The sequence below is a fragment of the Aphelocoma coerulescens genome, chromosome 3 (assembly GCF_041296385.1).
Source record: "Aphelocoma coerulescens isolate FSJ_1873_10779 chromosome 3, UR_Acoe_1.0, whole genome shotgun sequence".
Lineage (NCBI taxonomy): Eukaryota > Metazoa > Chordata > Aves > Passeriformes > Corvidae > Aphelocoma > Aphelocoma coerulescens.
This window is the reverse complement of record NC_091016.1, coordinates 61,008,123-61,080,211: the sequence shown is the minus strand read 5'-3', so window position 1 is coordinate 61,080,211 and position 72,089 is coordinate 61,008,123. Positions and strand designations below refer to the sequence as shown.

The window sequence follows — 72,089 nt, the reverse complement described above, 5'->3', positions numbered from 1 at the left end:
GACCAGTATTTTTTGGAGGCATGTATAAATGGGATTCTGCTCCACATGTCTGCTCCAGAACAATTGAAGGAGACTAATGTGTTTTCATTGGTGAGAGAGCCAGGCAAGTGTCTATGTAACAGATGTAAAATGATATTGAAATAACAAAGCATTTACTTAAATTCACATTGTTCAAACAAAAGGCAACCTCACCTATTTTCCCCTTTCAGATAGGATATTGACAGGTCCAGTTTTTTTATTCAGTTCACTTGAGACTTTAACATAACAACTAAACCTTATGCTGTTAAATTCCCAGAAATCATTTTTATGTGGCCAAAGAAAGGCATGGACACTAGAGATTTTAAGAAAACACAGCGGTGTTTATTTGATTTTCTTGTTACATAAATGGATTTTATGTACTGGAAAAGTAACTAATCTTGATAGATGTGCATGCGGTAATACAGCTGATGGTTACTGAAGCCAGACAATGTGAGCTTTCTCTTTCCAAGCCTCTTATTGAGGAACTGTGCTGATACTTAAGTAAATAAAACGACAAAAAGAAAGAGGATAAAAACACAGAGCTGATTAAGATCAAATTAAAAATAAATCAACAGCAAGTCCTACTGAAATGCAACTCCAGAAGCTACAGCAGTGTCAGAGGATAATGCAAATGAAGAAAAATGCATTGATCTCTAGACACAAACATAACAATTGTTTCTTCATATACATCATGTGGGCATTTTAAAAGACATTTGTTTGGAATGTCTATATTGATTCAGCTCATGAGATCATTGCACAGCAACTTCCAAAAAAATGGTAAAGCTTATCAAAGTAGTTGATGGATTACACTTCCCCACATACAATAGGGCAGTATGAAATATCTTTCTCTACTTTGTCATCCTAAGCTTCAAACATAATAATTCTCTATGTGTATCATTTGGCTGTCTATCCGGAGCAAATCACTTCTTTCCCCACATTTTTTTATCTGCTTTTGCTCCAACACTGAAAACCAGCGATTTATTTTAACTCTAGAACTATGCAGTGTGCTACATCTACAAAGCAAGAAAACACAATGTGGAGCCAAATGTCCAGCACAACTCAAAAGGTACAAATTGAAAAAAAAAATATTGCAAACTTCTAGTTATGTGCCTTTCTTAAAGCATCTCAATGGTTCCATGAAAGTCACATGGAATGTTGTTCTTTTAAATCCGTTCTCTTAAACATCAGCCTGCTGAGCATTACGTTAACTTGCTTAGGTTGAGACAGCTGCCACACAGACCTTAGTGTTGGCTCATCTCCAGTCCTGATGTTGTGACTCTAACATTGCTTAAGACACTTGGGTTATCTCCTATTCCTTTTGGAAAATGCATTGGAAACTTGAAGTTCCATCTCAGTGTTACCAGAGATGTTCATTTAATGATAGAAATTAGAGACTGAAAGAGAATCTTAAGTCATTTTATCCTGCAGAAACATATCGCAACAGCTCAGGCCTCTTAAAGAGCACTGCAAATGTCAGCAACAAGCATAAGTGCAAGCACTTTCCTTGAATACCTGATCATTTTCCACACCTCTTAATATATTTATTTTAAGCAACAAGTACAGCTGCAGCAGCGAAATTAAATTTCATTGAAAGAATACTCTTAAGAGGATGGGCAACAACGTATATGGGCACAAAAATAAATGACAGGTTTGTTTCTTCTACTGTGTTATGAAAGATATTAAAAGCAAAGCTGGAAGCAGAAGAAAGATGGGAAGCTTCAATGAAGATCAACAAAGGCTAACTATTTGAAGAGTGGAGAAAGTAGTGAAACAGTCATGATAACAGGAAGAGTGGTAGCAATGCTGATAACACAAACGGTTTGACAAGGACAGGCCACGTGATGAGATCACCCTCCTGTTAGCCCTACTGCAGCACAGCCTAAGTGTTCACATTCACGTAGTTGCAGGACTGGTTCCACAGATTACCACAGTTCTGAATACAGGTAATGCAATCAAGCAGCTGATGAGGGAGAGCTGTGGGCAGGCTGGCCAGAAGACTGCTTCCTGAACTCCTGTGGGCATGTGTTCAGCTCATGGCCTGTGAGGTATCTGAAGCCTATTGAGATGGTGTGTCAGCCCACCCTCCCTCACACCTGCAACCCTCCCCACTACAGGAACAAAGTACACAGGATACCTGACCATGGGGATGGAAACCACTTTCATGCACTGTGTTTTCTTACTTCTGCATGCCAGTAGATCTATGTCAATCATGTATGAAATGTACATCTAGTGTAGAATAAGGCAAAAGAAATTATCACGGTATTCAGCTGTGATACAGCTTTCCTTCTTAGTGATTTCATGTAATACAATGCTTTGGCTTGTTAGTATTTACACTGCAGTGCAGTACCATCAACTTGGAAGGTAGATCCAGTAGTTTCTCTGCACATAAAATCACAAAAAAATGACTGTATCAGAGACACCCAGATCTATACACACCTGCCAACTAGGGCTTCCCCAGATGCTTTTAAAACCGTAAGCACAAGATCTCTAAAACCAAAAATGAAAAGTTAAAAGTTTCAACCTTCATAAGCAGAAGAATGCTTTGATCAAATCTTGTTTGTGATTGTGATAATTATATAGGAAAATATGTCAGTGCAAATGTTTGAAAAACAAAGGACATCAAAGCACCTAAGAAGTCCTGTTTAGTTATTTGCTTTAGAAGTGTCCTTGACAATATTCCTGTTGGTAACAGCCTATCTCTCAAATGGCTAACTGAACATCTGAAATAATTATAACAGAGCCGTAGCCAAGCTACAACACAAATATTAAAAACATAGAATTCAAAGCAAACAGCATTGCAGGAAGCAAACAAAAAAACATGTGGTTTCATTACACACAATTTGATTAACCACTAGGTCAAATCATGATATGGATGGTCATTACATCATAACTTGCCAAAAAATTCAACTGTTCAAAGAAATGGAGCAGCAATAGAAAGAGAAAGTTAATCTGAAGCATGTTACCTGCTAATCAGGAATAATTTTTAAAGATTTAGTGATCCAATTCTTTCAACTATTTCATAACTGCTGCATGCTATATTCACAGCATTCAGCAAAAGTCAATTTAAGTAACATCAATTTGCCATAGGGGAGGAAGGTGTATTATATCCAATAAGGGCATGAACCAATTGAGTGTGAGAGAAGGTGATAAAACTGATAGGTGGGTGGTTTGAAATAGCTTTTGCCTACAAGAGGGTGAGAATCATTGCTTGTTGGGTACTTTCAAGGGAGAGCAAAGAAGAAATGAGACCGATTATACAATTACTCTAGTGTTATACAACTCAGAAAAGGTCAAAATGTAATCATAACAAGAGGGATGCATTATCTGGCTTCCCATTTAAATATTGCATTTTCCATTTAAATATTGCATGTTTGTCATGCAGCAGTGTGAGCAAATGCGATGAGAAGCTGTTTCTTACTCTGAATGACCAGTATGCAACCTGGACTCCCTGCTTTGCCATTATATGACTGAGAAGGCAGTGTTAACTTTGGCTTTCAGTCTGTGACACTTTGGGAAATGCAGTTGGCAGAAGAGTGATGTTTTTCTTGAAGGGATTATTTCTTTGGGTTGTTTTTTTTTTTTCCCCTGTGGCTGGTCAAATTAAATTAAGTTGTTTTGCTGAAGGAAAGGGAATTATTTATTACTATTGCCTGCTGTTAAAGTTGGTTAGCTTTGCAGCATATGCAAATCTAATAGAGAGAATAGAAAAGAATGACTTTAATTCTTTAGGGTGGATGATGATGATGATGATGAGTAATTTCTGTCTTTAAAGATGCCTCAGTGAACCACCCATGGGTGGTTCCTTCTGGTTAAGTATGAGAAAAGTATGTTAAGTATGAGAAAAGACATCAGAAAAAGTGAAAACCTGAATTTAGCATGACAGCTTAGGGCAGGAATTCTGCTTGCGCTTTGGTTAGCAAATAAATTTGTACATACATAGAGTCATGGAATCATAAACAGTTAAAGGATTGGGATGGACTTAAAGACAACCTAGTCTCAACTGGCCTGCCATGGGCAGGAATACCTCTCACTTGACCAAGTTGCTCAAAGCCTTATCCAACCTGTCTTTGAACACTGCCAGGGTTGGGGCATCCCCAGCTGTCCTGGGCCACCTGTTCCAGTGTCTCACCACACTCACAGTAAAACATTTTTTCCTAATACCTAACCTCAATTTCCTCTCTTTCAATATTTACCCATTGCTCCTTTTCCTATCACTACAGTTCCCGACGAAGAGTCCCTCTCCAGCTTCCATGCAGCCCCCTGCAGATACTGGAAGATTTGTATGAGGTCACACAACCTTCTTTTCTCCAGGTAGAACTTTCTCAGCCTGTTTTCATAGGGAAGGTGCTCCAGTCCTCTTATCAACTTTGTGCTCCCCCTCTAGTCTTGCTCCAACAGCTGATGTCCTTCTTATGTTAGGGACACCAGAACTGGATGCAGCATTCTGCATGGGGTCTTACAAGAGCAGAATAGAAGGGCAGAATCACCTCCTGACCTGCTGGCCATGTGGCCAAGGATTCCATTGGCTTTCTGGGTTCCACTACCCAGGTTGTCAACAAAGATGTCGAACAGCATTGGCTCAGGTACTGACTCCTGAGGGACACAACTGGTCTCCACGTGGGCAATGAGCCGTTAACCACAATTCTTTGTTTGCAGCCATCCAGCCAGTTCTTATCCATCGAGTGGTCCGTACATCAAATCCATATCTCTCCAATTTGGAGGTAAGGATGTTGGTGTGGGACAGTCTCAAGCACTTTCCATAAGTCCAGGCAGATAATGTTAGTTGCTCTGCCCCTATTCACCAATATTGTAGCCTCCTCATAGAAGGTAACCAAATTTTTCTGGCATGATTTCCCCTTTCTAAACCGATGTTTGACTGTTACCAGTCAGGTCTTTGTTTTCCATGTGCCTGACTGGTCTGTAGTTCCCCAGGTCTTCAGTTTTCCCCTTTTTAAAAATAGGGGTTATATTTCCCTTTTACCAGTCATCAGGGACTTCACCTGACTGCCACAATTTTTCAAAAATTGTGGATAGTGGCTTAGCAACTTGATCTGCCATCTCCCTCAGGACCCACAGATGAGTCTCATCAGGTCCCACGGACTTGTGCACATTCATGTTCCTTAGATGGTCTCAAACCTGATCCTCTCCTACACAGGGCTTAGGGTCTTCATTCCCTGCATTTGCCTTTCTCAATTTGGACAGCATGGCTGGAGCATGTACTGTTGAAGACTGAGGCAATCTCTTTGTCCAGGGTAGCCAAGTCTCCCATTTCGTTATGGAGAGGGCCCATATTATTCTTAGTCTTTCCCTTGCTGGCAACATATCTATAGAAGCCCTTCCTGTTATCCTTAATATTCCTGGTCAGACTCAATTCTATCTGGGCTTTGGCTTCCCTAACCTTGTCCCTATCTTCCCATACAATTTCCCTGTATTTCTCTCAGGCCAGCTGTCCTTGTTTCCACTTTCTGAAAGCTTCTTTTTTGTTCTGAGTTCACTCAGCAGCTGCTTGTCCATCCTTGGAGGCCTCCTGGCATTTTTTTCCAATTTCCCCCTTGTTGGGATGCATTGTTTGTGATCTTGGAGGAGGAGATCCTAGGATATAAGTCATCATCCTTGGGCCCCTCTGCTGTCCAGGGTTCTATTCCATCATCCTCTACCAAGCAGGTATTTGAAGAGGCCAAACTCTGCTCTCCTGAAGTCCGGAGCAGAGGAGAGCTTGCTGTTTGCCCTCCTCACTGCCCTGAGAATGTCAAACTCCACCATGTTGTGGTCACTGCAACCAAGGCTGCCTTGGAGCACTACATTCCCTACCAGCTCCTCCCTGCTGGTGAGCACAAGGTCCAGCATGGCACCTCTCCTTGTTGCCGCCTCAATCACTTGTGTAAGGATGTTGTCATCAACACATTCCAAGAACCTCCAGGATTGCTTGTGCTCTGCCATGTTGTCCCTCCAACAGGTGTCGGGATGGTTGGAATGCCCCCCGAGGACCTGTTTTACTAATATTTATCCTTTTTTAAGGATAGTGATGTTACCTCTCCTTCCATCCCTTTATACCTAAAATGTTGCTTCACATGCGACAATAAACTAAAAGCAACAAAGAAATCCATTCAATCTAATACAAATCAGGCAAACTAAAGCAATGGGGTCTGTGTAGGAGCTTTTACAGAAAATGTTTGCAAGGACTGGACCTGTTAGCTAAGCAGTAGCACTTCCTCCCTGGCCACAGCCTTGGAGCATTCTCCAATATGTGCAGTGCCAGGGTTATGCTCCCAGAAGTCTGCCCTGCTGTCCTGTCTTCAGTAGCAGCCTCACCTATGCCCCATTGCAAGAGCCGGTCCTTTCTTTTTCCCTTCTTCCTCTTCCATGTTAATTCTTACTCCTAATACTTTTGGTAGCTTAAAAAAAAACAAAAACCAAACAGAGAGATTATCTGAGGTTAATCCATAACGTATGTAGGAGAAATTACATTGGTTGGGCTGTACATGTTGCTGGTTCAGGAGGCACCTCCACCTTTTGTATGGATAGATGCCATCTCCACACACCCAAGACTGCAGTGATTCCTCAGACCTAAGAAAAAGGATACATGGATCCACAGAGAAAGATTAAATTTCTGCAGCAAAAAAGTAGCAAGATTTGAGGTGAGAGATTGATGTTTCCACTTTTAAAGTGAGGCAGGCAAAGAGGTATTGAGGAGGGACAGAATAAACTCTGGAGGACATTATCAAATGGTGAAATTAGCTGTATTATCCGCTGTGATATACATAATTTACATCTGCAGGAGAAGTTTAGTAAAACCACTGGCAAGTATTTGAGAAAGCCCCATAAACACTGCTTGAAGCCAATGTTCCTTTAAGCAGATGTACATCTGATCGCAGAATCAGTCTACGCTGTTTGTGTAACCGTGGAGAACTTCAATGACTTTCTGAAGGACTTCAGTTTATTATGATTGAACTCATAAGTTTAAATGTTTTTTAAACAAATGGCTTTAGCATAAGTATGTTTTTGTCCAAGCAGAGGCTTGCTTTTAGCTTTGGGTCTTTCAGTGTTTTCTTAAGTATAATGACATTGGGTAAGATTTATCAGATAAGAATAAAATTAACAAAACTGATACTCGGGGTGCCAAGTGCAAGGCTTTCAGGCAATGGGATTGCTAGTTAATAATTAATCACCCATTTGTTAGCCATACTAAACAAAACTTATTACAGTGTAAGTCAGGAATATGAAGATTAGGCCCTCTGCCACAAAATAGAATAACAAGAACAAAAAAAAAATCAAAAATTTATATCTACTGTTACTACAAACCCTTTCTTTCAGTCTGAGGCTGAAATTTGTTCTCATAGAACACCTTAGCAAAGAAAAATATATTGTAAAATATCTCTGTTCATGGAAAAGGTGTGAAGAAGATGCCTTCTGAATACATGTAAATGTGTGATATTACTGACAGACAAAAATGGACAAATTGTACTATAATTGGGGGAAAATATATATGCTAAAAATGGGTTGCTACCCAAGTGCTTTAATATTTTAATGAGTTATATTTATCCAGACCTAAAGGTAAATAAGAAAAGCAATATTCTGATATATAGAAATAGAAATTTTAAATAAAGAAACTGGAGGAAATCTTAATAAGCCACAATGTCCATCCTACTGTTCAAAGATATTAAAATATGTACAATATTAATACAAAACAATTTAATGGCAAAAAATATTGTTTCCATAATAATATCATGATGCAGTGTTAGGAATTATTGCTGAAAATTAGCTTACAAAACACGGCTTCAGTTTATAAGGAAAACATTGACTTTAACCTACTAGCTCACACATAACGAGCTTGCTGGCCCTAATAGAGATTACTCAGTATTCGCTTTGAAATTAGCATGGAGGGGTAAAGATGGAAGAGAAGCTGCCCCTGGACTAGTACCAGTGCCACCAGTATAACTGCAACAATCACAGAGACTTTTCTAGAGAGAGAGATGAAGTTAAAAGTGACATTGGATGAGATGCCATGAGTAAATTTTTCCCTGCTTTTTAGTAATCCTTTTTAGCAATTTCTCATCTAAATTAAAATCTTAATAACACCAGCTTCTGTTGAAGACATAGTTGAGACCAGTTCTCCTTTGTCAGCCCTTCTTCCAAATCCATTACCTAAAAACCTGCAAACAGTGCTACCCAACATCTGCATATGAAACAAACCCCACTGCAGTTCCCTGTACGAAAATCTGGCCATAATTTACCTCACATACATAGAATCATACAATCATTTCAGCTGGAAAGGTCCTCTAAGATCAGACCAAGTGCATTGGGCATCAAAGTCCAACCAATAACCCAGCACTGCCAAGTCCACCACTAAACCACGTCCCCCAGCATCACATTTACATGTCTTTTAAATACCTCCAAGGATGGTGACTCAACCATTTCCCTGGGCAGCATGTTCCTTGACAACCTTGTCAGGGAAGAAATTTCTCCTAATATTCAATCTAAGCTTCCCCTGGTACAAGCTGAGGCAATTTCCTTATTGCTTGTTACCTAGGAGAAGAGGCTGACCTCCATCTGGCCACACCCTCCTTTCAGGGAGCTGTAGAGAGTGATAAGGTCACCCCAAGCCTCCTTTTCTCCAGTCTAAACACCCCAGCTCCTCAACTGTTCCTCATAGGACTTGTGCTCCAGACACTTCACCAGATTCATTATTCTGTGGCTCATTTGAAGTCTTTCCCCCTGAAGGAGCTTTGTGTGAGCTATGAATGTTTTAATCATTGCTCAACATCCCAGGTCTCACCCTCATCTCCTTGCCTTCCTCGCCTCAGGCAAGCAGTCAGTTTTCAAGAAAACCATTCAAATACCAATCAGAGACAACTCCATTTAGTTAAGGTTCTCCTCCATTTGCTGTTCACATTCAAAGTGAGATATAATCTGTGGTGAGATGTAAACTCTGGACAATAGATAAAATATGATTAAATGCTTAACAAATAGCCTCACTTGTGTTGTCTGGTTTGTATGATAAAATCTGAAATCTGTGAAAGTAATTGCTTCTGACATCTTCAAGTAGGCAATAGGCTGCCCAAACAGTGCTATTCAGTCACAAATTCTGAGGCTACAGAAGTGAGAAGCACACAGTGTAGACAGAAATTAAATCCTACTTATGATGGAGAGTCTGGGTTCTTTTCTTAAAGTCCAAGTTTTTTTGTGGTGAGGGGAGAAATCTGTTCATAACAGTTACCCTTTTGTGGGTTTGTATTTTTAGAAGTTGTTGTGGTCTTGTGATTAACAGCAAGGAATGGCCACAGGGTAATTGTAATATGTTCATGAAACCCCACACTCTGCACAACTTCCTTGAAGATTCTTTTTATAGATTTCACATTGGGGAGGAAATGAACCGTAAAAAAATGTGCTACCTAAAAATGATAAATCATTTACCACTTACTTTTTTTTCCTTGCCATATCACTCTCCAGCTTATTAAAACATTTAATTTATTCACTTGTCCTCCCTGTGTGTATCTTTTATGGATTTTGCTTTTTCAGGTAAAATCTGCAGGCATTTCAATACTTTAGCAACCACATTCTGTCATCTAAATGACTTAATAAAATTCTTTCCAAAATTGCTCCACATGTGCAACACTCCTTAATTTATCTCATTTGTTGTCAGGAAGTGGAACTATATGTGAACAATTTAGGAACCTTTTCTCTGGGTATCTAGTTTTAGTTACTTGAGCTTGAAAATTTTGGCAAGAGTTCACCACCTGAAATAATGAATCCCTGAATAAAGGACAATTTGTCACTGTGGGAAGAATGCCAAAAAATATATAAATCCTTGAGGTTTTCCACCAACAGTAAATGCCTACACTTCTAGAACTGGGGATTCTATTTAAATGTATATAAATATGGCCATGTAATTCTTTGCTTTTAGACATCTTGAGGAAAAAAACTTGAGGTAGACTCAGTAATCCCCTCAGGGAGGGCTGGATGCTGACACAAACACATTACTTAATAGCACAGAAGCATCGTTTGACTGGTGCCTTTTCTATGTTCATGGCCTTTATTTCATGGTTATTCATTGGTGGTTTTTGATTGCATACATCATGCACCAAGCTTACATCATCAATAAATTTCTTTCAGTAAGTGGACAGCAATGAAATACCATAATCAAAGCAAAGTGGAAGTCCTCTTAAACTGAACAAAAGCTACTGAGTGTAGTCTCCCAGAAAAGGAAATATTCAGTCACCTCTTGCATTGTGGTACTCCTACAGAAGCAAGGGATCTTGCAGTGCCTTAACTGTAGTGTTATGCATTCAATTAATTGTTTCCATACTACTGTGGACTCTGATACCTCTCTTATGAAAAAGCACAATGAGCTTTTTTTCAGGTAAGCCATGTCCTGGACTTCTCTTGCAATGTAAATGGAAGTGCAGAGCACATAAATAGCCTAGTAAGAACCTGAGACTGCCCCTTTAAATTAATTCAAATTAGCAGCCCATGTTACTTAGGGAGCCTAATATTTTACTTTATTAAGCTTTTATAAAAATATACTTTGAGATACTGAAGGTACAAATGACTTGGCGGGTAGTGGGTTTTAATACTCAGTGATGTGAGTAATGTATGGACATAAAGTTGAACTTGTTATTTCTCATTTCTTCCCATGCTTTCCCAGGATCTCTTGCATCTTCTTTGGTGGGCTCCATAGACCACAAAGGGGTGATTGGTATGAGAACCAACATCTCATTTTGAAGATAGTGTGTTGTTCAATAAACTAACATCTGCTGGAAAACAATGATGCACAATCCAGTTTTGAAACCTACTGACTTCTGAGTTAGATTCCTAGATGACTTGCATGCCTATGTAAATTTAATTTTCTATTTTTTGTTACCTCCCTCGCTAGCTCACTCAGCCTGTTCGCTCATATTCTGTACCTTCTTTCTTTCATCAGCTTGCTCAGTGTGCTAGGCAGTAAGCTGTTTGTCATAGGGTACCTGTCATTTCTTATATATCTGTAGAATGCCTCAGCTCTGCCAGGGATTACAGATGGTACTGCAATGTAAGTGTTATAACTCAGAGGAATGTAAAAATAAAATCTGGTACATCTGTGTTACATATAATGATGTTTTATTTTCTTTACATGCTCATTATACTCTAACTAAATATGTCAAAAATTAAGTGAACAGTGCTCAAATCTGCAAGGATTATATCAAGGGATATGACAAAATCCTTAGCTGCTACAGAATTCACTTCATGGAAGTCAAAATACTTTAGTGTCAGTGGATATTTCAACTCTACTGTGAATTATTCCACAGAAATAAGTCAAATATTTTTATACAGAAACTGCTTCTGCCACTATTAACTAATTACCACATTTCCCCCCACTCCACCCCTAATCCTTGATTATATATTCCAGTTCACCATCTCTGTTTATCACCCCTTCTCTGTGCCTTCTTGCCATGCGCCACTAGAACCTCTTCCTTCTTTCCAGCTCGGGGGACCTTCTTTAAACTTTATTGAAGGAGCTTCCTTTCTGTTTTGTGAACACAGGGGTGTGCATTGACTGAGTACCACAGCACCTTCTGTGCAAGCTCTATCCAGGCGTTCCTGTCCCTTTCCTCCCCTTCCCATTTCCTGTATCCACTTGTTACTGCTGGACTCTCCATACAGAGTGTTTAAGCATCTCGATATCAAAAATTCAGAGCTATTGCTCCAGAAGTTATAACTAGCGCATTTTTGGGACTTCTAATACGATGCAATCTTTTAGATGGTTTACTAGAGTATAGACCAGGACATTTGTCTCTCTTTTGTATGATATTTAGGCAAGCCATTTTATCTCTGCTTTAAATTCACCATTTTGACAAAGCACTTTGAGTTCTCAGGATGATAAATATTATAAGATAGCTGATTTCCTTTGGGGTGCTTACCAGTTCATAGCTTAGTATGTAAAAAATAATCAAGCCAGAACCTGTCATTATATTCTGCTTTTCTCATGTTCCTTGCTTTCAATACCTACATTAGCCTAGAAATGCATAGATTTTTTCTCATTTAAAAGCATATTAGTGTAAATATAGGTCTTTTAGGTGTTGAAAACTCTTTTCTCCTTCACTACGTATAGCAAGGCCTCTCTGTTTCCAGCTTACAAACCTCAGTTGTCTAAAGGGAGATAAAATTAATTTTGGCCTCAGCGGATAGCCAATCCTATCGTGACAGGTGTAATCTTTGTAACATGTTCCAGCTCAGCAAAAAAAAAGACAGTCACTTAAGAATGGTTTAGGTCTTAGCTTGTTTCACTGCCTTATGCTCTGACCAAGGAACAGGTAAGTGAAGATGCAGTGGTCTGTTACCCCAGACCATCCCTGCTTTTGCTGGATTTTATGATATCCTAATGAAACCTTGTTTGGGTTTTCTAGGGAGAGTTTTAGTTATTATTCCAACAACCAAGGGAAAAAAAGTAAAGATTATACCAGTCATGATTTGACACTTGAAGCAGATGTACTCCAGAGGAGGACTAGAACACATTAAGCGCTTTCCTATAATTTCTGATATCCGTGGTGGCTGTCACCCACTAGCTGAAGCTCATAAAAATTTATCAGCACTTGACAATGCACTTGGAAAGACTGAATTCTCTAGAAATATGCTTCACTGAGGAAACACAGGAAAGTTGGATTGCTTACAATGAAGTGATTGAAATGACTGCCAAGAAAAATGCATGCAGGTTTCATTATAACTATTAATCTAATAGGTTCACATTGTACTCTCTATTTAAATCAGAAACATATCTACAATTTCCCACATTTACACTACTATTAGCTTTAGTAGAAGAAAGGAAAAAACAGATGAGGCATCAGGCTCGGGACTGCAAGCACTGTGTGTAACCTAGAAGCAACTGAGGCCATTTTCTTCAACGCAAAACAGAAATGGAAACAAACAAAACCTTCTATACCTTTCCAGCCAATCTGCTCTCCATACAGCAAGCTGTACTCAGTGTCTCTTCCAAACACTGCTGCACACAGGCAGTCAGCCACTGGATTCCCACCCCCATAACTCCCGTCTTACCAGTCATTGCCTGATTTTCTCTCTACAAAACTAAAGGAAAGATTGGAGCTGAAAACCTGGTGCCAGACATCAAAATCACTTCCAGCCCATCTCTGATGTGACTGTTGGAAACATTAAGAAAATAGGAATTGAAGGGTATACACGCAGCAGTGCGTCCACAACTGCAGTCTGGGGCTACTCTCTTAGAAATGTCTTTTTGCCTATCATCTAGACTACTCCTTCAAATATCTGTATTTTAGGGCACACCTATGGCACATACAGCCAGCTACCAAAACTGTGCAACAAACTTGAGTTATTTCATAAAAAGGAAAGGAGCATTAATATATTGTGCCGCAAAGTAAAGAGGGGTTTTTTTCCAGTATCTGGCAGAAAGGAATTTTTCAAATAAAATTTCAACAAAATGCTGGGAAGCACATGATGTTCCATGGTATGGGAGAAGGTTTAAAAAATATCACTTAAGGTAGTCAATCTTAGCCACAGGAAAAACACTACCTGACCCCAAATCTGGTCGCTGGTTTAATCCTGAGTGTGCAAGCTATATATACCAATCAGACATGTATGAATTTAATGCCACTAAAAATACTTTATACAGCTCTACCTCCATTGCCCAGAGGCAGGTGAAAAAAGACCTCCCATTATGGATCAAAGAAGGAAAATTTTTTCTAGCCCCAAAAGTAATCACAGGAAGCCCTGAAGCATGGGATTAGTATAATATAAATACAGTATATACAATATATATTACACCACCTTTTAAATTCAAACCTCTATTAACTATCTTGTCACAGATATTAAGTAAATTAAAGACTTAGCAAGTGTATTCAGTCACAGAATATTATCAATGCATTCCTGGAAAGAACTTCAGAAATTCTACTCTGCAAAATAGCACAGCATCTTATGCTTTTAACCTGACACACCAGGGTATAGAAGATTGCTTCATAAACCTATCAGCCAGTCCAAGTTGTTCATTAAGTTCCTATTTTCAAGGAGGTGTTAAGGCAAAGAAAAATCTGGCTCACAGAAAGTTATTATTTTCCAGAAATATGACAAGTATTTTACTTTTGGAGATTCTGACTGAGGTTCTGACAGGTCCCTGGTATGCAGTACTGATTCTACAGTGTCAAATGCATCTTTGAAAATCAGATTATCTAAATTTCAGTGCTTTTGGCAATCTATGTTTTAACAAAGTCATGAGTTACAACTCTTCCAGCATCCAGAAATTTCAGTATCCAGTATTACCCAGTGTTGGTATTTCTGTGCTATACCAGTTCAGGAACAGGGACAGCAGCAACTAGAGTCAGCCTAGATAAGATAATGTCAGTAGAAATCCAACTGGTGCTTTTCAGACATATTTGTAATGGCTGTGAAAGTATAACTTTTCTGCCTGCTTAAGCAAGTACAGCCACTTATGGCAAAGCAGCTTCAGGTTTTGATGACGAACTATTGAGGTAGGACTGAGATCCATTTACCAGTCAGATCATCTTTTGCAGTCATTTCTTGTCTTATGATCAGCCTGGTCCAATAGTTAAGGATTTCCAGGAGGGAACCAGACTCTGGAGGTCTGCAAGACTACTAGATCTATTAATCACTCTGATTTTCAGTTGACCTCTAGGCCATTTTTAGTAACAGAGGCAGAGGTCTAGTTAGTGAGACTTTTATTCCCAAAGGAGTCATATTTTCTTATACACTGTTTTAATTTATGTAAGTTGCCCAGGTGCCAACACGGTGGTCAGTATAGCAGATCTGAAAGAAACAATTAAGGAACCATGAATAATTGAATGGCTTTGCTTAAATCTTTATTAAAAAGTACCTGGCGCAATAACAGACAATTCTACAGCGGCAAGCAACACAGAATCTCTGTTATCAGATTTCCTTATCACACACAGCTCAGCATCTAGTTTGAAAGGCTTTATATACAAAACTAACTAAAAGCAATATTTAACAGAGAGTTATTTTCTGTGTCACTGTAAATCACTGTTCAGCTTTATGCACTGAAACGGCAGAGCCATTCTGAGTGTGTTATTTTCTCCTGTTTGGATTTCTACAGTAAAGAACAGATCGAAGAGAACAAAGAGGGCATCTGACAAATATGACAACCCAAATATTACAGCCAGGAAGGAAAGACGAAAGGAAGACAGAAAAGGAAAGAAATGGCAGGGCTATGCCAATAGTTGAGGGGTTTTGTGTAGGCTATATCACAAGGTAATTGGCTGTGATGTGAATTATGCTTCCCAAGCCAAATGTGAGAGTGCTTAACAGATGCAGAGGTCAATTATCTCTTAGTAGAGCCTGCTCAGAGAAAGAGGCTACTGCAATTAGAATACACTATTAAAAATGGTTAGTCATTTTAGTATTTTAAATCACTACCCTTCTCAAAAAGCTGTGCATAGTAATTCCTGTCATTGTATGCCTCACGGAATACTCTGCCCTTGGAAGAAAAAAAATCACTAAAAATGTTATTCCTCTGAGTTTCTTCTGCTGTGAGCCTTGGAACTCTGAGGTTATTCAAATAAAGAAACCAGAAATTTATTTCTAAGTACTGTATATTGCTCACTTCTAAGTACTGTATATGTTTACCTTGTCAATAAAGGGAAATTTAGAGATAAACAGCACCTAGGGAAAAAAAGGTTGTAATTTGCAAATGTGATTCCAATTCTCAGTGCTGACAGTCTGTAAGGTGGTGTAGATTACCAGGCAGTCAGACCCAAATTAGGACTCTGTTTCACTTTTTTCCCACCTAAAACATGACTGGACTTTGAAATCATATTTTCTCTTGTATCTCTTTGACAAACTCAATCATTTTTGTGGCCTTTATTAACAAAGTTAAATGTTTTTGTTATAAACTTTGAAATAGGAACTCTCTTCAGGGTCACATCAGGTTTCATTCTGGACAGAAATAGAGTAAGCACTGCTCAAAAATACTGGCAAAAAATTGTTCCAAAAGATATGTGACATGAAAACAGATATATTTTTCTTATAATAGCACATTTACCTAAAGCAAATCATATTTTTCAAGGTGTTTGATCCCAGCCTCTCTACAAAGGACCTTTGAACAGAAAAATTCATGCCATACTATGGTAAGTGAAAAACAAGGTGGGGCTCTACCACCAAAAAAAAGTATGATATCAAGCATTGAAATTGTTGTTCCACATGTACAAAATGTAGTCTCTCATCGAGTAATTAGTGCAATAAAACTAAGAGCTGTGGTAAACAATAGAAATACAATGAGCAACACAACGAGCAAAGAGCCCCTTTCCCAACTGACACTGATAAACCACAAAGTTTTGTTTACTGTGAACATTCTCAGAAAGGCTGAATATGGCATTTCTTTAGCTATCACTCAAGAAATCTCTTTGTTCGAGAGCTGCTAGTAGAAACAGGAAGTGATTACTCAAAATCATTAACACAAACCTGAAAATACATTCTCTTCAATGAGAAGTCTACACAGCAAATAAACCCTTCTTCATTTTCTAAGTAAAATCAGTTGAGAGGTATAATTTCTCTGAAAAGGGCTATGTTTTCCTTCCTTCAAAATACAAAAGTTGCTTAAGCTCTATTTCCATTTCACAACACTATTATCTTGTGTACATTTTTGTTCGTTTTTGTTGGTATGTTCCTCTCCTGAGAGATTAATTTCACTGATCTTTAATGAATTTCATAACAGCAAAATCCATTATTTTACACACAATTTCAAAAATGGTAGCTTTGAGCTCAAATTTTCTGCAGCCCATCCCAATTTAGGATATTGAATATGCACTTGTCAGAGTGTTGCAGCATGCACAAACATTCTTACAAGCACAATTACCTCTGATGCGTGTATGACTGCCCAAATACTTCATTCCTTAGCAAAACTCTTATTCTTACAGAGTTTTAAAAATTTTCTTTGAAAGACACTTGTTGTCCTCATTTGGTTTTGGGGCGGATTTTTTTGCCTTTCTGGAAAGACGACATTATTTTGAAGATTATTTAGTTCTATTCTAAGGTAAAGGTAAAATCATACTACTAGAAAAAACTTCCTAAACCTAAACTGGTGGTGGAAATTCAGATACTGAACATCTTCCTTAAAATCCTCTTATTCAGACATTTATACTTGGAATATATGTACTAGTTGCTTGCTTGCTTGTTGAAATAGTTAGGACTTTGCCATAATTTAATATTTAAGAATTTTATGTAATTTCCTTTAAGTGCTCAACCAGGTCTTATAAACAGAGAAAAACATTAAAAAAACCTGGGAAACATTACATGTGGGTCCAGCTTCTTGTATCAGCATCCCAGCCACTCTCTGAAACATCAGCTAGTGCAGAATCCCTTAAAACTGAGAAGTTTTAGCAGACTGGGGTCTGGTTCAGATATCTGTAGAAGAACCATTTTCTACTTTAATGGTTGATGTCATCAGCTGCTTTATACATAACCACTTCTGAACACTAGCAGAGAGGTCAAAAGGGTCACAAGTTTGTTGTTTTTTTTTTCCCAGCACAGCTTAATGGCTGTTCAGGACTAACATTTAATAATGGTTATCTCTGAGAACAATGCAAAACACTGTATATTTTTTCTTTATCTTCTGCATTTTTAATTTGCTTTGCAGAATAAGTCGGTAAATGACCCAGGCAGGACTCAAGGGTATTATCGTGACCTGCAGAGGCCATGTTTATCCCAGTAGCAAAGTATATGCAAACAATCTCAGTTAGAATTTTCTCCTTCAGTTCCAAAAAGAGGTTACATTTGTCAGTGCATTCCATGGCTCACAACAGTCTTGTTAGACACCATCAGCACTGACTGCAAGGGCCTGGAAGAAAACAGCAAATGGATAAAGATATCTCCTGAAGGGTAAATGATTCTGTTGAAGAGCCAGAAGGACCCTTAAAATCCTTGATGTCTCTAGATCATCCTCTTGCAAGAATACATTGGACACACATGGGTTTATGGCAGATACAAGGATGTGCACAAGGTTAAGACATCCAAGTCTTAATCTGTCCTTTCTATCCACAGCTGCTGTGTAACCCAAACTTTCATATTTCCTTGGCTTATTGCAATCCCTTGCAATAAGCAAGGGATTGAAAGAGTCTTCTACCAAAAGGCTATACAGAGTTGAGAAGGAGAAGTCCACTTGCTCAGCATCACAGAGCACAGAGAATACACAGCTCTTGTTCTTGCTCTCTGATAAGCACAGTCCAATTCAAGGTTTCAGAAACCTCTGCAGAACAGCCTGGCCCACCTACATGAGTACCCTGTTCACAGCCCTGTCCTTATTACCCCAGAGCAAAGAAACTGTTAGTCTTGAGAGAGAAACACATTTCTTGGACAGGGAACTAGTACATGAAGCTGAAGTTCATGTCTGGAAGAGATCAAGACACAATACAACCTCAACTGTTCCAGCACAAACAGCTAAACTTATTTTTTGAATTACCTTCCCACCCATGTGTTCCAAGGTCTATGTCTCACTGATTTGGTAAAGAATCAGGGAGCAAGACAAAGAGAAAATACTTCTTAACACATATTCTTCCTAGTCTAGGAACTCATTAGGATACTCTGGAAAACTCCCTAAAAATTCTTAGGGAAAGTAGGAAAGGTGGAAATTTAGTAATACTGAAAATGCTCAGTCTAATAATTGTCCTCAAGAGGTATTTCTTACAACTGAAGTTGTAACATATTATTGGTTTTTTAGTTTGTCTGTTCTGGGAGGATACGGGATTTGCTATTTTTGAAGTGCTAGCTGACCACATAGTGTACAATGAAAGTAGTTGAGTTTGCTAATTTGAAATGAGTCCTAAAGACTTTAATATTCCTTGCACTATAGCAACACAGAAAGTCATTCCTATTTAATTAGTTAGGCCAAAGTATTTGCAAAACAATTAAGAATGTAATTTAATTTTGGTGTTTGGTAAACATCCAGGGATTCATTCATTCTGAACTTATGACCTACACGTTGAGTTTACTTTGCGAAGTATCATTAAACCAGTCAGTTAGAACTCACAATTAAAATGCATGACATGGCAAACCTAATAAGTATATATTACAAATTAGAAATATGTGTTAGAAATTTACTTTTTAAAAAGTCTTCGTAGCTTAGAAAAATGAACCATGGGGTCAAATCAAAATAGTGTCAGTGGGGAAGTCCCTTTGGAACATCTCCATGAAGCCTGAGGCATTTAGCCCTTTAAGAAATTATTTTCCAAGTTGCCTCCTCATTCCCATGGAAAGACTAATTCAGTGTACAGGTTCCAGTAGGGCGTTGTGCCTACACAAGCAGCTCCCACCAGGGCAGATATAGGCAGTGATAGCATTACTGTGTGCTACAGTCAGCCTTTTTCTGTGGGGAGGTAACAAGAAAATTCAGATGACAATTGGTAACTCAGCCTCGACACACAGCACCAGCCATGTCTGGATTATTATGCATCATGTCAATATTATTAAACAAAAAAGCTATGTAAAAGGACACCACATTTACTCTTACATGGATTAGGGAATGCCAGAATTAAGACTGTCTATCCAGCCTTCATTATCCTCTTTTGTATATGTAGTATGATTGTCTTCACTCATGTTCACACACTTTCCTCCCCATGAGACTTCCCCTGGCACAGTCTCTAAATGGGTGATTACTCAAATTTTCATTTCAGCTTCCTTATTGGTTATTTGAACTTATTTAATGCCTATCAAAACCTGCAGTGATTATAAAATTATTCATCCCTTCCAATTCTTCATTAGGTTACTCACAGTCATGTCTAAATCCTTCTCAAGCACCAATCTTTACAATGTCCTGAAGGGAAGAATGAGTATTAAGAGTCCGTCTTACAGCAGAAGAAAAAGGAGAGTAAGTCCAAAATTGTCAAAATTGTCCATTAGTTTTCTGTGCCCAACATGAAACATCAATACATCATGTATTTTACAGTTCTTTATATACTGAAATTATAGTTCTACTCAATTCTAAACGCAACTTTGAGTGCTGAACAAGAGGCCTCTTCTCTGCCTGCAGTTCCTAACCTCGTTCACTCTTCCTTTCCCACCTTCTGCAGTTCAATGGGCCAGATCACTAAAATAAGGGGAGCACTCTGAGCACAGGAAAAAACCACAGAATCTTTCTCAGCTCCCCTTCTGAACCCTCAGTGAAGTCAGACACTTCACTGACAGACCAAGTATGAGCATTAAAAATCTAAATTATACTAAAGACTGCAATGAAAGTTACACTTTAAAAACAAAATAAGTTTCAACAGGCTATCAAGGTTAAAGCAGCCCTCATACTAAGAATCATATAAGGTTTTATATAATGTAAGCAACCAGGGTAGCCTCCTGCAAAATGTCAAGATGCTCATTCAAATAATGAAAGATCTGGAGCTGCTGAGCAAAGACATGTAATATTTTTTACAAAATGGCTGAAACTATATTATTTTCCCAATTTATAAACAGATAAGATACTTTTACTCATAAAACTCTCATAATAAACTTTCCTGAAGCACAAACTGAAAGCAGCTTCTTGGATGGGTAATTTTGAGAAAAAGGTAACTGCGAGCATGGTTTTATAAAGGCATGTCCTGAAAGGCATTCCCTGTAAGACTCCAGCAGCTACAGGGAGAGAGAGAAGCTCATGTCTTTAGAAGTATGCATGTACATGGCTGCAGTGGGAGTCATGCCCCAAACTCTGCTGGAGGATTGGAAACTCTGCGTCAGGCAGACTGCGGCACTGGGCTGCATTTCCTCTTGCAGATGTCAGCCTGTGCCTGTCCTGCCCACACCTGGATCCCACAGCTTGAGCCCTGAGATCTCCCTAAGCAGAAACTGACAGGCATCTAACACGTATCAAACTCAAGCTTGTTTTCTGTGATAGAGCCAGACATCCACCAGGGACAAGGCTGAAACCACCAAACCCATTTTACAAGTGACCTAAGCCAGAATTCACCTCTCCAGAGGCAAAAGGCTAGTAAATTAACCTACTGTGTCACCTAACCCTTCACTATTGATTAGTAATTATTCTTTTCAAATGAAACAAGGACATAGGACATAAGGTCATCTACAGTATATCCTGAGAAAAGCCAATGTTTCCCTACATCCTTCCATCAATCACTGTTGAGCACTGACTTGAAAGAAAAAACTTCTCATTGAAATACAATTAAAAAAGTAATTTAACTCAGTCTGCATAAACCAAGAAGAGCTTGCAGATGTGGGCTAGTTCTGAGATAGACATGACAGGCACAACTGTGGTCAATTTTTCTTCAATCTGAAGAATCCATAGGAAAATTTAATAAAATAAGTGGTCAGTGAGTAAATAAAACAACCAGGGACCAGCTGTCCTAGTGATGCTGGTTTAGTGATGCTCAGAATTTTTCCATACTGGCTCCCTTTGGCTATACTGACCTCCCTCCTGCCTTTGATCATTTCTTTCCTTTGTATCTTTTCCTACCTCTAATTAACTGCTAATTAATTGATTGAAAAACATGCTGCTCATACAAATGCACCCTCTGAATTGTTTCATTACCTAAAAAAACCCACTCTACCTTTTTTTGAACTATAAATGTTGCAGGTAAGGGAGCCATTGAGAAAAGAAATATATCTATATCCTTTAAGGATATAACACTTATAAACTTTGAGGGAACCAGTGACCCTCTGTTGTCCTCTGTGATAACCGATGCTGTATTCTCCCACAGACTGACTTAAAGCATGGATCCATCTGTTCCATTTGCTAGTTCTATAGGCTAAGATCTGAATTTCTGGAAATCCCTCCTGAATCTAAATCTAAGATATGTTCCATGTTTTAAAGCTGAGACTCGTCCTCATTTAAGCCAAGATCCCAGGCCACCGCTGCACTTTCAGACATCAGAAATTTGTTTTCTTTTGAAACTATCATAAACACAAACTTTTCTGCAGTAGCATAAATTCTGTGGTGCAAATTCTGAGCAGACAGAAACATCTTAGTCTTTAGGACATTGTTTCTGCAACATACTTGATTGCTAGCTTCCTTGAGGAATTAGTGTTACTGCTTTATTTAAAAAAAAATAAGAATGAGAGTCAGTTATAAGTCACCACACCATTTTCCAAAGATTTTGAACGGTGCTGCTTCAGCTAAAGAGAAAATATATGATTAGTTTACAATTTCTTAAGTGATTTCAGAAGACACCTGAGAATCTCATCCCTAAGTTACATGATTGCTTACTTAGCATGGGAAATGCAGTACACAGTGCTCTCAATACATCAGTGCCATAAGTTTACAGTAACAATTAGAGCACACAGAGTAAAATGTATATTTGGATTATATCCTGTCAGTCAGTATACTTCTAAGGTAGTGAAACTTGTTCACTGTTTCATGGTGAGTTTATGATTCTAATATCTTGAATATGTACAAAGTCTATTTTACCTGAATTCGTGTTTGACATATAAAAATAGAGGAATCTAAATTTCAGCATTTTGCCCAAGGCCATGGTATGAAGCTATTTTAGAGTTAAGGTTATCATACTGCTCAGTTTGGTGGCATTTGGGTTTTATTATTATTGTTGTTATTATTATTCCTTTTTTGTACAGTAGAAATCTCATAACAGTGTGATGGATCCAATTCTCAGATCCAACTTGGCCTGTTGCTAGCAAAGCATTTACCCAGAAAGCAAGCTAAGAACTGACCTAAAAGGAAAGACTGGTCTGAAGCATAGCTGAGTTCCTATATAATGTGCAAGAAGAGAGGAGTGTATCACTCCTTAGGTTGAAAGCAGAGAGCAGAGCCTCCCCTAATAGCAGTCTGCTTGACTCAAGCCAGAACAGCCTCCCTTTTCTATGTTTTAATGTGCTCCTTATTTAGCTTTATGTCACCTTTGGTATGTATTCTTCTTTCTAATCCCAAATATCACAATTTTTTATTCCTGTGTACTCTAAGAAAGATCCATGTCATGCACCTTTCTCTAGACATCCCAATGCGGTGTTCCACAGCTCCCATGTAGCATTTCCTGTGTAGATCTCTTCTCCATACACATCATCTTCTGTCTGTATGCATGGACCATCCTAATCAACTGATTCTGCCAAATACTAATTTCTTTTTTATATCTTTTCAGCAGCATCTTCTCTGTTGCTGCAATAGAAAGTATTTCTTTATTCTTCTCAAGGCTCTTCCTTGCCATTCCTGGCTCTGAGTGCTGCATCCAAGGTTTCCCTCAAGTTTGGAAGGAGTTTTCCTAAACACCCAGAAAGTCTGCTCTCATACCAGCTCATCTTAAAATTTTTTTCATTCTACAAATAGATTTTGAGGAACTAGTTTGCTGGTATGCTGAAATTATAATTCTCAGCATTATAGCATCATTCCTTTCTTGTCTTCTTTTACTTCATCTTTCTGAATACACCTGTTGTCCTTGTTTTTATTTATATTGTGCACTGCCTGACAGGCAGCTTCTCTGGTGTACATCAATACATATAAAATGTTGTTGGCAACTTTTCCACCCCGTTTCTGAGACTGATTCAAATGTAGGACAAATCATATTTCTCTTTGCTTTTGCCTGTTTCCACAATCAGATGTTAATGTATTGCATCTTCAGATTCTGACTAAGATAATGTAAAATTAAAGCATCCTTCCCTCACGGTTTACCCATTTTTAAGGTTCAATGGTTTGTCTGATTTCCTTCAGTACTATTGAGCAATGCAAACTTTATCACATAATTCTTACAAACAATACTTAGGCTGAGAGTTTTGATGTCCTGAAGATAAACATTTGAGTGCTTTCCCAGCTTGGTGTGGGACCTCCTTCCTCTGGCATTTGTTCAATATGTGTTGGAAAGATGCTTTCAGTTTCTCTGCTCATTGAAGCTGGAGCAATCCTAACAGTTTTCAGTTCAAACCTCTGGAGTTTTATCATTACCATGATACATATTCACATTTAAAGTGTTGATTTGTGCTTCCTCTATAAAATGTTAAAATTTCTGTTTTTCTTGGTAATAACATTTGTAGTGGGCTATACCTTTTAAATAGTTTCTAACAGGTGAGAAAAAAATTAGGCCCTATGATATTAGGAAGACGGACACTGGAAAAGACAGAGGATCGATTTCTTCAAATATTATTCCCAACATTTTTAATAGTCCTTCTAACATTTTCACATTACTTGAAAATTGAATTGATGTTAGATATTTATATTTCATACGAGTGTTCAGAAAGCTTTGAGAATAAACACATGATGCTGTGCAGAAGGGGATTGATAATGAAATAGGGTTAACAGACAGGAAATGCTTTGGCTGCAGATGAAACTGGATTGCTGGTCTTTGTTTGTCTAAAAGAATGACTGAACAACATAAATTTGATTGTGACTCCCTACAACTCCTAATGAACAGGTATAAAGATCATAAATAATGAAAAGAACAATTAATTGCATCTGGGAGTTTAAGCAGACAGTGGACATGAGCAAATTGAAACTAGACAGTTACTTCAAACTGAGGCCAAAATATTAGCAGAGCAATATGAAGACCTCTTTACTGTTTACACTAATGCTTTCTTTTGAGCAAACAGATGTTCTAGAATTGTAAATCCAATACATTTCATGAATGCTAACATCCTCTGGAAAATAACAAGTTTGTTAGAGTTGGATTACAAGGAATTTTACTTCTTTAAAAAGAAATTCTGTAGCTAGCAGATTTACTAAATCCAAAAGTTTCCTATAGTGACATATTTCTACATTTTTTAGAAATTAAACCAAACATTATTAATATTAAAAAGTCAGTGCCTGAGTATTTAAAATGACCTTTTTTAATAATTCTTTTTAAAAATATGCACATCTGAACTAGAATTATAACGGCTTCAACACTATGGATTAACATCTTACAAAAGACCACAATTATGTCAAAGCAACCATTTCACTCTGGTAAGGCCAAATTAGATATTTTTGAATGTGCAAGTTAAGCGAACAATCTGTCATTCATATCTTCATGCTTTTCAATGGCAGGTTTTTACCCTCTGGCACTTGTGGTTTCGATGTATCACCCACCAGGAAAGGACATTGTTCTGGAAGGTTTAGCAAAAAAGCATTAAAGTGTAACCACAAAAAAAAACAAAACTCAAGTAGCATTAAGGATCTGATTGAAACCCACACAGGCAATGAAATCTAAGTGTAAGTCAATTATGATTGACATGTGTCCCTTAACGTAAGCTAGATACTACTTGCTGCACATGCAGGAAGTTATTAAAACCATTTAACAATACAGTTTGCATGATGACAGCCAGATCAAGAAGCACTGTCAATTAAAACAAGAGATAGATAAATTCAAAAATTAGGGAAGCTAATCAGTACAGGGATGTAATTAAAAGTCCAAGTGATTATGTAAACCTTTGTGGTTCACTTGTCGGACTGGCAGTAACAAGCTGAAGGGACTCTGCAAAGAACCGTAACTTTCCCCCTGTCTGCCCACAGCAGGTCCTGCAAACTCAAACACAGACCTGTGCAGAGAGGTGATTTTCTGTATAGAAATGGCAGTCACTGTTAACCCTGATAAATTTACTGGGATCTGCAGGTGGTTAAAACTTTTTTCTGTGAGAGTCTGACTTCTGAAAATTTTGTTTGTGGATATTAGCATTTGGTCATGGTGAAAACTGATACTTAGTATAAAGATGCTCATGTTGCTTTAAAGATGGAAGCAGGTGAAGATAACCCTGAGCCTATGTTTTAGAAAACCCTTCAATAACAAGATGAGAGTTTCTGAGAGAGAGAGAGAGAGAGAGAGAGAGAACACAAGAAAGAAAAGAGGGAGGAAATTGGAAGCAATATGTTTCTGGTACTTTTCTTGTTTTGCAGGAGGTACAGCTCATTAAAACACACTCAGAATGCTGCTGCTAGGAAAGCAGATTTTGAGCGAATGTTGGTGAGGTCTGCAAATCAGTTGAATTCTGCAACGCAAGCACGTTCACCACCTCCCGCAGTCAGAGGGGCTGTGATTTAGCAAACTCTTTTTGTTGTGAGACCCAGAATTGTTCACACAGAGAGACCAAAGCTCCTCTGATAGCTTCTGTCTAAAAGCCATCCAGCCACATTCACATAGCACCAGGCTCCACCAAGTGCAATAATCTAACATTTCTGGCAGGGTGGAGCCTCAGTGGGATTAGGACACCTCTATTTCTATCTGCCCATATAGAGGTAACAACCAAGACATAAAATACAGATTCTTTTCCATATTTGATACATAAAACTATTGTAACTTTGATAAAAGACTGTCCCCTCTCAACATCACTGTCTTCTCTGTCCGTTTTTTCCTTGATTTTTACTACTTGCAATTTTTTCAGTACATTTTCTATTGTGGCACCTAAAACAGTAATGGACAGGTTCATTTCTGCATTTAGGCTCAATAGGAAGAGAACTATGACTTGTGGTATAAGTGGTAAGAACATGCTCTAACCCTTTCCTGGCACATTCCATCTAACAGTATGGAACATCTTGCCATGACTTAACACTCAGGCTCATACAGGCATTGTCTCCACATTGGAGTAGGACACAGAACAGTTACAAAACTTCCCCAAGGTCATTGTGAAGTCTCTGTCAAAACAAGAATAGAACACACATGATTGCCAGTTTCTACTTTAGCTATATAATGATTATTTCCCTGACACACAATATCTCTTTATGCATATGTCCTTAGTAATAAAAAATAGGGAAAAGAAATACATCAGATAGATGTGATGCAGTCTGTAAGCAGAACTCTCTAAACAATATGTCTTTCAAATTTTTCCATGAGGCATCAACATCTCTTTAAGGACTTTATCATCATTACTGACACATAATCATTCCTTGCAGGTGGAAAACATTGTGCTGAGAGATAATTGGGATAGTTATTGGATATGATTCCTCACTGGTTTTAAGGCAGTATGAAGGCATGATTGCATTCTGCTCAAAGAAAAGAATGAATATTCTCTGCATTTATGTCAGATTGAGTGATTTATGGGTATTGTAAGTACTGCATTAGATTATAAGGTCTAACATTATCTGATAGGATGCAATGCAAACTTAAAATATGGATGCTTTCCCCTATGAGAGAGGAAAACGTGTTTTGGCTGTTGGAGTCACATTTGCTATTGGTTTATTTGGGTGGGGTAATTTGATCTGAACTTATGTGGAGGAAACTGTCATCTCACAGTGCCACACTCATTGTAAAGGGAAAAAATATTTTGAAAACCCTTCCCAAATAAGTGGGCATATTAATGAAAAAATTCTGGAGTCTGTAAATGAGCACTTTGCTGACACATTTGTGAGCAATATACCAGTCTTAGGAATCCTGTTTGTCATGGGCAGCTTGGGGCTGGCTAAGAAAATGGCTAAAAAAACTCTGGTTCCTCAGATAAGGCCTTGGGCTTGAGAGTATGTGGGAGAAAAAGGGGGCAGTTGGAGGGAGACACCTCTTTATCCTACAAGAACTTTTAGGGAGAAATCCCTGCCCAGGTACTTGAAGAAGCGGGAAATCCCCTACCCAGAACAAGAAAAATAATAGCTTTACATAGCTAAGAAACATCTAAGGAAGCATTAAATTTGTTAATTCTTTGATCTTTGATATAATATTCATACATGCTATGTGTGGAGGTTCAGGTGTTTCTTTTATTCCAATTGTGTCTCACCTGAAGAAGATTAAACACGTAAAAATACGTGCACTATGTGAACAGCAGGTGTGTGATACCCAGAAAATGAGGAAAACTTCTGTAACAAAGCTAATGTTTTGTCTTTAATTCAAAATTGGTCTGACCCAAAGACCACTGGAATCAATGCAAGCTTCTGCATTAACTTCAGAGGCCGTTGGATCAAGGCCAGTATCATTCCTGTTGTTAGGGCTCATTGTTTAATTTTAGTAAAAGAAAACTGTTTAATTTCCTTTTTTACAATAAAAAAATTACAGAACCAAATGTCAGTTGTCTCTATTTTTTTTATGAAAAGCTTCTTCACTGGATACTTTGTCAATAGAATGGTTAAGTCGTGGCATATTTTTAAGATCTTGTTCAACGAAAAGGGATGTCAGAAATTAACAGCCCCAAAATTTACATCTCATGCTATGGAAGCTTCCCAGGATGTGGGGAGGAGAAAAAGTAAAGAAATTAGACATAATTTTATTGCCTAGGAAGAACTTTGGCTACTGTTCTGTGCTGCTTTCATGGGATATAGTGTCACTATATGCAATTCTACAGGCATTTCCAGTCATTGTTTCATATACAGAATTCCCATTGAAGTCAATGGCATGCAGCTCCATGGCAGGATACGGCTGTAAGGGCGGTGAATTTTATCTGAATGTAACAAGTCAGATAACTGCAAAGTCATCATTAAGCCAGGTGATGACACCACTGGAGCTGAATTTGCTCTGAAAAAAGTAAGAAAAACATGAAGATATAAGACATCAAGTCCAGCTTCCCCTTGCTGTTACTCCGCAGCCAGAGAAACACAGGTGAAGTGTTTGTAACCTTCTCACTCTTCCAGTCATCTCTAAAAGCTGAAGAGGAGAAAGTAAGCTCTTCCACTACACAGGCAGAACTTCTTTGATGCCAAAATTCCAGTTCCATCTTTTCGCTAGACCACACCAAAGCTTGCTGCCAAGACATCATGCCATATCTGCTCTATTTCACAGACATCTGACAAAGAAAACCACATGGACCTTTAAAAGATGTAACAGTCCCAGAGTTTTTTATTTGTTTTGGGTTTTTTTGGATTTTTTATTACAGTCAGCACTTTATTGCTTGATCATTATTGCCTCCAATAGTCTGGTTTAATGGCAGCAGTTACCATCTCAGCCTAATTCTCAAGTGACCTGCCACCTGCCCCACTGAAATTAAAGTGGTGTCCACCTATATATTTTCAGTTCTTAATTCATGTGAGTCCTTAACCATGAGATGCAGGGCAGCTATCAAGAAATAAGTCCAGAAGAAACATCCTGTTATTGGGGAGAAAACCTCAGCCAGTCGCACCTCGGACATAGGCTGTTGGGAATACTGCAGGGTATCCCTAACACTGCTCTTGGCCATGAATATGACTGCCTTCCTAAGTGGCCCCCAAAACCAACCATGTCTAAGCATGTTGCATTTAAGACACCAGTGTCGTCGATAGATTTCTCCAAACATTCAGTCTTATGGCTATTTTCAATTTTTCATTATTATATTGTGCCTCAGGCAATTCTTAAGAAGAAATTCTGATGGAAATGTTTTTGTCAGTTTTATGAGGAATGGAAGAACAAAGGATATAGTCTCACTGTAAAAATAAAAAAAGGTGGTAACACAGCTCGTGCAAAAATGTCTGATTCTGAGATGTGAAATTTAGCATGGGTCTCTTGTGCTTAGTTTCAGGGGAAAAAATAGATTGAGTGATAATAAACAAGAGAAAAATCATTCTTGTGCATGCTTGGCAGACAAGTAGCCTGAGGAAGAGTGTTTATGGTTATCACCCATGATAGGGGAGAATGCTTTTTAATCTCTGAAAAGTGGATACCATGTCATATTGGTTCTTGGCAAATCTGGATTTTGTACCCCTTTCTGCCACTGGCCTCATGAGAGACACTGAGAAAATGACTTTTCTCTACTTTGTCTCTGCTTCCTAGCTTTATAATCAGGAACACATATGCTTAGAATTTTCTCTTCTTTTTTTCTTTATTTCCTCCTTTTTTATGATCTCTCAGACCCTTCAATTAAGAATTCAAAAAAGATCTAGATAGTATTGATATTAATATTATTAATAGCCTAAACTAACATGAGAATAAAGCAGAAATTATGACTCTGCAAAATTTTTTAACACAAATTATCCAGTGTTCAGTCTGGCACAAAATTGTTTTGTATGAGAGGACAGAGAAACAACAAGGTAATAAGGCTACTTTTCTTAAAGCAGCGATTGATTTAGGCTACTTCATACTTATGAAGTCCAGTTTGTATGTCTTTTATGTTTTCTCTAGTGAGATTACACAACTCCACTCTGGGAAACACAGAGGGTTGGAAACACTAAAAATATCAAACACAACACTTGAAGTCAAGTTTTTCAAATAGTAGGTGGTTTCATTTTACATATATTAAAAAAAAAATACTTAGTTGATATTTTAGAGATAAAATGCTGCTCTGTTTAGGACTACACCTGCATAAGTGTTTGCGTGGATATGTGGGCACATATGTGCATCCACATACTTTAATTAATGTTTGGTTCTGCAAAGCATTTAGAAGAAATAAAAAAAGAATAAAATCTAGTCTCTTTAACTGACAATATCTCATTAAGCTGAAGGATTCATTTTATTCCAAGTGCATGGCAAAAGACAAGTCAAAAAGTTTGCTCAGAGCCAAGAGCAACAGGGGAGTTGCCTTTCTCAAGAAGCATGGCTGTACAAAACTTGCAAAGTTTATGGAATCTCTCAGGTTTGTATTGCTTTACGAGATTTGACAGAGGAGTATTGTTTCCAGAAGTGTAACTTCTTAATGTGTTTCCCAGAATTCTGAAAATATTGTACGTAGGCAGTAGTGGTCTAAGGGTCACCGGCATCCTGCTGGAATAAACTTACCTATATATGGATAGAGGTGGGTAATGATACATAAAGATACACTCTCTCCTTTTTTCAATAGATTCTTAAGAACTACACAAAGCTGTTGAGATATACCAAGGATGTTTTTAGCACAGGAGAAGTATACTTTAAAATCTTTTAAGTGCTGAGCAAAACTTTCTGCTTTGCTGTTTATTAATATTTAGCAGACAGCACAACAGCCTTCTTCCCCTGCCTCTTCATTTCACTGAATGGCTCACAGGTAGCATTCAAAGGAGGTCTGAATTTCTAATACAAACTAACTTGATCCAGAAGTCTCTTCTCAAGTAAGTTATCCTGATCATTAGTACAGCTTCATATGGTATTTCCATGGATGTAAAGCACACACGACAAATATTTTAAACCGCTGCTCTCCTGTACCGGCCACGTGCAATCAATTGATTGCTTTTTCTTTTTTTTATAATTAGTTCTTTTTTTTTTTTTTTATAATCTGTGAGCTGTAAAGCACTTATCATGGCTGCCACCCAGACTTTTCAATAACATTAAAACAAAGCAAAACAAAAGAGTCCTCAAATATTGACTCAGTAATCTATCTCCCTCCCTCAAGGAAAGCTTGCCTGCCATAAAATTCCAATCAGTTGCACACACACAATTATGAAAATATGGGCCTCAAAACTTCATTCAAAAGCCTGATTACACTAACTATAGATCAACACGTAATTTCTCCTTCCTTTCTATTTTTAAATCATGTTTTTGACAAATGTTGAAATTATAATGAATGGTTTAGATTGTTTTTCTTTCTTTTTTGCATCAGAGGGTTTGTGGAGGGTTTCATGGGTTTAATAGCTATATATTCTTTATTGCTCCTCTAAAATACTAATAAAAGTGATGAAAAGGCATGAAAAATCATCACTGATTGCATAGGAATTCACTTAAAATACGATCTTTCCTTTGCTCAGTTATCATCTGTGGTGGTGTTTCCTTACAGAAATGGTAAAGGGCTAAAAGTTCTTAATAAAAAACACATGCTTTTCTTCACCCCACCACCACACTTGAATGTATTCCCCTGAGGAAAACTACACCAGTCTAACCACTGCAAGGCAGCCTTATGGTAAATCAGATCCTTTTTTAAAAATGCATTCCCAGAAGATTCAGTTTAATACACTGTTTCTGAGAATACCTCTGTGAGATTGTCTTTTCCCTTTGATAGTCTTGCTCTTTGTATTTCAAAGCAATCTCAGCTGGTGAAAGGCAGGAAGAGAAAACACCATTTTGAGACAATTAAGCACTGAAGACCAGAATTAATGAGAATTTTTTTTAAAAGGAGCGTGTATATGTTGCATTCAATACCTTTGTTTCTATCTCTGGACGTGTAAAATTCTTCACACTTAACAGAACAGAAATTGGATGATTTGCCTTGAAGCGTGTAAGAGGAGATGTTAGCAGTGTTACAGTCCAAACCTTAAAATGTGACTACACTGAGAAGCTCTTATCACACTTATGGCCGGGTCTCAAATATAATGGAACTTCTAGTTAAAAAGTGAAAAATGGGTTGTTAAGGGGTTTTTTTGTTTATGTTTTGAAAGTTGATGTTAATTTGAGAAAATATCCCCCCCACATAAAATGGAAATTACTGTGGACTCAGCAGCAGGACTTGTCCTGGAAGAAAAAAATTTTTAGCCCGATCTTCCCATTTGAAAATGGTGTGTTGGGGTCTGCCAGTGATAATCGATTCCAAGTAAAACAGCTTCACATCCTTGTTCAGGAGTGGTGACATAGCCTTGCACATTAAGGGGGGCAGAGGGGGAGAAAAGGATCTTAATTCAAAGACAGAAGGAGAGCCTAGAACAAGCATTTGACCTTGCTCGGAAGGGAAAAAATAGTAAGAGCTAAATGAAATTTAAAAAAAAAAAAAATTGTGATTGGAGAAATAAGAGTATCAAATCAGCTGAGTTTCTGGCAAAGCTGCTTCCCAGAATGGTTAGAGAAACAAAATACCTTACAATACACTCTCCCATTGTCCACCATGCAAGTAGCTTCAAAAGCACGCCAGGAAGGGACTTCTTCATGAAGGTGGTAGATACAAGGAGGATTACGAGGTTAGGAAGAGTCTCCTTTTCTTTGTAATTTCTCTCTCAGACTGTAAGAGGTTAAAATGGTTAAGCAGTTTTCCTTCACTCTGCATTATGGCTCATTCCTACTAGCAATAAAATGAAGGAATTACTTGTAAGGGCAGAAATGTCATTATTTTTGCACTCATCCTGACCCCAGCATCTAAAAATACAAAATGCTGGAATTTGTGGAGCAGGTGACATTTTAAAAAAGGGCCCAGGGAAGTCTAATAGTGTAAAGGCTAAATGTACTTAGGAGGTGGAGGAACAGAAATAGAGAGATATCTCTGCTTCTGACCTAGGCCTAAAAAGATTGGCCGCATAATTCATTTCAATGACTCCTTGTCTGTGCAGTTTACCTCTGGGTTTAGACAGAAACATTTCTCTTTAGCATAATGGATCACAGTGTCAAGTTGCCTACCTTCTGCCTCAGAATGGGGTTAATTTTAGCCTGATCCTCATGTTGAACACACAAGGAATATATATGGCTCATCAACCTTTGCCAAAAGCATAAGATACATTTCTGAAACTCAAAGGCTATCTGCTGTTTGAAAAGATTTGGCCGCCTTGTATTAATTGAACTGAGCTTCCTTTTGGTCTCCAGCAGCCCTACAGAAGCTACACAAGAAGGTATATAAAATTTCTAAACACTATATCACTGCTCTGCAATCCCCTTTTTTTTCTTCTTTTTTTCTTCCTAACAGCCTCACTATACACCCAGCCAAAATCAAATACTTAATTCTGCTTCCACAGGGATACTGCATTATTTCTAGTGTATTAGCTAGTATTTATCCTGCAGGCTCTCATCTCTGAGCATGCTACAGCCTGGAGAATCATGCATTTGAGCAGGTGTTAAAGAATTAATGGAACGGTAAGAAAAAGATCTTTTTACTCTTCTTGACTTGAAGACAGACATGGCTAAATACTGAACCACACAAGTAAAATTTCAAGGAGTCTATGAGAAGTCCAGTAAGGATGGCCATGTAGTTTGAGAAAAATTAAGATATTTTTCTGCATTTCCCTTAGTTTATTTTGTTATAATCAACAAATACCTGCTAATACTGTCTGCTCTCCACTCTGATTTCCAACTCTCATGTGTAGTCAGGCCACCTACAAAGCTGTAAGCAAAGTATTCAAAGGGCAGAATAGTGTAATCTTAGTAAGGGAATTTAAACACTTCCAATCTCAGAGGACCCAGACTTTATTTTTTTTTAACATTACTTTTTCAGAGCATGTTTGTCCGAAGGCTAAAATCCCCACTATGCTGCAGGTCATAACAAAAAACTCATGGGTTTCACCACGGTCAGGCTTTCACTTAAGGACCCTCTAGCACACTTTGCTGCTGCAAACCAGAACTGAGTCCAAAGAGCAACCTGGTGTCATTTCTTAAGAGGCATCTCTTTACTTGCCAGAGCAGCCGCCTGTTTTGCAGCCAGAAAGACACTTGCAGTTCCCTGTGAACATGATCCTGTATTTCACACGGGCTGTTCTGCTTCCCCAAAGCATCATGATTCATCAGATTTAGCCAGGAAAGCTCCAGTCACACATCGCTTTGCCGCTTACTTCTACATTTTCCTTGCCCTCCTTACACCGCTGTTTCTTCCCTGTGCGCATCTTCCCAGCCAAGAAACCAGGCAGAACAATGCTGAGGTGCTGCAGCTTTGGCAACATGCTTATCTAGCAGCATCTTTCTTGCCTTTCTTACTTCAGAGAATATCAAACCCCATCTCTTCTCTAGACCCACAGGGACAACCCTTTAGTCAAAGAATGGCCATTGCTTGCTGTCAGAGCCAGCTCCCACCAAGGTCAATGCCAGCTTTTTGCCTCCTAGCCCCTCCGTGCCAGCTGCAGTGGGAGACACTGGTACTGCACTGATAATTTTTTCCAGAAGCAAAAGTCAACCCCTCTGAGATGCAGAGAGCCTCCTGCTATAAACTGGCATAGTTCCATTAAATTTATGCTGAGTTACACCATTTGCAACCCTAAGTCTATCCTCTTGGGTATATGAATTATGAAACAGATTTTAGTTACAGTATCCCACGTTGCTCCTCAAGTAATAAACCATACAGTATTCTCAATCTACTTAAATGCACGTTTAGTAATACCTTATATTGTTTTTTATTGTTTCACTAGTTTCATTAACTTAATGGTCAATGTCTTTACGCTCATTGAAAAACCTCAGGTTAAAAATGCTTGTTAACAGAACAACAGAACTACAAAAGAAAATCATAGTATTTGATTAGAATACAACTGGCAAAAATAGGTTCTTGTTCATTCTTTAGTTATAGTTTTTAAACAAAGCACATAAGCAAGCTCCAGATTTTGGATGCATGTGAAATGTGAACCCTAATCGAAATGAAAAGTAACCTCCAGTACAATGGGATGAAACAAAAACCATAGCTCCAAACACTCCCAAAATTTGGGGGTTTCTAAATCTGGATTTGAAATTTATGGCTTGTGCCTACTCAAATAAACTTCTACTTAAAACCATATTTCAATAAACTTATATTTTGTGGTTTGAGCCTATTTAAGTAAGCCTTTAAAATTGCATTCTATTTATAGGCCCCAAATTTATTTACAGTATCATTTTTTATGATTTTAGGATTAGCTATATCTCTAAGTAAATAAGAACCTTTGTTCAGAAGATTTTTCTCCCTTCTTCGTCCATGACCATAATCTACAGGATGCAGCAGAAATGGTTGCATCATGTGTTTATTATTATTATAAATCACTTATTGGCAGTGCTTCATAATAAGAACACACAAGAAAGATGAGCGTGAGAGGGTGAGGAGATTTTGGTTCCTCTCATTCCCATCATTTCTTTCTTTTCTTCTTGTCTTTGACTATTGTTAAAATTTATGAACTTTTTACACAGTGTAAAAAACACCACCCAAAATGAAATTACCACAATTGTTTTTGTAAATATGCTTTCTGTCAGACCATTCTATTTAGGTGCCATTCTTTATTATCCACTGCCTTCGATGTCTACCTTTTCTATTTTCTTCTTTCCTCACCTCTTTCCTTTCATTTTACCCAAATCTCTGCCAGTCTTTTTCCTTATGTTAGTATCCCTTTCCTCCTGTTTGGGACCAAAAAAAGATGGTGAGCTCAGGTGATCCTCAGAGATCAAAAGTGTGTGTGACTGTGCTAGAGTCACCTTGCAGTATTAGGGCTTTTATAGCTTCCTTCTTATCTCCCCATTAGCACTTGAACTATACCTCTTTTTCATAAGGCTCCAGGCTCTCTCTCAGGAGAGATGAGCAAAGAAATAGATGACAGTTGCCACTTCTAGGTTTTCCAAAAGTTGGCAATCAAAGTGAGAAGTCATGAATCTACAGTACTGCTGCAATATCATTTTCTGTAGACCTAAGACATAAATTGTCATATGATTCCTTTAGGCTCCCTTACCTCATATGCTGTGGTTTTGTTTTAACAAAGAAAAAGGTCCATCCTTTTTTACATTTCATCTGAGGAGATATGACAAAAGGAAGAGTTTTCATGAACTAATTACAGTCCTTTGGAAATTACCTTTTGTGCTAGGAAAATATTTTTTTTCCTACTGATGAGAAAGTAAGCAGTATGAATAAAATGTACTATTTAAAGAAAGAGTACAGTTACATAACATTTCCACAAAATTCAGACAATTTTTTAGCTCCACTTTGCAAGAAGAAGTATGCTACTTCTGGAGAATTATACACACAATAATCTATAAAAAGATTTCTATGCAGAAAAAAATAATGGCTTTTTTTCCTTTGGAAGAGAGCATTGCCTTATGTCAGTGCACATTCACCATTCAACAAAGCCATCATATTTTGCCATATTCTAGCAGCAGAACCTGCCTGCATATACTGTTGTGTCCCTAGCTTGACAATAAAGAAGTGTGTGCATATACTTAATGAGAGACTCCAACCCCTTAGGGTGCAGGCTCACAGTCATCCTAATCTGACATAGGGCCCCACTATCACCAAAACAGAGCTCTAGGTCAGAAGGTAGCTACCTATGCTGGAAAACCATAACCATTATTCCTTTTTTTGTTGCTGATGTGGTCTAGAAGAACCATGTGAGTAGTCCTCCCTGCTCAGAACAGCATTTACCAGCACCACTGCTAGAATTTTGGTCAAAATGCAACCAGATTTGGTGGCATTTAAAGAAGGTATGTATGCACCAAGAGGAGTCATGTAAGTTAAAGTGTAAGTTAAATTATTTCACAAGCAAGATCTACACAAGGAAACAGTTACTACAAACAGTGTCTCTGCAATGTATTCCCCACTTAGGGAGAGTACCAAGAAAGCAAATGTATGAACCAGTACTCAGAATAAGAACAGGGTTGAGGATTTTTCTCCTGCAAAAAACTGTATGCAGAGGCGTTGTCTATTCTTCAGTGTTTGGCCAGTGTGTGTGAGAGAATCCCATACATAGTTTGTAAGCATAAAGACGTAGCTCAGGTTTTCAGGTCCTCTCAGCAAACTGCACTAGCATGGGAAACAGACCAAGATGTGTATGGTACCCTAAAGGCATGAATTATTCACATCATTCATGTTACTTGCTATCCCCTAGAACCCCTGAGCGAGCATTTTCTTTTCAAGCTGTATCTAACATGCTTTGAGAAAGACCCAGTTGTTTAGATGGAGGTACCAGCTTTGCATCTGTATGAGAAATATTCTTTCCCTCTCTCTCTATCTCCCCCAATGAAGTGAAACTGAGTCATTATTTCTCATTTTAATAGAAAACAGCAGGGTACTTTTAAATAAGAAAAACATCATGTGAATCATGCACAAAATCTTTTATTTTTCCAGGAAGTGTAGAACCATGAAACGAATTGTTAACAGAACATGGCATACTACTCTTGGTGCCTTCCTGCCAGCCAGAAAAAAAAAAGCAGCAACAACAAATAAAAACTTGCAAAGAAGCTCCATGGTTTATCAACTATATCACTGAGCCTCTTGGCCATCACTGTAAATCTCTTCAAATTCTTGCTCCTGTTTTGATGGAAAACATTCAGTTCTATAATAATAGTACTTAGATAACCTGTACTTGACCTGTCTTTGGATAGTGATGATTTTCCATACAAGATGTTTTAGTGTGATAACACAGTGATTCAGACACTATCTTAAGGCAGCTGGTGTACAAGTGCTTGGGTCTGGGAATTTTTTTTCTCCACTGCTATTTGAATGTAAGCTGCGTGCTGAAGGCCTTTCATGCCAGGCACATTTTCAAAGTATTCTCCCAGTTAATGCATTTCCATTAGAATTCCACTGTTTTTTATTTCAAGAACACAGCACTGCACCCATGGGAACTGAGCTTTCAGGTGTTAAAGAGGATTTGTTATAAAGAAAGTGATTATAATAGGATTTAATGTAATTGAAAGTCAAGGTACAGTAGCCATACACTGTATCAGAGAGAGCATTAAACTTGTTTTGTGAGTGAAGGAGTTTTGCTAAGTAAAACCTGGGGCCACAATGAATAAACCTGGGTGGAAGACCTCCTGCTGTTGTGCTCTGTTCATTAGCCAGTGCTGTCCTGACTGCTTTGCTCCCCAGAGAGGCAGGGCAAGCAGCGGAGCTGAACTCCCAGAGGCTTGTAACAGCATGAAAAAAACCTTCGGAAATAGCAGAGGCAGCTCCCACAGATCCAGCCCATCCACGCAAGTCCTCATCCTGCAGGTTGTCACCAGCTCTGGAAGAAGTGTTTCCAGCCACAACAGCAGGTAGGTCACACAGACGGCCTGGCATTGCTGTGCAAGGCAATGCTTTTGTGCACTCTTGCACAAGACCACTGTGAAATTAATTTGACTCTTCCACAAATTCACTGAATTCCTCTGTACCATCTACCCTGCTGGCAGTCAAAGGAGTTGTCAAAACTCTCTGGAAGAACCCTGTTCCCCTTAATTGCTTTCCTCACATCCTTGAAATCTTGTGGACGGACAGGCTTACAGTATCTCACATATTTAAATAACCCTTATTACCAAGTAATTGCCATTCTTCAGAATTTTCATCTTCTTTTTCCTTATCATAGCTTGCAGTCTTTACTTTTGGCTTCATTCCTGCTCTCTCTCTCCTTTTTCCAGGGGATCTTGCTTACCTCAAGCAGCATTTTGAACTTTGCCATTTAATCATAATTTGTTTTCTCTTTCTTCCTGCTTTCTTTTTAGCTGCTTCTGTGAGTGTTACAATGTCCTTAGATAACTTCTTTCTCGATTGCATGTGGGTAGTAGAAGTCACTGCTATTATCTTTTATTACATTTCTTCCCTTTTTGTTATTCTTCAACATTATGCATTCAGTAACTTCTCCAGATCAGAGGTCAGGAATTTAGCCTCGCTAGTATTTGGGCACTTTTATGTCCCTAGCTGACTTGGTCAAAATGTTTTTCATTTAAAAGACAAAAAAGTCTCTTTCAATAAAAGCGTACTTTCAAGGAAAGAAAAATACATACTTTACAATGTTCTCCATGGCAAAGACAATAGTTCCAAAAAGAAATCTGCTCAGATCAGACCAACCCAAACTAGACTGAGGCTTTAACTAAGCTATTGCCTCAGTTTTCACTTTTCACAGGCAATCTCAAACAAAAAGCCTGGCACTTTTCTTTCAGATTTCCTAGAGATATAACTGGCATTTGGAGGTCATGAAGAACGTAGGTGACTGCTTACATCTGCCCTTAAAAAAACAGTGACAGCTCTGTATTTAGGGTCTTCATGAACCTGGTTCTTCACATTGAACAAAGATGTTTAAAAAAATGAAGCATTTTCATGCACTACAGTGAGTGTCAGTTTCTCACAAGCTGTTCTTTCCTAAATGACGTAGAATATATGCTCAATCTTGAGTCAACCACAAAACAAACAACTTGGGGTTTGCTGCATGTATGCATATATGAACCAGCATCATAATCATCACTATACCCCACTCCCTTACTTGTTGCCATCCCTGAAACAGGGGCCCCTCAGTGGCGTTGCATGGCAGCAATTGCAACAGCATGAGCAGCAGCCAGACAGCTCCAGTTTCAAACAACATGCTCCTGTATGGTTTGCTTTTCTCCCCTTCCACAGCCCAAAAGCTGCATGAGTGTAAAGAGAGGATATTCTGCTGTGAGCAGACATCAACCAAGGAAAGTAGGTTCTCATTTCAGAAAGGAAACAAATGATGTACCATCACCCGAGGAGGTGGAGGGTGTTGGGTCAGAGGAGAGAGGGGTGGCTGTTTATTTTCAAGGCTTCCTTGCTTCTTGTCTTGCAATGTCACTTTTAACATTCTCCTAGATGCGACATGAAACTGGAAATCCCAGGTTCACCATTCCCATCCTTCTCTTATTCTGATTACAGCCTGGGCAGCATTTGCAACTCTGAACCATATCTTCTATTCCATTTCCCAAATGTGCAGTGGCCACACGCTCCTGGCATTCCTCACACAGAAGAGAGAAAGCTGTTTGCACTATTATTTCCTTTATTTCTGCCATTCAACTCTCTTTTTTGAGACAGGATTTGTATTCCTTCTTTCTGAGGAAGAAAGAAAAAAAAACAACAGTTGAGGAAGTTCATGACCAAAAAAGTGAAATGTCACCAATAATTAGTTAAGAACACCAACCCGAGGAACCAGTTTAGAACACACATGAGCGCACACACACACATGCACAAAACAATTAGTGTTTCAAGCTTAAAATTCAGGATCTTTGATGAAAATGTGCAGTGGTGAGAGGATCAATTTCTGATGATGTTCTTGAAGGGCAGAAAGAGAGATAATAACTTTGATGCTGGCTCTTTGTTTAAATGACTATTGTTTGTAGTTAGCTGCTATTTAATCTCCACTACAGAGAGGAACCACTACACAGCTAAACTCTCTTCTAATGAGATCATTATTTTCTTACCACTCTTCAGAATGAATGTCATTTTACATAGCAAAACTACAGAGGCAGCGTTTTAGAACACTGCTACCTTTTATCTAACCAACATAAGAGGCACTTGAGAAAAGGACAAGGAGGGTCAAGAAGAAAATGTAAGCGGCAGAGCTTCTTTGCCTGGCAGGCAAGGGAAGGACAAAGGAAGAGGTCCATGATAACAAGACTGACCGTCATTATCAGTGGAGAGGGGTCCAAGCTGCAAAGTTTCATAAATACTTAGAGCAGGTCTGGCCCAGTACATTAAAGGGATTTGTCTGGATTTAATACCAACCTTCAGGGTTTAGTCACATTTTTAATTACCGCTAAATATTGTTTAAGACTTTGACATTTGCCAATTATTATCCGGCCTGGAAAGATACCAGCACGCTTAGCAGCGTCAGAAACCTCGCTGCTTTTGCGTACTGCCCCTTTAAAGAGAGAAATCTCTCCCTCCCAGACAAAGGGGACATGCATGCGATATGTGCCATTTTGCATTTCATTTTAGCTGCAGACTGAGGGATGAGAGCCGGTGCATTCTGCTACAGCGGTTTCAAACCCTCCTGCCCGCCCTGCCCCTGGGCCAGATGTTGCCAGCCTTCCCCTGGAGCTCCGGCAGCACAACCCAAACATCTGCCCGCGCCTCAGCCACCGCAGCCCGCAGCTTAAATAAAGGGCGGCTCTGCACTAACACACCGATCGCTGTTCTGGGCATGGGCTCCTCGAAGGAGGGAGAGAGGGAGAGAGGGAAGGTGCGCACTGTTGGAGGCAGTCACGTTTTAAATTGCTGTAAGTCGCTGCTTTTGGTGCCTGCCACTCGGATCAGTCAAGCAGGGTATTCATATTCATGGAGCTGACACTCTACCTGTATCCTTCTTCCTTGTTAATAAATGAATGGAGGAATCTGAACAGGAATTTGCAGACCAAGTACCTGCCTAGAGCCAGCTAATCAGAAAAAGTAGTCCCAGGGAGCAGGTAGAATTTATACTGCCAGGCTTGATCATTCAGAATCGTGAAACTGGCCCAAGGAATCATGAGAGCTACTTAAAAATCATGTGATTTTAATAAACAATTCGCATGGGAATGCTTTTATTTGCTTTTGGATTTTACAGATTCCCAGGATCATGTTTATAAACTTTTAGCCAGAATTTGAGGCCCTGAAGGCTCTTGTTAAAAAGGGAAAGAGAGAAAGATTTGCATCCCACCCCCCACAATCCCAGGAAAGAGCCTCATGACAACAAAAGATGTGATCAGAAATCCTACCACTTGTCAGATTTTAAAGCCACCAGACCAAACAATCATTTAACCTCTTTCTCTCTCTCTCTCCGCCTCTCCCCATATTCCTCTTTAAAACCATGGCAGTTTTTGCATTTGTTCTTTCTGTTGTTTCATTTGTTCCCCCTGTGTTTCTCTAAATCTGAAATAAGTCATCTCTTCTGCCCTTTGTTTATGGGAGAGCATGTTCGAGAAGCAAAAGAATCAATGCTCCACTCATCAAATGGAGGAGTGTTCGGCATTCATAACATGAATGGATGAAAATAAATGCCTCTGGCTGCAGTTTTCGCCCTGCTGTTCCACGCTCCGGCTCCACCAGGCCTGAATCCGAGCGGTGGAGTGGGGAAAGGGGCCTCTTTTGAGTTCTCAGTGTAGCGGTCAGAGCATTCAGGCATGTGCAGACATGCCAGTCCTGGCCTGTGCTTTTTGTTTTTGTTTGTTGTTTGTTTTAACAGCTGCTAATAATTATATTATCCTGCTACAGAAGTACTTCTGGGAAATGGGGACCTTTGAAAGCACCGAAGTGATAGGAGGAAGATGCCACTTCCCTCCCCCCACTCCCCTTCACCATGTTAGTGTTCAGATACAAACAGCATTCCTGCCTCATTCCCCTCTGAAGTTAAAAAGACTTAAATTCTTTACAAGGAAGGTCATCCTTTCCTAGCGAAAACCCTGTTTGCTTTTGCCTTTCCACTTGCTTTCAAATGAAACAAAAAACAACCCTGAGAGTGCGCACCAGCCCACTTCACCAACTCAGAAATTAAGCATAGCAAGCTCAGGGGGAAAAAAAGAGACTGTGTTTCAGTTTATTGATGTGTGCGTGTGTGTGTGTGTGTCTGTGTGTCTGTGTGTGTGTGTGCTCAGCACAGTGCACTTCCCAGCAGCTCTTCCACAAATGCTGTGCAGAGTGTTCCCAACGTGACCCGATGGTGAGTTAGCAAGCTCTGGGCACTCGGGCAGCAGTCACACGGTGTTCAGGACCTCGATGTGCTCGCTCAAAGGAACACTGTCAACTGCCTTTAATAGTGTTAAATATAATTTATCGATTCTCCATTGTTTGTAATAATAACCTCCCTGAAGCTTGAGAATAATGTTTTCTTTTCCCCTGCAGATTTTGTCCTGTCAAACATTTATTTTTTTCGTGGTGTTGCTAATAGACCTTGAAATTAACATCGCATTTATGTTTAGGATCTATACCACGATTGTTTGTGCTGGTGCACTGCACTCATCCATCAGCAAAGCAAAATAGGAGAAGGAAGATGCATCTGAGCCCCTTACCACCCTGGGAAAAAATGGGTCAAATTCTGCCCTTAGATGTAGGCACAAAACTCATTAAAGTCAGGGCGAGGCTGGCTGCATATGTGTCACTGAGGCAGAATTTGGCTCCGTGCTTCCTAGCTAACTGGTGAAGCTAGAAGGGGCATAAAATGTGGGGGGGTGTTTTAATATGTCCCATTTAAACATTGGCTGTTTGGGGATTTTGTTATCATTCTGTGAGATCAGGTATGTTTAACATGAAGAAAAGTATCTCTAATTACCTACGAAATTAAAATAAGCCTTAAAGTGAATTAAACTGGGGTCTAAACCAAGTGACAGTATCCCTTTGAACAGTCAACTAAGAAAAATTACCAAGCTTCAAGTAAAACTGGAAGACTAGGTGTGTCACACTTGCTTGTATTTAACAAAGTGGCAATTATTCCACTTTACATTAGCAATTAGCATTAAAAGAATTTGTAATTTATTTTTAACTTTTTTCCCCACTTTAACAAAACTTCAGTAAAAGTTATGCTGCTATCAAAAGTACATTGTGTGACAACCTTTGCAAAACACAGTTTCAGGGTCCCATTAGCAAGCAGGAATCAGGAAATATTTAAAGGGCCCCTTGTTATACCTGCTAGTATCTCCTTCTTTCCCATGGAAAATGAGAAATGAGCTGGAATGTAAACAGGGGGGAGGAGGAGAATAAGAAATGCACCGGAGTGCATTTGGGATAGCCAAATCCTGTGGCTTTGCACAAGGCCTCTGACTTCTAGGGAGGGGGTTTCCATCGCTTGTAGAGAGCTGATGATGCATGGAAGGCTGATGCTGCAAAACAGCCAGCACAGGGGGAAGGGAGCAGGGGGAAGGAGTAGTGTATGTAGCTTTTCACCTTTCAGTCTCTCTTCAATTCACTCTCTGCGCATGTTATGGAATTACTCAGTGCAATACAACCTGATGAAATAATCACACTTGCAAAACCTGTGTGTATCTAGAAATTGCCAGAAATTCATCTTTATGTAGAGCTCCCATAAAGGAAATAAAAGCTGGGTGATTTATGGCATTTTATTGCACTTCTTGGCCATTGCTAATGTTTTCTTCATTGAGAAATGGCAAAAGCTGCAATTTGGATTTTTATTGTGCAGTTCGCCAGCCCTCGCCCCAGCCCCCTTCCCTCTTTTTCTTTTCCTGGGTGAACTTGCTTTGAGTTTAGGAGATGAAAGTTTATGGAGGCAGATGAGTGTCAAGGGGACTGAATCCAAACACAGAGCCAATGAGCATGTTGCCAGATTTTATCTACCCTCACTGAAAATACAGTATCCAGAAAAAGATGAGTGATTATAAAGGAAAGTGACTTAGCCTCTAACTTACACAAAAATTCTTGGACGGGTTTCTGGTTTTCTTTTTTAAACAAACAAAACAATGTTTCCTGGTTGGCAGTTCCCAAAGTCTTTCCCTTTTTTTCCCATTTTTTGGCACATTGCTGAAAGGTCATGCTGATGTATTTCCAAAACATGCTCATTGAGTACAGCTTTGCAAAAAATAAGAGCCCCTTTCTTTAAAGCCTGATCCTCCTCTCATTTAAGGCAGGAGACAATATTTCAGCTGTTTTCTGGGATGCAGAAGTAGAGCCTAATCAGAGAGTCAGACTCACTGCAGGATTAAATATAGACTGAGTAGCACCAGCTAACTCCTAAAGCTGCTGACACCATTATACAATCCTGTTTACCATTGCTTGTGCCTGCCAGACTATAATGGTTCAGGCTAACAATGCTCGTGGTACTTTTCAGCCTCAAGTAAAGATTTCTGACAATGAGGCAAGGGCTAAATCAGCTGTTTCTCAGGTTAAAATACTCTGGTGATGATTCCTTCAAAAGCCCTTGTTTCCCATGCACTTGGGGGAAGGAACTTAAAACCCCGTGTGCTTTATTTCTGGGATGAACCGTATTCCACCAAGTTGTTGCCAGATGAAAATCCTTCCGAAGATTGCATTGTCCATATGCTCAAAGGGCTGCAATTCTAAACTGTTGAGTTTGTTTAAGCACCATGCATTAGAATGGGTACAGACAGGGCTGCTTAAACTAAAGGTGCACAAGCACGCTCTGCCTGCTGCTTCCAAATATTCGAGCTTGTTTGCAGGAATACTGTCTTGTAATGTGTGCACATGTACGTAGGTGCACGTGTGCGTGTGTCTGTGTGTGGCTGTCGCTGTTTATTTGGCTTAGGCAAGCAGGCAGGAGGATGGGTAAATGGACAAAGAGCTTAACTAGAACTCAAGGAACTTACACTCTGTTCTTGGCACAGCATCAGGTTTCCTGCATGACCTTGTATAAGTCACTTATTCTGCTGTGCGCCTCCATCGTCCTTGCCTGTAAGAACTTTCCTTCCTTCCAGTACTGCTATATAGTTAAATCCATTAATGAACCATGCAAGAATTGGCCAGGGGGGCAGAGAGGAGGGCTGGGTGTTAAAGGAAAACTTTCTTGATGCTTGACTTGAAGGATCTCACTTCTTCCAGGTAACTTTAACTGAAGAATAAATAACATTATCAGTATCCACTGTTGTGTTGTAGTAGTGCTCAGAGGCAATAGTCATAAATTTGAAATCTGTTGTGCTGGGTTATGGGCAAGCAAAGAACCAAAGTATGATATATTTAGCCTCAAAATTATCATCAGAAGGATTTTCCTGATCGAAGTCAGCATTTCAGATCTTTGTGCCCAGCATTTGTTTTTCCAGAATTTTCATATTTAAGGGAACATAGTGTGAACTCACTGAACTCACAAACACTGAAAGTTTCAAGTACTGCTCTGATACGAAGCCTGCTGCTTTCTCCTTCAGTTGCTTTCAGTAAGGAGTGAAATCTTTCTGGCTTCTGGATCGAGTCTAAGGAGTTAAAGCAAACACCAGTGTGTTGCCTTTAAACTCCAGTCCTGATCCCAGTGAGTTTGCAGAGGGCTGAGAGGCTTTGAAAAGAAAGGCAGCTTTTTTGTCACCTTTGACACGCAAACATCCCAGCAAGTTACCTTGTTGTTTATTTCCACTGTGCAACCCCGAACACACTACTTTCAGGGTCCTTACCTTCCATAGCATGACCTTTCAAGCAAGTATATCCCTTCAAACTTTGAATTCAGCGAGGTAGAATTAAAATCATTGACCTTTCATTCTCCTTTCCTCTTAGTCCACCTCCCTCTCATATGCTTTCCCTTTAATAACCAAGAAGCACATCTGCAGTTTTTGCTGTAAACACTGCAAAAAGCATTAAGGTTTTTAAGGTAACCTTGGCAAAATCCAAATTAGAAAACATACTGCAGTGATTCACATTTAACCTCCAAGTTATTTCACAGCATAGCTGACAGCTTGCATTCTTCAGAACTTTGTATTGTTTGCTTTTTTTTCTTTCCCTCTCTCTCTGCAAGCAACAGGCCAAAGAAACAGCAAACCCCCCAAAAAACATAGGAATTTTTTCTCCATTAGGGGCCTGATATGTAAAATACACATGAAGAACCACTTCCTTTTCTGGTCACTAAACTAAAAAGAGACACATTTCTTGCAAGATTAGAATAACTGTCAAATCAACAACAACAAAAAAAGCCTGGTTTCTTTTAGAAAAAGTTGTGTAGCTTATTACTTGATGATTTCGATCTTCAGTTTCCTCCCCCATAGTCAGAGACACTCAGTCAAGAAAAAAACCTTCTCTGTTCAAGTCATCATGGTACTGTCATCATTTCCTAATCCTGCTAGTGCTATCACCTTGGATCATCCTGCAGAGAAGAAAGGAGACAAAATCAGTTTGGGGACCAGGGCAAGCAAGGTACTCCACAGCAGCACAGAGGCAGTCATTCAGGATGGAAGGCATCTGCTCAGGCTCACTGAGAGAGCAAAAGATAGAGAAAGATACTGCAAAGGCAAGAGGTGGGGTTCTGTTTTTCTCAGAAACGTGCTGCACTGTAGGACTGTGCCTTTTATTTTTGGCACAAATTGCTGTAGCAAATTATATAGCTTATCAGATGTGGTTTGTTAGACTCCGTAAAGAAACCACTGCAAGGACTTGTTTTCCTTGTTGTCTGCACCCGATTATGAGATCGGCACAAATCAGATTCCTGATGTTGCACAGGAACAAGGTTGAAACTCCATGGGCCTTGTTTTTCCTGTAACCAAATTAAGTGTGATTGGGTTACAAACCAATTCAGCTCAGTTGGGTTGATTCCCTCTCTGACTTTACATCAAAAGTAGTCTGCCTGTTCACCTCGATGCTCAGGGATTTACTGGTGGATAGGAAGCTACGTGCTAATTTCAGTCATTGCACAAGCTCACACAGCTCCTCTTCAAACAGCTGAGAGGGAGTGACGTGCCCTCGCTCCAGAGTTACATTTGGTCACTTAGTGACCAAAATGTGACCAAAGTGTGAGAACCCACAGACTGCCGGATCAAATCCTGCAAGCCCGTTTTCTTCTCAAGAGCCCAGACCAGCCCTAAAGGATGTAAACATGAATTACAGGAGGTGCAAGAGGGATTTCAGAGTACATAAATAAACAGGGTTTAGCTACAGCAACTAGGGAGCAAATACACGTTTTATTCAGTTCTCCTGGCTACTGGAAAAATAACCTTAAAGTAAAGGGGTGGGCAGCGAGGAGATTAACACCACCACTTAAATCCACTTGCATCTAGAGCCACGTGCAGTGCCTGTCCCACACCACTAAGGCACTGTTACCACTTAAACCTCTTTGCCCCCATGCTGGTGGTCCCTGATGAGCAGATCTACTCAACAGTGAATGGCTGGTGCCAAAGGTAGAAAGGAACAAGAGGGAGAAGATAGGCCAAATAAAAATTCCTCAGCCACCCATCTGTTTTCAGGGGAAGAGAGAAAATATTTCATTTTCTACCTGTAAAGAAAAATGGATTCATGTCACATCCTTCCTTGATTATCCCCAGCATTATGCAATTCAATAGATTTGCTGTCTTGATTAGACAGGCAGAATAGAATTTTAATTGTGAGGCTCTGGAAGGCAAAATGGAGAGATTTGTATAAAAAAACTGGGAGGCAGCAACATTATTGGAAGGCTGAGCTTTTTATAGTCAGTCTTTCTGCTTCATTCGACCATCTGCCTTTACTTGTGCTCTGCTGCTTGGGGTTGAGAAGTTGCTGGCTTTAAAAATGAGCCACAAAGTTTAACCAGATAAATAAATGTGTGCAAGATCTCTCCCTACTAGAAGAACAGCCTTCAGCATTCCAGCTACATATGCTGACAAAAAGAATGTTTTAATTTTAGCATTGTTTTTACCGTTCATCGAACAGAAATTTATGCATGTAGTTGCTTGCACAAGTCACAGTTAAAGTCCCTTTCATAAAGGCCTGAGAAATGCAGACTGACAAAACTATTTTACTGGGGGGCAAACAGAGAAATTATTATTTATTTTTTTTAGATGTATGCTTATAGGTATATTGGTAGGAAGGGGAGTTGGCTGGCCTAGGCTAGTGTTTGCAGGTCAGGGAGAAGGTAGGAGTGTCTGAGTCAGAACCCAATGCTAATTTAAAGGAATCTGGGACTTTGTTCATGTCAGAAATCAGAGTTGCGCTCAGTCCAGGACCAGGTAAAATCAAATGTGGAGTTTCTGTACCTTAATTCTACATCAGTGATGAAATGTGCCCATCACATTTGCTGGCTAGGCAGGTGGGCAGTAAAGCCAGAAATCTGGGTAGACAAAACAGTTTGAGTGGTATGTGGTAGTCTCCACTACAGGGATTCAACTCATTTTGGGACATTATTTGTAAACAGTGATTTTCAGAGGTATAATTTTCTCCCTGTCTTTTTAATCATAAAAACACTGGAGACAGAATACATCAGTTCCACAAGTTCATACATGGATTGTCCAGAACTCAAATACACAAATTCCAGCCCAAATAATCCATACTGAGTTCTGTAGGTACCTGATTTAACTCACTATGAGCAGGCTCTTAACAGTTCAGTGATGTGCTTTCTCTCCATGAAAAAAATTAAAAGTATGTTGGGTTTGTTCCAACAGGAAAAACAATTGCAACCATAAATAGTTTCAAAGGGCTGCAAATAGGTTCTCTGCCCAGATCTAAGCTTCTCTGTAAGTGAAATAAATACGAAAATGCTTGAAATACACTGTTGTTACTAGACAAGCAATTTATATTACTGGCTTGGAGTGTCAGAATTTTGTTCTTGCCTATAAAAGGGGCCTAGAGGTCCTAGTGTCCAGTTAGTCTAAACATCTAAAAACTCTGTAAGTTTAAAGTTTCTGATCTGACAAATTATGCTGGAACTTTCCTAAGACTATTCAACATATGGAGATTTCAGGAATTTCTACCTTCTTGACAGAAATATTTACATACAACACCTTGTTACCTCTCTGTGCTGTGGTCCTGGCGGTACAGCTTAGACTGCCTGGCACTCAAGCACTGTCCAGTAACACCCTTGTTTCAGCTACCATTTCACCCCACTTCTGCAGTGACCTCTGGAGAAACACTTGCCTGGTTTTCACACAAGCTCTGCTTGGTGTCATTTCTGCATCTGCACAGGAGGTGCAGCCTCTATCTGTAATATCACTGTTTCTACACCATTCTTCACTTTTGTAGGTTTGCAACTATGCAGACTCTTGTGAGGGGTGAAAAACCTGCACCATCATCTACTGTTAAGTGGAAACGGGAACAGTTTAGGTTTTTTACAGAGGTCAGCTTATCCATCACATTTTAATTACAATGTTTTTCCTTATCTCAAGGAATAAATTGTTGATTCAAGGACTGTGCTCATACTTCACATGGAGTTTTCTTTAGCGCTTGAAGGAGTGTTACAGTAAGAAGGGAGAAAGCAAATTTTTAGCAAAAAAAGTATAAAGAAGTAGTTATAGAAATGAAACTACACCGTGTTTAAATCTTGCCAGAACACTTGTAAATCTCATTTTAAGGCAGGCATAACAGACAATTAGGGACTGACTCAAGCAAATACTTAAGATGTGCCCTTATACTGCAAAGCACTTAAGTATCTGATTATATTCAATCTTGCCTTTTACCTCAGCATTTATTTATACACTTTGCTAAGCCTGATTCTGAACAAGAAAAGCTCGTCTGAATTTAAGACACTTTGCTGAGAAGATCAAGATATTATTTCAACTGATTACCCAGAGTTAAGGGCTTCTCCTTCTCAGAGAGATGAAGGACATCTGATACAACTGAATTCAACAAAAACTGCAAATGCTTGCTGCCATCTCTGGAAAATGGTACCTTTTCTTAGGGATCTCAAATGGAGCTTTCATGCCTGATGTCAGGCACCTGCATATGGAAATGTTGTTATTGCAGTGTTAAACCCTAATCAGTCACTATTGCTGCAGGGGTTAAGCAAGTGAGTTTGGAATTTGAACCTGCACAAACAAAATCCCATGCACAGAGCAATGGGCCATCTACAGAACCAAAGAAAATATATGGTCCAGCTGTTCCATGGCCTCTCCTTTCTGTGCCTCACAGAATCAGTACTGCTGTGTTTAATGATAACACATTTATCAAACTACACAGAAATACATGTTAATTTTAAAATGTGTCAAGTGTAAAAGATAGAGAAAAGGAGAAAAGGAGAAAGGGAGAAAAGCATTGCTGCAACCTTGTGTTTGTGGACTTTCTGAATTTCTATTCTAAACACGAGTCTAACATCATTCATGGAAATACCAGCTCAGCACTGTTGAACAGCAGTCTGTTTCTTTATATTTATTTTGCCCCCTCATATTTTCTTCCATTAAAGTTTTGCAATGTACACAAACAAACTGCAATGAGAAAAAAAAAAAAAGACAAAAATGGAACACATAAAAAGGCAGGCAATAGAAACGACCTTTGCCACTCCTTTGACAGTATTTTGCACATTTCCCTGCTAGTGGCTAAGGGTTTTTTTTTACACTTTCAGGCAACCGTAGATGATAACATGAATAAAATTGTATGGTGTCTCATGAATTTAACAGAAACATTTTAGAAGCAATAATTGCTCTTTCTGGAGTGTACTTTAATTTAGAGATGGAATTCTTCCTGTGATTTGTGTAGCAGTATATTTTATACCATGTAAGGTACGCTTTTAAAACTGCCTCCTCACATACATGTATTTGAAATGTTTGCCTTCATACACACACTCACACAAACATAAATACACAAATCCATAGACATAATGCACATACATTAAATGTGGCTAAATCTATGTATGAAGGCAGGTATTTATTTGTGTTTGTACAAATGCAGAAATTTCAAATTATTCTATCCCTAATTAGATCATATTTTAGTATAATGCAGAGCCACAATAAATTATAAGCAAAAGATGACAGTCAATGCTTTCCAGGAGTAGAGGTCAGGGGCAAATTTTGGGTCTCTTTGGAATCACCACAAACTTCTGATTAGCAGAAATAATCAGATGCTGATTGCTTTGTGGTTTCTCTTCCTTTCAATATATGCCCAAGCAGAAGACACTCTGTGTGTAATGAAATGCTAAGGAGACAGACACACGGCATCTACTTGTCTTCAAGACTGTCTTCATCTGCCACAAAGAGGGTAGCAGCCCATTGTATTAGTTATAGTACAGACTGCAACAAACAGATTTAGGCAGCTGATGGGGCCATTCTTTCCATCTGCCAAAACACTTTCTCTGCCTGCTACACATGGTGCAGACAGCACTGTGTGTTTACTGCTGCTCTCCACCAAAGTAACCATGTGAACATGCTAATGCCAGTGACCCAGTCACACTCTACTATGGCTGGCTTAGTAACCCGGGGACTAGAAGCCAGGAATTTTATTTCTTTTTTCTTCCACTTGCTGGCTTTCCCTTTTTCCTACCCCACAAATTTAACCAAGATTTCACAAATTTTCCCACTCTACAGCAAAAGGAAACTAGCCTTGTGTAAATTTTTCCACACACAAGTGAGGCTAGCCCATTGCACCCTAGCCCTCAGATGGGGCAGTCAGCCAGGACATAATACTTTGTGTATCCAAGTCCCTGCATGGCTATTTCCCAAGCTGCTAAATTACAGACAGAAGACTCAAGCCTAAAGTACACTATTGGTAGTCCCCTGTACTGGAGAAGAGCAACACCAGATTGTGATTGTCCCTGGAACAGCCTTAGGACCCTGGCATCTCACATTCCTCATAAGCTGGTTGACTAGTGGGCTAATGATCTAGCTTGAAACCTTTCCTCCACTGCAAAGATATTTAATTAGTAACAAGAGATGGACTAGTTGGAATGGGGGGCAGAAGACAAAGAGCAGCAGAGTAGCCCAGTGCTTCAGACGCACTCCTTACTTAATTTTCAGGAAGACAGAGAAGTAAACTCATGTCTGCTGTATCTAAGTGAGCTATGGAGACAGCTTTCTTTAACCTAAGAACCAATTCTGTTAGCCTTTTTCACATTCACTATTCTTTCAAAAAATATTCCCATTTAAGTTGGGTACCTGTAGAAGAAGTAACTGTTTAGCATGAGAATGTTGGGCCAAGGCCCCCTACAACCTAGGCATAAAGGACTGGGGCTTTTTCATTTCTTTTTTCTCCTCCATGTGTCCTTCTGTGAGTCCCTCCCTGGAAATGGAAATGGTGTATTGTAATGCAGATTTCCTGCAGAATCTCACAGATCACTCTCTGCAGGGATTTCACTCTTCAGCTGAAATACTTTTCAGCCATGGTATTGTTCATTTATTCAACAGCTTTATTTTTAAACATGGAATACTATAATTGTGCATTACTAATTCCTTTTAAAAGCATTATAGTGTTTATTTTTTGATTGAGGCTTGAGGGCTCAAGATCATTTAGCTGAGTTTTGTTGGTGTCTTTTTTATTCCATTATTTATGAATTTAAAATACACTATGAAAGGATTAAAAGTAAAGTAAAAGACCTCAAAACCCCACAAGTCTTGTTTTCCTTACTTCAATCCCAGCACCCAGTCTGTTTTCTCTTTCATGCTTTCCGCAGAGAACCATTTTCTTTAATGTAATCACTGGCTGATTGACTCTTGCCTCTGTTTTCACTTTGCTCCTATTTTTGGAGGTCACAGAAACAGCAAAGGTTTCATTTAACTTCTCATTAGAGACCACACTTCAGCCCCAAAGCACTCATGAACCCAGATTCAGAGAAACAACATCCACCTCAGCCCAGAGCCGAGGTGTAAAACTACAATTGGGAAGTGGGAAAACCCTTGGTCCTGCCCTGAATTCACCCCCGGGAGCAGCTCTGGTCTCTGCGCTAGTGCCAAAGTAACCAGCAGATGGGTCATCTTCAGCAGTGCATTGGCATCTCCCTCACAATGGTTTCAAAAATGTCAGACAAGTCAAAAGGAGTGACATGATGGTGACGAGCCTCTCTCTGCCCAGCAGGTAAAGGGAAGATCTCTGCCCTAGTATCACTAGTGCAGCTGGTACAGAGGAAAGATTTTCTGGGCAGACATTTAAGCTTTTGTTGTGCAGCTGCTTCAGAGAGATTAATCCAGTTTTTGTGGAGAAAGGGGAAGACTAACCCACAGAAAACAAGATCCCTGTGGAGGAGGGAGGGGGGAAGGGTGGTATCCACCAGCTTCCCCTACCGCTGCAAACAAAATTTTGGCCTGAGCCTAGTCATCATCTCACAGAATCACAGAATTGTTAGGGTTGGAAGGGACCTCTGGAGATCATCTCCCATACAAGCTGTATGCCTTACCTGTGGTAACACTTCAGCAGTGGGAGAATACATTTGTCCCGGGCCTGTTCCTACGGTGGCAATCCATGATAGAGACTGGAGAAATCAGTGCTGTCTTCATAGTTCAAGCTTGCTGGCAGTACCAGACAGGATGGCTCAGGGGATCTAAAGAAAATAAGCCATGAACTCCACTACTTGGTGATCAGATATTAATTCTTTTTTCAAAAAGAAGCAGGAAGGTTTGTCCTTGCAATGATGATTACAGCACACAAAATCTGCAGTCTGGCACATGGAAAAATCCTGAAGCATTAAACTGATATTCAAGAAGTTGTTTGCACCTCATCGTGCAGAGCAAAGTTTGAGACCTGTGGACATTAATAGGTCTCAAACATGCTTAACTAGGGAAGACTTCATCCCACTGAAAGCAAAGCATGGGATTAGGAATTTTGCTGAATCTGAGCCTGCAAAAACCTGAGTTGTATTGTTGGTCTGGAACTAATGACCGCAGGTATGGTTTTTTTAAGCTCCAAAGTAAAAAATACCGCAAATTGAAAAGGACTATTTAGACTTTGGTTAAAGCACCCCTAACAGAAGTATTTGCTATGGGCTAATAACAGTTTATACACTGATCTCTGCCTTAATTTTTATACACTGAGCTCTGCCTTAAAATGTGCGCAGGCAGTTTCCACTGATGCATGTAAACATAAATTATTTAATAAAGAATAATTGATTTAGAATTGTAAAAAAATCAGCAGCCTTGCAGAGAAAAGGGACAGAAGTAGACAGATACATTTTAAGTACTAATGACTCTGCCTTATGAGAGTAGTTTTACCCAGTGTATAATGCATGAGTGGTAAAATAGGTCAAACCCTGGAAGCATCCACATCTTTGAAATCATTATGAACACAATGGTTTTACTGCATCAACAATTGCATAAGAGCTCCTAAGCAAAGGCACATGTGGAATGCAAAATATAATGAAAATCCTTGCTCTTGTGTTGCAGATTAGAGAGCTACTACAGATTTTGGATCCTTTCCCAATTTTAATAGAGTTACTTTCCTGTGGGCAGTGCTTCTACGTTTTCATTTTTGTGTGTGACAGGAATTTGCTCATTTGTTCTTTTTGTATAGTTCATAAGATTTCAGCTGTTTGTGGTACACGAAACTTGGCATACGAGTAATGATAGCCATTTTTATTCAAAGAAAAGTTTGGCCATCCCGTTTGTATTCTGCTAGAGCTCGCAGGGACGGGGGAGGGCTTCATCCCATGACATCCCATCCCCCACAAACAGAGGAAGCTAGTTCACTGCCTACCTACCACTGCAGCTAAAGTTATGTCAGTGCCAGGTAATGAAAAGGCTTTGTTACTTAACAGGCAAATAATAGAGAGCCTTTGTGCAGGGATAATTACAGTGGTTTGGATATTCCTGCATTAACTCTTGGGATGAACATTCATCTCAGTAAATCACTAATAAATATACATTAGCACCATGTCTCTCTCTATTTTATACTCTGGTCATCTTGGTCATACTACTCACAGGTTTACCTGGGGCTGATTACAAAATATGGACTTTGATGCCCTTTGCCCATCCTTGCTGTATGACTGTAACATAACAATCAGATCTTCCTGCATTTCACCTTCCATCAATCTGTCTTCTGATAAAGCAGCAATAAGGTTGCAGAGCTTGCTGGCTGCTGGGAAGAGCAACAGGCAGATATTTGCACAGCATTTCAAAGAAGCAGGACCTGACTCATTGCGGCCTTACTTCAGTTTTGACATCAGTATTAACCACTGAAATTCGTGTCACTATCATCTGAAAAAAAACCAGCTGCTGAGAAGCAAGCCCGTAGAGGACCATGTGCAATTGCTACTCTCCTTGCACTATTTCTTACCTGTTATTTTTGCTGAGTTGCCAGTTGTTTGAACCAGTTCACCATACAAGACTATGTGGGGTTTCTGGGAACAAGGGCATTGATGGGTACTGGAGATGCCTGGACAGAGAAGCAGGAATCACCTTTGCCTGGACCTCTTCCTAGTGTGAAAACACTCCAGGTCAAAGACCAGTTTCAATGGAAAGAAGAAAAGTGCTGAAATCATATAAGGAGCGCTCACTACTGATCACAGATATGTGCTGGATATCATCCCTTCATAATTTATGGTTGTGGAAATCAACAAAAGCCCAACACCTGGCTGTATGTGCAGCCCCTTATTTCATAGGGTGACCCATAGATACAGGCAGTGACATTTTTCCCAGTACTGCTACCCTGGACTTGAGGTCTGACTGAAGAGTTCTTGATGAAAATTAGGAGGCACAAGGTCCAAATATTTATCTTATACTTACAATCAGTATTATTTAAAGTAAATTAGGCTACCTGACAGCCGTTTTTAGTCAGAGGGCCACAAAATAGCCCTCTTTGAAGGAAAAGTGACACAAAAGTTTATAGAGAGAAATGAAAAGTGGGAAAGTACTGCTATTATTATGGAATAAGAATGCTGCAAAATTGCAGTGAAAATTGGAAATCCATAATTTTATTGCCAAACCTGGTTTTGCCTACAATAATAGTCATGAACAGTGGAGATGGAAAAAAAGACCCATTAGGTCATTTTTCCTGTCTTCTTCTTAATTAAGAGTGTCTCCTTGCAAGGATTTTGACTGTTATGTTCATTTTAAAAATAACTAAAGCGATGAGGGTTCAACTCGTTCCCTTGGGAGACCATTCAGCAGACTAACAGACCTCACTGCTATGAAATTTTTCCTCATTATCAGCATGGATTTTTCTTTGTTCACTTTCATCCCCTTATTTCTAGTTGTACTTGGTTGGATTATTTCTGTATTACATCAAGTTCCATCATTTCATTTCACATACATATTTCTTTCCCAAGGCAGATACTGGGCTAAATCTGAGCTCCGGAGAAGAAACTGGATGTAAACTCAAGAGTAGCAACTGGCTGTAATAGGTCCTATTTTTACTACATACTGGGCACACAAAGAGAATTGCCTTTAAATTCTGAATGGGAGATCTGAAAATCAATTTTTTTCTTCAGGGATACCTTTTTTTTCCCAAGTATATGGCTGCCTGCTTCTCAAATCCACTTAAGCACTTAAAAAGCAGCTTACAGACACCAGATTCTTCCCCTCCAAGAAAACTGAACTGACATGCTGGAGCTGCAAATCACATAGTAGTTCACATTTAAAGGGAAGGAATGTCTTTTATTTACTACAGGACCAGTACCAGGCATATCTTTGCTCAAATAGTTAGCTAGGGGTGAATGTGTTCTCTGCAAAAGGTCACAACAGGGTATGTACCACTTAAGTCTCAATTATGCTCTATTTATACCTCCCTATGAAACTTTCCCTAATTGGGAAATTCTGAGAATTTTTCTCCATTTATCTATATTTTGGATATTTCACTCTCTCTGAGAGAAGGCATTTGTAGAAGAGCCAATTAAATATTATCAATGATGATGTGAAGTAGACAGTGTAGCAAGAGAAAACTGTGTAGGCACTTAAATAAAATTGTTAACTCATACTCTTCATGTTGCCCCTCTTTATTTTCACCCATTCTCAGGTATCTAACTCCTTTAACATTCAATCACGTGGAAAGAAAATAAAAGCTTTATTGAAAAATATTTTTCTTTTACCTTGGGAAACAGGACGACACATGAATAAACGTACAAGTTTTCCAACCACTGTTAAGCAAGGAGAATGTGCAAACAAACTGCCAGCAAAAAAATGAATAAACACATTTCAGAAGCTTAATGTTAACTTTAAATTGAGCTAATGAAATTATAAATATGTTTCCTGCTGTTTCTCTGAGAGATTTATCCTTGTCTTTGAAACACATTCTCCATAAAAGGATGTTGGTCTTGCCACGTCACCTTCTTTCAAGCTGACAACCATTCTCCAGAGGCAAAAATAAAAAATAGGACAAAATATTCATGCCTGTAGCCAGACTCCTAAACGTGTGGCCAGGTACCCTAAAGAGAAACTAAAATTTATGCAGAAGATCCAATCATAGAATCATAGAATGCTTTGGGTAGGAAGGAACCTTAAAGACCATCTCATTCCAAACCCCTGCCATGGGCAGGGACACCTTCCACTCGACCAGGTTGTTCACAGCCCCATCCAACCTGGCCTTGAATACTTGCAGGGATGGGGCACCCACTGCTTCTCTGGGCAACCTGTTCCAGTACCTCCCTATCCTCTGAGTGAAGAATTTCTTCCTAAAAACTAATCTGAATTTCTCATCTTTTAGTTTAAAACTGTTCCCCCTTTTCCTGTCTCTATCTGCCTCTGTAAAAAGTCATTCTGCCTCTATTTTACAAGCCACCTTTAAGTACTGGAAGGCTGCAATGAGGTCTCCCCAGAGCCTTCTGCAATGCTCCTGGTTAGCAAGCCATTGTTTTTTCTGCATTGCTAACTTTCAGGGGGGGATAACTGTCAAAATACTTTTCTAGATCCTTGCTTCCTGTTTCTGGCTAACTCCTCCCTTCTTTTATGTTTTGCAGTTCATACAAATGAAACGCTGATTTGTAAATTACAAGTCCTTGTGAAAATAAGGACTGTCCCTCGTTCTTGTGAAAATAAATTCATTCTGCTCAACTTTGCCTACATTATACACATTCTGGGACGAAAGAAGCCTCTGGGTCTAGTCAGCTGCATGGCAGTGAAATGAATGCGTGGGTTACAGGTGGTAAAAAATCAAAGTGAATATAAAGAAATGGTTAAAACTACATTAAAACACAAGGGTATTTCAAGGGAGAAAAAGCCCAATGCATTCTGGAGAATGATACAGTGCACCTGTGAATTTCTTAGGCTTGCTGTGTGTATGGCAGACCCTCAAAACTAGCTAGTGTGAAAAATGTTCTTGTGGTTTCATTTCCTCTGCAGGGTTTTGAGTTAGGCTTTGTCTTCTGGTTTTGCCTTTTGATGGTGTTTGTTGTTTTTTCCCTCTTTAAGCAATGAAAAATACAAGGGAAAGAAACTTACCAGTTCAAGTGCTCAAAGAGCAGGTTTACGATCCTCCATACACATTGTCACCCTGTGTTTGTCACCATTTCCTAGCTCTGTCTATTACTGCACAAATCAATCTGCTTTATCATTCTCTCCTGAGAGCATGGTGCACAGTCTGGGATCTGTTTTAGAATATGTTTAAGTATTGCATAATACATTCATGTTTTATCAGTTTATTTTTTAGAAAGCAAGTTCAGGGAACTGATGGTGGTAAAATTCACAGTAGCATTTAGGTCTTCTAGATATACCCTCTACAGTTCTGGGCTACAGAGAAGGAAAGCTCTGTCACTCATTAACTTAGGGCTTGATGTCCTAAACAACAGTGTGAGCCAGAAGTGCCTGCAAGGGTTGCTCTCAATGTAAAGCACTCCATTCCTCAAGGACCAAATGATGTCCAGCACTTTTTCCAGACAAGGGACTCAGGAAAAAAAAGTCCAGATGCTGCAGCTCAGACTGTGATGAAGCTTTACCTTTCTCTTACTCTTGTGTGACTGAGAGTAGGGAGCTTTAGAGTATATCCTTAGAGGCATGTTTTCCCTGGTATTCAGATGCTCCCAGTATTCCTTTGGACTTTTCGGAATCCTTACATCAAAAGATGTGTAGTGGTTGAGACTGCTGACACTGGAAAATGCGGGAGGGCTCCCTGGGACCATGATTCTCTCCAGCCTGCAGCAGAGAAAACTTAGGCAACCTCCTAGCTCTCAGGGAGATTATTTTGAAACTGCATGAAACAAATCATTCCACAAAATAATTTCCACAGTCAAAATTTGGGGATATTAGTCCATAAATCAAACTTATATTGCACTCAGTCCCTCTACTCTGCTTTTCTCCTTGAAGACATGTAAGCAAACCCATGTTTCCTTACTCCAAACAGTAAATACCAGCCATTCCTAAATTAATTTGAGATGTCTGGTTGGTTGCAGTCGTACCAGGGGTGAAAGTGAAGTTGTTGTGATCATCAGATCCTTAGATTCTGAAAGTACAGTCAAGTCAAATATTTAGATTTGCTTCTGGTAAGCACTAATGTTTTCGAGAAGTCCCACAGATAGGCTTGGCAGTCTTCCTTTCACTCCAGAAAGGATTTTGTCTCATCAGTTACACCCTAAAACACAGAGGCTTACAGGAGCAATGCAAATTGACCTTTGCAATAATGTTGCTGACGTAAGGCAGCAGTATATATAGATTTATATAATATCTTGACCAAATCTATACCAGTACTACTATAGTTTCAGCTTTTCAACAGTAGATTAAAACAGTAATAACAAAGAAAAATTAAGTTCATAAAACACTGCAGTATGTTCTTAGCAAGATTCTAACAAAATCTGGTGAAATACCAAAGAGATCCGTTTCATTTTATTTTATTTTATTTTATTTTATTTTATTTTATTTTATTCTATTCTATTCTATTCTATTCTATTCTATTCTATTCTATTCTATGACAAACTAGCAGGTTAGCTGGCTTGAATTTACTGTAAGAAAGTCTTGTCTTAGTAACTATCTGACCAGCCCTTCCAGGGCAGCTCCAGCAAAAGTACCTGTAGTTCCCAGTGCAAACTAGTAGAGACAAGTTCACAGCAGGTTCCTGGACACTGTTTTGTCTAAGGCTACTCAGCCATTTCATGCAGCAAATCAGCTACTATCTTAGAACTCCTGCTTCTGAAGTGACCAGAGGGGCTGCACTGCTGTTAGCAATGGGGAGGGACAATTTTCAGGAAAAAGAAAGAAAAAAACAGGAAAACCTTTATGAAGGCAAGGGCATGGAAGCGATGGTTCAAACCAAGCAGCTCCAAAGTGCTATTACTAATTTCAGAATCCTCTAAAAGTGTGAATAAAAGCATGAATTCAAATTAATCAATTGTCTTTTAAAGTCGCTGAGGTAGCACTCTGACTATTACCTGTGCTTTTAGAGTGCATCTCAAATGTGTCGTTCAGGCTTCTGAAGACAAGAAAGATACGAATGAATCACCTTGTTACAAATGAATCAACCTGGGATTAGAGCTAAAAATTTCAAAAGCACCTTAAAATTACTTAGAAATCTAATTCCCATTTTCAGAATTGACTTAGGCAGTTACATCCTGACTCTAGTCAAAAGTCAATGGGATGATAACTCCTAAATCACTCTAATACATCCAGAAATGTAACCCACTTCTCTATGTAACACAACACCAAGCACCTCCATAGTCCTGTTTGCCCTTCAGTAGGCATCCCAGGCTTCTGCTTCTTCATCCCTGATTTCAGTCCACATTTACCATATGTTGTGCCTTCATTTTCATTAAACATTTTGAAAGATGGAGGTTTCAAACAGTGAGCTACTCATTCATTCATCTTTCCACACAGAAACCTAGCATCAGTAAAGCATCAACTTCAGACATCATTTTTAACTAATGAGGAAGCAATATTTTTCTCGACATTGACAGCAAAAATACATCCACCCATTTGTATGTTTTACAAGATGATACAGCATGTACTTCTGTCACATCTCAGACTAAGTGTATATTTTGGTCTTCTTCCAGTTACATGCCTTTTTCTTAAATTAATGGGCAATGGATGGACAAAGTTTCATTTGAGTCCTAAGGAAATAAAGCAATAGTTGAACTATCTGGATGGTACTGCTCTTTTATTGACCAGATTACAATGAAGTCCCTTTTTTTTCCTTGGGGCATTGGAAATATCTTTTTATTGCTCAATCTCTGTCCCCTTCCACCCTGTGTCTGTCTTGTCCATCGTATCTGCAACATTATGGGGGGAGCACTTCTATCACAAATGTCTGATTCCACTATGGTACAAGCTATAAAAAATAAACTAAGGAATACGCATATCTAGATTACACCTATTCAGAGGTGTATACAGACATAATACCTTGCTCTCTGGTACAAAAAAAGATGAACTTGCCAGTACTAGTGAATGACCAGCTAGAAAAAGGAATTAAGAAAAGGCAGGGAGGTGGTGAACAAAAGCAAAAATCACATTCAGATCTGAAGGAAAATGATATTCACAGTAAGTCAGCAGTCACCCTGGCTTTCAGCTCTTTTTATGATTTCTCTTCCCCGCCCCCACTCACCTCCCACTTTTTTTATTGCTTACTTTTTACTTCTTTTGCCCAAGACTCTGTATTTTTCACTCTTTTGTCACCTTCCCTAGACAAAAGCACAGGACTTGGGGAAAAGGATCAGGGAAAGGGAAATTCCTATCCTGACATTTATTTCTTCAGTGACCTTGACAAAGTCACCTAATTTATTGTTTCCCTTACTGTAACAAAATGGGCAGGAATGAAAATGAAGTCTTTTTCTAACAGTCACAACTGCTTTGTGATCCAGCCCTGTCGTCTGAGTCTGCTGTGAAACCCCAGACTAAGTTAGCACAGATTCGAGCTGTAATTGTTATCAGTAATGCCTTGCCTCTCCCCTAGCCCCACTTTCTATGGCAGTCAATACCTGTTCAGCAGCCGGTCATGGTGGGAGAATAGCAATCACCAGAATAAATGCTATGCCCTTTCTCCCAAGCCTGTTGCATCTCAATAAACTTTGCAGTGTCTCCAGCAAAGGGGGAATTCAAAAGGGTGGTCCCAAATCAGGACTCTGAAGGGCTTTTCATTCAGAATAAGACACTATGGGAGTATCATGATGACAGCTGCACTTACATCACTGAAAATAATTATTCTGATCCATGAACACAAGCTAAGCCGTAAGAATGGTCTTGTAAGCAAGGTCTGTTTTAATAGAAACATAAGTATTATGCATTACAGTCTATTATAAATTGGTTGTAATTTTCTCCTGACACTCTGTGAATTAAACTAGTTAGGATACAAAAAAAAAAAAAAATAACAAATGCCACAAAGCAGAAAGCAAGCTCAGTGTCTGAAGGTTAATGATTGCTCATGAAAGCTACAGAAATAAATTATCTGCCTAGGGACACTGTCACATGATCGGCACAAAAGCTGCAACAGCCGAAAATGTTTATGTAGAGAAAAAAACACTGTCAGCATCACAGCGCCCTTCCCCCACCGCCAGAGCGGAGTCCCGAGCCAAACAGCTGCTCCTGACTGCTTACATTAAACTAATTTGTGCTGCAACATTGCAGCTGCTTAATTTTTAGACTGAACTTTATCACCAAGAAGTGTTACAATAACAAGTGATCCAGCCCCATCTCTGAAGAAATAGCAAGTTCCTCAACAACAAAGGCAGCTTAAGGTGCCGACATTCAAGAAAGAAGTAAGAAGACTGACCAAAAAGCCCCAGTATTTTAAATCTTAATTACCTACTCTTGCTTTTACTGGGAAAGGGCTTAAAAGACGGGTTTGTGTCTAAATTAATTAGGGGAGTCATACTGGGGAAGTCAAACTATGCCCCTAAGTGGACAGGGGTTGTCCCACCCCTAAATCGGGGGCCAGTGACTGAGATTCATGGCATAGGCTTATGGAGCAGCAAGGTGGAAACAAGGTGAGGTGCTGGGGCTTCAGAGGGTCACCCACCCAGGAGCTGGCCTCCCCTAAACCTGGTGTTGTGAGATTGCACTGCCGAGCCCCACCACTTGCACCCCCTTCCCTGCAGCCTTGCCTCTTCTCCACGCTCCCACTGGTTTGGGGTTTGGTGTCCTGGAGCACTTCTTGCCTATCTTTTCAGCCACAGATTCACTGGTGTCTCCTTAAAACACTTAACGCACTCAATATGTAAAAAGAAGAAGTTAAAAAAAAAAAGGGGGGAAAAAACTCTAGCTCATTCACATCCCAAGGCTTGAAAGCCCTGACCTCCCCCTCACCCCTCCTGCTGCCTCCCCCCACCCCAATCCGAAAAAAATGCGTCCTAAGGCACTGGCACCGGAGGAAGTGTTTACAGAGAGTGGTGCGCCTTGGGTAACGCAAGTGCTGCTCTTACAAAATGTCACATGTTGTTCCTCCCCTTTTCCTCTGAATTATTTTCCTCTGTTAACGTGCAGGGCTTCGTCTTTTGCTGAAACAGACACTGACCTGAACTGGTGGTGATTCCTGCCAAATATGCAGGCACTGTTTTGCTACATGTTGGAATTCGGCAAAGTCCATGTGTCAGGCATTTGCTTGCGCTCAGGAAACGCCAGTGCTCAGACCAAAGGCCTCCCCGCCCCCTCCCACCCCCAGCGCTTGGAATGCACAGAAACTTTTCAGTTTTTAATTAGTTTTAATATGATCAATTTTTTTAGCTGCATATCTTGTTACATCCAGTATGCTTGTTAAAAATAAAGAAAATTTAAAAAAAAAAAAAAAAGGAAAAGGACCATTTAAATGTACTGGTCTTAGCTATTAAGAAAAACAAATGGAGATGGGGAAAAGAAAACCCACAACCCACCGAGAGAGCAATTATACAGTTAAACAAAAAGCTGTAGTTGCTCGCAGTGGTAACCAGCTTGCAGATAGACTGTTTGCCTGTGTTCCTCTCTGCGCCTGGGGAGGAAGAGAGACACAAGGAATTGGTAATGCAAAAAGAGGGGTGCTGCAACAGTACACCCCACCTTTCCCAGCCTTCCAAAGACCAGCTAGAAGGAGGAGATGCTGAATGAAATGATGGGTCCTTTCTCTTCAATTTAAAAGCATAAAATGAATGCAGAATCCCTTGGGGGGAAGGGGGAAGGGATTTTGGTTTTTATCAAAGTAACATTAGTCAGACTTTTACCCAACAGCAGGAGCTGATGGTATCTGGAGTGCATTCTATTTCACCCCAAATGTGTAAGAATAGGGGTGACTGGATGAACAGGCCCCAGGGCTTCTGACTGCTATTCATGGAGAAAAGCTGCAAATGGAAAAAATATTTTAAGAAGAAAAAATTGGGGTAAAGGAAAGAATAGAAAAGTCCCTTACACCCTTACCAGATCTTCCTCTCAAGTTTGGCCTTTAAACCTTTAAAACTTTATGGATATCTTAAAAGAACACCTCTGAAAGAAAAATGTGAGGAATAAGAACCATCTACAAAAACTGGAACTCATCTGTACAACGCAGAAAAGCTGTGTGAGGGAATAATTACAAGTGAGGTAAAGAAAAAAGAAGGAAAGACTTTTAAGGAGTGTTTGGATCAGGAGTTTTAGGGAAATCAGGTATATTGGAAAAGGAGGTCCAGAGGGTCTGTGGCAGAATGCAGAAGTACAAGAAAACAAAAGGAGGAATCAAAAGGAAGCAGCAGCACACTGAAAGGAAGATAGGTAGAGATTTACTTATCAAATAGTACTCTCTTAAGTGAAGGCGCTTAAATATGCAATAGGACTAAAGGCAAATATGGGGTTTCAAGGATAGCTTGCAAAAAACTTGAATTTTCTCTCTCTGAAATTTCTGAGTCAAGAATATCTTTCCAGATTACAAAAACAAACAAACAACCAAACAAAAAAATCCAAACACCCCATGTAAATCTGTTAAAAGTGGTCCTATTTATAAAGCTCACAGTGAGCACAGCCTCCTTGTGCAGTGACAGCAGGGTGGGGAAAGGCATTACCCCAGGCAAAGGCAAGAGGTTCACCTCCTCCAGCCAGGTGGGCCCATGGGGTAACTCTGCACTCTCTTGCCCACGTCTGTGCCAGGTGCCTCAGCCAGCGCACTGTTCCAGGGAAAATGCTGGTGTGCCCCTGCCACCCTAATTCTCTCCTAATACCTAAAAACGTTCCCAGCCAAATCCAGGTGAAACTAAGCAAGTGTCTACAAAAATATTTGGCTTCACTGAATCAACATTTTCCAATATTCTTCAGGAAAATCCCAGTTCAGCATAATATTCATGAGAACAACGATTACTCAGTCAGGTCTACAGAGCCTGAGCACACATACACATTTGTGTGATTCACTTATGATTATCCTGACTGACCTCTAATTCATTCCTTTACCCTTCTTCCTCCAAATGCATTTGCACACTGACAAACCATTTTCTTTTTAAATCAATCGGCCAGGAGAAATGTTTCCTCCATCTGCAGAAATTCCTACACTCACCATCCAATAAATTTACCTAGCGTCTTTGTAGAGTGACATGGCAAAATAGCACATTTGGTAAATGCCACATGAGAAATTAACTGTGTAAATAAAATACCTTTATCAAGGATCTTTGACCTCTGAACATTGATCCTGCTCTCTGGGACTTATTTTAATATTTTAGGGTAATAAGACATTCCAAAAATCTTTGATTTTCTGCTTCCACAAATTCCTTCTAAGGACAAAAGCAGACAATATACATATATATGTGTATCTATACCAGAGAAATTGTGTATTAATAAAAATCATAACTTAGAGCCTGAAATTTTTCCAGCCTTGTAAAGTAGTAAAGGTAACTGAAAGGAGAAACCCTTTCTTTCCCAAGACGGCCTTGTGATTTAATTTAGCTCTTAAAACTTCTTGAAATATCAAATTTCAAACTCACAATATTTTAAAGTTATTTTTTATGGCTCCCTCAAAGGCTTTGGATAGATATACAAGTGGAAAGTACCAGAGTTTACAAGAAGAAAGTAAATTTTTTTTTCAAATTTTTTTAATAGAACTGCTTTGAAAATATTTTTTCTGTTGGCACAATACATGCATCATATTTCATGTACAAAGTGCAAAGTTATAGGGTACTGTTCATGCCAGTAAGAGATAACCCACTGTATTTTAATCATTAATAATGTGGCTGTCCCAAACTCACACTGAAAAAACCACCTATCATGATATAGCGTATTCTCTTTATGTGTGTATACAAAAAATATACAACTGTACTCTTCACTGTCTAAAACTGATAATTATTTTTCCATTTAGATCCTGCACAAAGTGTATCACACTTATTTTCATTTCTAGCAAGAATATTTGGCTTCTTTTTCTAATCATAATGTAAGCTGAAGCAGTTAATAAGCATTAATTTCTATTTCAGAGCATTAATGCTCATAGTTACAATACTCACATGTATTGTTATCACAACACTTTACTGGCATGTTTTATTTTAAAGACAAAATAAGAACTAATGTATATGAAGCACTTACACTGTAAACCTCTTGTTTTATACAGCACTGAATTTCAGCAATAAATTTTGTGTTCAAGGTACTTCAAAATGTTTAGGGATAAGGAGGTATTAAGATTTTGATCAGCTCTTGGCTTTTGTTCTTTCTCTCTTGAAAGAAAAAAGTATTAAGGTATAAAACTCTCAGCACCTAACCCTTTAAGTTAGATGAAGCCTTTCAGCCACAACTGTCTCTCTAGCAGAAGCAGGTTTGCTTAATAGTCATAAATATTTCCTGGGTCATTTCTGCAACATACCACTTTGAAGGGAGGATGGCTCACATTCCTTGTTCCATCACTACCTCCCTACCTAGGGCAGGTCCATTCCCTGAGGCAGACCATATGGGACAATTGGAGGTCTAGCCAAACCATTCCCATTTCAGTAAAGGTGCTTAGGTCCAGATTCTTCCCTCTGCATTTCTGCACTTCATCTAAGCTTATTTTCAGAAGCTCCAAAATTACTCAGCTCTTGTATCTGTCGTCTATAGTCAATGGAGAAAGACAAATTGCTTCAATGTGCAACCCAGCCCACATAAACCATACTTAAAATCCTTTTAGATTTGCCCATATCTCTCCCTTGAGCGCAGAGAGAATCCAAAAAAAACTAAGCTCTGGTCTTGGGCAACTTAGTTAAGCACCTGAATTTACATAGGTCTAATCTCTGCCTTTAAAAAAATTTTATTGGAAAGAAACCTCTGATGAAAAATGGAAATGAACTTTTATGAGAATGTTATTATGATTTTGGTCCTGCTATCCAGATCAGCTCTGATTAAAACAAAAAAAAAACTTTATCTTTATTCAGAAGCTTTGAGCTTTCAGCAACAGGATGTCATAGGACTTCCTTAAGAACCCACTTCAATAAATCAAGCAGCCATTATAAGCTGTGTTTTGAGAACTCAAGATATTGCTTGTTGGAGGAACATTTCCATGGACCACTCAGAAGGTAAAAACGTGTTGCAAGGTGAAGATCTGAAATAAATAGGCCTGTTTGCCTTATCAGCAGGAAAAACAAATGAGGGGACGCGTGCTGCAGCTTTTCTGACTAGCCAGAACTAGGCAAGGTGTCAAACAAGCACCGTCCACCAAGGACTATAATTTCTCCCTTCACCAAGCACCTTATTTTATGCATATGTTGGAGTTGAGGGATTTCTACATTGATTCTTTAAATAGCCCTGCAGAAAGTGCACTGAAGTATAGCACCCAACAGTGTCCTCCAAGACCATGCAAGAAGGAAGAGAAAGCGCCTCAGGACAACCATTTTCGCCTTTGCTTTGTGCTAGGGTGGTTCAGCTGGGTGAACCATGTAAAGCTACGCCTGAAAAATCTCTCTTGAACACGCCATTTACCCATACTCTATCAATAACTTCCAGCTGCAAAACTGAAAATGAGACATGCTTGGACAGCTGGCAAGATTGTCAGAGTTGTGCCATCAATTCTGGAGCAACATGAGCCCCACATCATTACCTCTGCAGTTGACAAAATACCTCTTCCTAGCAGTCCTTCATGGAGCGTTATTAACTGCCCAAGTAATGCAGTGAATCAGCAGTGGCTTTCAGTAGTTAAAAAAGATAAAGGTCCAAACTGATGGTGCCCCCCAAATGGTCCCAATAAGCCCAGAAACCTCGGAGACAGGGAATGACCAAAACTGAAGGAGTGATGATACTGGATGTGATTTCTGAGATAGTTATGTGTTAATTCCCCTTGCCATTCTGAATGTAGTAATTGAAAATTACTAATTGCAGAGATGAACTGTCAGATATTTTCAAAGGGTTTTTTCATCACAGAAGACCGTAGTTTCTATAGAAAGACAACCTTAGACACATGAAAATTTCTTTGCTGAAGGGGACTTCTGATTCAAAAGGGAGGGGAAGATTCAAATTGGGGAAGGGGGATGTTCTAAGAAAGTCAAAGATTATTTCTCATATATGTGAGATTTTAATCCCCTAAAATGTAATTTTAGAATAATTTCAAGACAGAAAACCTATTAAGCCCCCCCCCCCCCCCCCCCATTTTATATTTTTTAAATAAATGTCTACAGTTTTGGGGGCATAATAAGGACACGGAGCATAAACAACGAAGTGAATAAGAAAAACAAGAGATCTCTCTCATCTAAAAATCCAGCAAATCACAATGAATCTTTAAAACAAAGAGTACAAAAAGAGGAAATTAACTTCAGAACAGTCTCACACTGAATCTAATCACTGTTGCAACTATCTGTTAAGAAGAAAGGGATCATTAATTGCTTTTTACAATTTTTTCTGCTAACATTTTAACCAAAAGCTGAAGCTGATGCTCAAAATATTTCAGAGAACAATCTCTAAAAAAATAAATGTTAAACCTTGAAAGGATCCCTTTTTATTCTTTATAATTTAAATTAGAAAGCACCTATATGTCCTAGGACTGTGATAAGACAAATCATATATTTAATTTTATAAGTGTGTGAAGATTGGAGTGGGTTAGAAGCTACCTGGCAGAATGACATTTTTTTTTCAGAAAAGTTGACTCATCAAAACTAAATTTAAGCAACGTCAGTTTGGCTACAAAGAAAAGGAAATGTTGGCAACTCTCCCAACTCAAAGAACTTATAGCAAAAAAATGCTTGAAGATCTGATTCCATATTTTGTTTTATTGTTATAAAACTTTTTTTAGAGTTTTTAATTAGCATATATTACACAAAGTTCTTAAAATCAAAACTGTACTGTCAGAACTTCCCTGCTATTGATTTTGGCAAAAGCTCATTTACATTCAGGTCTGTCTAGTTCAATGTAATGTAGGCACATAACTTAAAAAGAGAATTTCAAAAAGAGGACAGTGCCTTTAGAAGACATAATTTGCAAAAACAAAACAAAATGAACAGATCTGACCACAGATAATATGACAACCTCAGTAGAATTTAGAGACGAGAAAGTGCTTTTCAACCTAGAAAAATTCACCTGAGTCTGAAGTCCCATTTTCCAGCTCTGTCCAATCCCTCACTTCCAGTCCCATTCTTCACCTGTCTTGCTCACACCTCCCCTAAATATATATCCTGAGGAATGAGTCTGCACACAAGCTGTTACTGCTGAGCAACTGGTATCTAGGAACAGGGAATGGGTCTATCTATGGGGACTTGGAGCCTATATGTGCTTCATGCCAGCCTTGATTGTAAAATTATGTCAAGCTCTCTCAGAAGCAGGAGTACTGGCTATGGAAATGTATTTTAATATGTCAGGCTAGACACTAAGAAGAGCAGAAAAAAAAAGCACAAAAACCCTAGATTTGCATTAAGTATGGTTTGAAAAAACTAGTGGTTTGCTTCACTCATTTTCTATAATTTCACAACTTTCTAAACAAAGTATGAAATATATTCCAGGTAAATTTGGATTAAATTCTTTTTCCCTTGGGTCAGAATTGCTCATAAGCAGCACCTTCATCTAAGAGTAAATTGCTGATATTGTGACACAACTTAGAAGAAAATATCCTGTTTTGCAAGGTTAGTAGAAGCTGGCCTTCACCATGAATTGCCACCATCACTAATGAAAGTGGCTAGCTGGATGGCTAAGGAGACCTCTCATCAGGGAATGTTAATGGAAAGGAATCAACCTTATATGCAGTAAGTGAACAATCAGGTAATGGAGTCAAGGAACCATATAGGCAAGGTGGAAAATAAATGCCAGGGACTTGAGAAATCTAATCAATGCCTGATTAAGCTAATTGAAGCCTGGCCACTGAAAATTAATGATTCAGAAAATTGCTCCCAGAACAGAAAAAAGCAAAGATTGCTGGATCTCACATAAGAGACAGAAGGTTCAAATGTGAAAGCAGTTATCAGGAGATTAATACACGGTACCCAGGGTACGTAAAAGTTTGCTATCTCACCTTTTGCCACATTAAGTGTATTGCTTCCCTGCTGCTTCTCCCAGCCCAGGCACCCACCAAGGCTCTGAAGTCCACTGGTTTGATTTTTTTAACAGTAAGAATAAAGGGAACACTACAGCTGAAAATATCCGTACTTTTCTAATTACTCCAGAATGTCTTCCTTTCCAACTTCAGTGAAAACAAAGGGCTTGTGTTCAAACTGAAAAACATAAAGTAGTGATGCTAAAAATAACTATGGCATGAAATGCAAAAGACACTTTATCACATGCTTAGGTACAATTGCTCTAATCCTAATCACCAGTGTTTTCAACTAAAGGCTCCTTTAGAAGCCCTTATTGATCTGGTGGGCTTTTTTTTTTTTGTTCCTATCATCTGTGTATTCCTGGATATCCGTGGATAACTGCTGGGATCTGTAAGAGGTCATTAATTTTTTTTTTTTTTAAAGGCAGGCCTAATATCAGAACACCTGCACTTACTACACAAAAGCCTTCACCTTCACAAGAAATTTCCCAAGGTACTGGGTTTTGAAACCATTAAATTGTAAAAATACTTACAATTGTACCTTTCAATATTTAGTGCTTTCTTAGGCCAAGAGATTCCAAACCAAATTCTTGTGGTTTCCATAGAGTTCTGCTAAACCATGAAAACATGGGTTGTGAACTGTCCATAGGAGCATATCAAACAATACTGTAATTTCTGCATTAAAAATCTGATGAGAAAAAAGTGCATGTCTTTACTAGTACTCATTTAATTCTTGAATTTATTCAGAATTTTTCTGATTCTATCATCTGTACCTCATTACTCATTTGAGATGCTGTCTTCATTGCAATGACATTTTTAAAAGCCATCCATGACAAAACCGAAGGTGTGACAACATTCCTTTGGCATAAAATGAAACATTTAAACTAACACATATTTTACCCTTCCATTGTGGCAATTTTGCTGCCAGCTTTGCTCCTTAAGTTTGTTGACATTTCTTCAACCTTAATTAAATTAATTTGAAGCATATTTATAATTTAATACATCATTGGTCTTCCATTTTCCAAATGATTAATAAATAGACCAACTTCCACCTGTAAGTTGGAACCGGAGATATTTCAAAGGTTATTTTTTTTCCCTGAGGAAAATGAATTCCTTTTTTCTTATTCTTTTTCTGCTTTGTACTCTTTTATCCACAGAGGATGTTACTTTCTCAGAGTATTACTCTGCTCAGAATATCAAAGATACTAAAGTGTTACTATGCCTAACTCAGACATGCCCTGATGCCTAATGGCATACTTGCATGCAATTAATATGCAGCTAAAGAGATTCCCAAAGCTGGCTGAATGTGACACTGCTAAGCAGTGAAACAGAGGAAATGGGTGGGGTTTAGGCATCAATTCAGCTGAAGCAGGCATTCTGCCAGGCACTGTAAATCCTATCAGAACAAAGGGAACAAAAAATTCACTCCTTGGGATCTCAGAAATCCACCAATTTTAACAGTTATTTTGAATACAGAGAATATAAGATCAAATCTATCTTCTGCACTGATTCACAAGGAATACTTGAATCTCAGACTTCTATCTCCTCTCACCATCTTTCTAGGGAAATTACATCCTTTT

The 72,089-nt window shown here is 39.1% G+C and overlaps 2 long non-coding RNA genes across 2 annotated transcripts; both read right to left on the bottom strand.

Annotated features, from left to right (window-relative positions):
* Positions 1-37,354: 37,354 nt before the first annotated feature.
* On the bottom strand, positions 37,355-40,732 carry LOC138108206 (uncharacterized). The gene is made up of 2 exons (XR_011149900.1): positions 40,650-40,732; positions 37,355-40,080 (listed from the first exon to the last, which is right to left on the bottom strand). It is a non-coding gene; the product is annotated as an uncharacterized lncRNA (long non-coding RNA).
* A 3,210-nt stretch (positions 40,733-43,942) lies between these two features.
* Positions 43,943-55,668, bottom strand: LOC138108205 (uncharacterized). Its single transcript, XR_011149899.1, has 4 exons — positions 55,537-55,668; positions 55,190-55,338; positions 53,666-53,809; positions 43,943-46,750 (listed from the first exon to the last, which is right to left on the bottom strand). It is a non-coding gene; the product is annotated as an uncharacterized lncRNA (long non-coding RNA).
* Between the last annotated feature and the right edge of the window lie 16,421 nt (positions 55,669-72,089).